The 71,853-nt window shown below is 41.2% G+C and overlaps 3 protein-coding genes across 8 annotated transcripts; 2 read left to right on the plus strand and 1 right to left on the minus strand.

The window, feature by feature from the left end:
* Positions 1-2,983: 2,983 nt before the first annotated feature.
* LOC125009952 (lisH domain-containing protein ARMC9) lies at positions 2,984-26,192 on the minus strand. 6 transcript variants are annotated; one of them, XM_047588216.1, is made up of 26 exons: positions 26,010-26,192; positions 25,621-25,684; positions 25,292-25,417; positions 24,737-24,907; positions 24,238-24,393; positions 24,036-24,128; positions 23,251-23,275; positions 22,494-22,651; positions 22,271-22,372; positions 21,804-21,839; positions 19,757-19,791; positions 19,561-19,672; positions 18,933-19,025; positions 17,784-17,874; positions 17,135-17,258; positions 16,542-16,681; positions 15,874-15,950; positions 15,372-15,446; positions 14,394-14,484; positions 14,164-14,216; positions 13,267-13,365; positions 12,351-12,466; positions 11,562-11,731; positions 10,837-10,942; positions 7,615-7,799; positions 2,984-3,985 (listed from the first exon to the last, which is right to left on the minus strand). In XM_047588216.1, exons 1-26 carry the CDS (start codon positions 26,012-26,014, stop codon positions 3,963-3,965), a joined length of 2,526 nt encoding a protein of 841 aa, XP_047444172.1. In that variant the 5' UTR covers positions 26,015-26,192; the 3' UTR covers positions 2,984-3,962. The 6 variants fall into 6 exon arrangements, with proteins under 6 accessions (XP_047444172.1, XP_047444171.1, XP_047444170.1 ...); XM_047588215.1 differs by having other exon boundaries at positions 23,251-23,272; positions 25,621-25,780; XM_047588214.1 differs by having other exon boundaries at positions 25,621-25,780.
* A 516-nt stretch (positions 26,193-26,708) lies between these two features.
* Positions 26,709-28,970, plus strand: polr2h (RNA polymerase II, I and III subunit H). The gene is made up of 6 exons (XM_047587311.1): positions 26,709-26,913; positions 27,134-27,225; positions 27,828-27,911; positions 28,173-28,266; positions 28,352-28,435; positions 28,592-28,970. Exons 2-6 carry the CDS (start codon positions 27,153-27,155, stop codon positions 28,707-28,709), a joined length of 453 nt encoding a protein of 150 aa, XP_047443267.1. The 5' UTR covers positions 26,709-26,913; positions 27,134-27,152; the 3' UTR covers positions 28,710-28,970.
* A 2,590-nt stretch (positions 28,971-31,560) lies between these two features.
* On the plus strand, positions 31,561-40,777 carry mfsd8l1 (major facilitator superfamily domain containing 8-like 1). The gene is made up of 13 exons (XM_047586187.1): positions 31,561-31,629; positions 31,780-31,943; positions 33,608-33,793; positions 34,001-34,063; positions 35,433-35,552; positions 35,691-35,770; positions 35,863-36,211; positions 36,345-36,418; positions 36,502-36,715; positions 37,039-37,161; positions 37,373-37,503; positions 39,261-39,367; positions 39,588-40,777. The coding sequence occupies exons 2-12, from the start codon at positions 31,868-31,870 to the stop codon at positions 39,339-39,341; spliced, it is 1,497 nt and encodes a 498-aa protein (XP_047442143.1). The 5' UTR covers positions 31,561-31,629; positions 31,780-31,867; the 3' UTR covers positions 39,342-39,367; positions 39,588-40,777.
* Positions 40,778-71,853: the final 31,076 nt, after the last annotated feature.

Genomic DNA, 71,853 nt, shown 5'->3' on the forward strand with positions numbered 1-71,853 from the left:
AAGTGTGAAACTTAACAACCGAGAAAACCGACAATGAATCCCAACACGTTCTTTAGTAAAGCAGTTCCCAATCAAAGTCCATCAAGCAAATCATCTGCTCAGCCACCCCCAGCATCTAGACTCTTATCTCCACGTGGAACCTTAATGACACTTGTCACTGTAGTCTTTTATCCAAACTATGTCCCTTACAAGCTCTTGCTGCTTTAATAATTTTGCTTTTTTACTTTCAAGCAATTGCCAAAAGTGCTTGCAATGATTGGAAGTGACATGGCCACTGAGCAAGCTCCATATGACGTGGTCAAAAGCTCCAGATCAAGCAAACAACAAACCCTGTGATTAATGGACTGTCAGAAATACAGGTGTCACCCACAGATAAGTCTCCGTGTCTGCAGAAAAACCTCCAGAGGAAGGTGGTTAGTGTGACTAGCTGATACAGCTGCCATCTGTGACAGTGATTAATCTTTTATCCGCTTGCTGTTCAAAAATCAGTGTCCACCGAAACATAGCAGCCCACAGCTGGGATTTGTTCCAGTGCACACACTGAGCTTTCATGCTAAAGGTTAATGGACAGTTTGTGAGGACATTCCTGAGAAGGTCAAAAATGTAAAAGTGGAATTCCAAATAAGCTTTAGTCTTTACTGTGTTTGATGAGCGGCCTCGTTGACCTTTATCATTACGGTGTTTTTGAAAATATACAAAGCTTTAACAAGAATGCCTCAGTCGATATGTATTGAGCTGTGGTTTTGCCTTAGCGCGACGTTCGGGGGCAAAGCTACCAAACGCGGCCTGAGTGGAAAGACGCAGCCTCGAGTGTTTACAACAAAAGTGCAGCTGTGGGGGTCGACTTCGATCTAGCCGTTCAAAGCGACTGGACAAGAGGAAACAGGAGGTTTGGGAGACACAGACACTCAAACGATGTCTCTTCTTGGTTGGCGTCACCTTTTATCAGTAGTGCACATGGCTCCCTGCTGATAAACACGTCTCAAAGGGGTGCCAGTGATCCCGATGACACATCCTTGCTTGTCCCCGCTTTACAAAATAGTATTGTTTTTGTAGTCCAATGAGAACAAAGCTGAATTTATTGCAGTCTCAAAATACACAGAACCACAGCGCGATCTCGTACGTAATATACGTACGCGTTAACGTTAAATTAGAGCTTTCTGGCTCTCCTTAAAAGTTGCCAAATTGTATTTTTTTTTTCTTCCCATATATGCGAGCTCCACTCTCTTATGCACACTTTTTGTTTTGATAGAAAGCAGCAGCTTCCTCTCTGCTGCCGTTACAGCTGGACGGTTCCAGCGTTGCTCAGGCTCAGGGTTACATAGCCACCTGGCTGCAAGTGCGTCAGCCGTCATGTGTGGCCTGTTTCCTCACATTGTGCTGCTCCTCACTGGCAGCGTCCACAGTGTCAATTGCTTAATATCTCATCTCTCAGGGTGCAGCATACAACACCTAATAAGACCTTTAGCCTTAAATCTGTGAATCAGAGGCCAGTGGACCGTTGTGTCTTATTATGCCCTACTTAGTAATGTGGGGTGTTCATTTCTAGTTATTAGTGATACAGCCAGTTTAGGAAGATAGAAGTTATTTTTCATAACATACTTAATATACACCAATCAGGCATAACATTATGACCATCTTCCCAATATTGTGTGGGTCTCCCTTGTGTCTCAAAGACCGTTGTGACTCAACAGAGTGGACATGGGCCTTCTGAGGGTGTCCTGTGGTATCTGTCAAAATGATGTTGTTAGTGGGGGGCCTTTGGGTGCTAAGTGTTGAGGGGAGGGGGGCCTCTTTGGATCAGACCTATTCCAGTGGATCCCACAGATAATTCATGAGTTTCCAGTGAATTTTCGTGTTTTTGCCTGTGGCAACGACTGCTGCCATCAAGGAGTGACATTGCCATAGGGTGGGGGTGCCTGGTCTGGTCTAAGTAGCATCCACACGAACACACTTACTTCTCCTGTCGGTGGTCATAATGTTACGCCTGATCGGTGTATGTGTACACCTTCATATTAGGTTGTGTCTACAAGCCCTTCAAGTGGCATTTACAAAGTCTGATAAGATGCAGGTTCATGAGTCACACACACTTAAAATGTTGCAAGCACACAAATTTCCTTTGAAGGCGGCACGCGCAGGTGTAATTGTGATGCAGGCGTTATCTGAAACATTAGTGATAGCTGTGTTCGGTTCAATAAGCCAGACCGCACAACCCCATGGACGCTGAAACCGGCTAAAATTGAAGGGAGCAACCCTTTATTTTAAGTTACACCTTTGCTCTTCCTACTTTCTGTCTTCGGTGACAACGGCTTGTTGGAGGGTCAGCGTGTCACATAGTTGAGGATTTGTAATTAGCCACTGATGGGGCACACCTGAGGGAACACCAGGAGCTCAACAGCCCAGAATCAACCACATGTGTCAGACCTGTCCAACCCAGGTTATGGAAACACCATACAGCCCTCATGTGGGAAACCAGAAATGCTGACATGAACCAAAAACAGATGGAGATCAGGTACTTAGTATTATGAACCTGTCAGTTTGAAGGGTTGACCTTAGCCACTGAGCCAGAAACACCAGAGGGAGGACCAGATGACGACGATCCTGCCGCAGATAGGAGAGTTAATAATAAAGGAGAGCTTGGAGAGAAGGTATTTGAATAATCTTGGCTGTTAATTTATTTATGGGTTGCCTCGAGTGTGAAGGGTGACGTAGCGTTCATGTGATGCGGCCAGGGAGACGTATGTTTTTGGTGTACAAAAAATATTAGAGCATATATATATATACATCCTAATAAGTCCAACACAAAGAGCTTTAGCCTGGGAGGTACAAAGGTGAGCACAGTACTGTGACGTCACAATATGTCAGCAATGACTGGTAGTTTTTGATTTATCATTCGAGACTTACCAGTCGCCTACTGGGATACAACATGAAGCTAAAATAAAAATTCTGCCAACAAGTAGCGGTCAAGTACAAGGACGACATATTAAAAACACGAGACACGTTTATTTTTGAATCACATAAAAACTATTATCTATCAAAAAGGGTCACAACAAAAATGCAGCACTTAACATAAATACGCATCACGACTCTGGAAACAGTGCAAATGTACAAACCTGAATTTAAGACATTTAAGATTCAAGATTTTGTTCCGTCAGGTGTTGTATGCATGGACAGTACATTAAAAGTAACGATATAATTTAAAAACATTCAATAGCCTCAAAAGTCGTACCAGGACCTGTGTATTTATTACCTGGAGTCAGAGTTAAGTAGGAGCAGCTACTCTGAAATGATATGTGCTGATAGTAGCAGGACGTATTAAATTTGAAGTGAAGCCGGTGCAATCATTTATTCATGTGGACAGATATCTAGCACCACGGAAAAAAAAAAATCTATATATACATAGGACACTATGAAATTCAGAAGATTATTGATTTTCTGAGTCAAGATGAGAACTTTGAAAAGGTTTTACTGGAATTTTACTATCTGTTGTTAGTTCAAAGATTATCAATAAAAGGTTTGTGTGGGAATCTACTTATGATTACTGGCAAGAAACCAATAAGCCACGAGGAAAATGGAAGGTGCCAGCTCAGAGCTTGACTAGTTCTACATTTTGTCGTGGCTAGAAGACGTTAGCTGTGTCAAGTATCACCTTGAAGAGGGAGACGGCAGAAATTCGGGGCCAGATGAGGCTACTAGGTGCCCGGGGCTGCATGGCTGGGGGTTGCTGGTAATCGTTAGACTCCGTATTACGTTACAGAAGTAGTCTGTGCCGAACTCGAAGTAGGACAAAAAAATGCAGAACCACAATCCTACACATTGTTCCACGCATTCCCGCTCCTCCCCGCGACAATCTCTGTTGCCCTGACCCCGATCGCAACCTGGGGGGTGGGGGAGTGGATGATGTTACAGGAAGCCTGTTGTTTCTGGGGAGATAGTGCTACTCCATGGTGACAGCTCCCTCCTCACCTCCTCTTTGACTGCCTGCCTGAAGATGGGGAGAGAAGAGGTGGGGCAAGAAAGGGAGGATGGGGGGGGGGGCAGAAGGAAGAGGGCACTCAGATTTCAGCTTATCAATAAAATGAAAAAAAGTTTGCCCATCATACGTGTGTCCTCCTTCAGACATTTGCTTAAAAAAACAAAAAAAAAAACAAATATTAAGCAAAACAGTTGGGTCACCTAAAATCCTAAATCTGTGAAAACAAAATTCTATGTCTCAAACGTTTCACGGACACAATACTTCCTGTTGAACTAAAAGCCCATTATTTGTGTTATTGAGGGTTCAAGTTTCCACCACGCGGGAAAAAGAAAAGGAAAGAGACCCATCCTAAGAGGGGAAAAAAAAAATCATATTTCCTCATCAGATTTATCACTGAGGACCGGAGCGAGAGTCCTCAGAGATACTGCTGCACTTCCTCCGCCTTCTCCGGTTGCATGGCAACATAACGGGGGATCTGTCATCACCTGAAACCAGCGTGCCCGATCTGACTTTGGTAGGATAATGCAGCATTTTCCACCCTCTCAACGTGACGGGGCGGCAGCGGCTCCAGTCCTCGTTTGCCCCGGATGAGTGGCTCTCAGTGAGTGACACAAACGCTTCCTCTATCTCTCCCTAGCCAAGGGTGAGTCTTTTTCAGCCAAAGCGATAACCAAAAGTTATCGGGCCTGAGGGGGACTCTTGCGGCAGCATGAGATTGGTGTTCCCTCGCTGTGGCTGGACTCCACCAAGGAGCAGAAGCTACATTTAAATGAGTTTAAGAACAAGCATGTGTCAGCTTTGATAAATACAAAAGAGCTACACTATGATTTCATTTGTTTTCCAAGCCATGTGGGCCTGCTTAATGGTCTTTAGGCTAAGCAATGATTGACTTCCTTATGGGGCAATAGATGGTCGGACACTTGCCAGACCTTAAGAGTACAACACACTCACGAGAGGATGCGGTAGCTTTGAGTGACCATTAGGTGCTATTATAAGCTTTACGGTAAGGGCAGTCGGGATAACAGCCGGAGGTAATCGCTCATGAAATGCAATTAAGATGGATGAGAGCATGGAGAGATGTTATCATCCAACTAAGAGCACCAGATCTCCTCTGCAGTGGCTCAAGTTGTGTGTGGAAGATGTGAAACTGACAGTAAACGAATGCGGCCTGGCATTCGTTCGGTGAAAATGAGCACAGAATGCAATTTGCTTTTACCATTTTTTTTTTTAAACAACTCCTTGTGTCTGGTAAGTGCCTGCTGTCTTACGCCGTTTATATAAATTACCACGTGTCTCGAGTCAATTTAGCAGCTGTCTATTAAAATCTTTATCTTTGGGAGTTTTGTGAGCAAACCAGATTAACTGACATCTAACATAGCCCACTGGTTAAAACAATCAGTCCACATGGAACTGTCCTCTCCTCAACCCGAGCGGCCGTCCGAACCAGCATTGTACTTAGACCTTTTCCAAAACTTGTGACTTAGGTCAGTGTTTGCACAGTATTTTCTCTACAACCGTGAAGAAAGCAAACAAGGGATAGAGGTGTACTGTCCACTGTGTCCGTTGAGCTCCACTGGTGTACTGGCGCGTTCCATTTAGCTCGGAGGGGGGGAATTCGGCAATCATCTTAGTAACCCACCTCGGCGGTAGTGAGTATTCTACGACTTTCTGAGTAGAAAATTTGACCCCGGGGGACGTTCCGGTTGAAAAGACGCTCTGATTTTTGTCAGAGTAAGGCTATGGCTCAGTAGGTAGAGTGGGTTGTCCATGGACCAAAGGGTTAGCGGTTCGATCCCCCGAGTGTGCCGTATGCCAAAGTGTCCTTGAGCTAAGACACTGAACCCCAGCGCAACTGGCACTGGTGTGTGAATGTGTGTGTGCTTGTGTGAGCGAATGGGTGGATGTGTCTCTGACTGTAAAAACGCTTTAAGTACCTTTTGAGTAGGTAGAAAAGAGCTATATAAGAGCAAGACCATTTACCATTCACTTAACTTGTCCAGTTAAAGTCAGATTAAGGCAATAATTCATTTTTTTTTCACATGCATGTAAACATACTTTGACTACTGAGGTAGTGTACTACCTCAGGGTGTGACTGTGCGAGCAAATGAATAATGTATTCAACTGTAAGTGCTTTGAGTATCTAATGGAAAAGTGTTATATAAAAGCAATGCATTATTATTATTATTATTATTATTACATGGATTGGAAATGTATAGGAACATAGCATGCCTGAATTAAGATAATTCATCTTTGGCTCAGTCAGATGTAAGTGAATGCATGAAAAGGAGAGCCTGAAGTGCTGCTTTGTGTGGCCTAACAACAGAGTTTCATCACTGGGAACACTCCATAAACAGAGTTATGTAAAAGCTCAGAAAACAAGTAATGGAAGATTCTGTTACAGCCTTCCACTGTTGAAATTCTTCTTTGTAACCGAAGACGCAAGCTCGCAGGAACCTGAGCATGAATTGTCAACTTAAAGTAAAGTTCATGTTTGTTGTTGTGCTAGTCTGCTTTTCCTTCTTTGTGTTTGTGTTTTATACTGGACACAACAGTTATGGTAAAATGTTGGCAAAGGACGGGAAATGTGAAAATGAAATGCGTGTGAGGCGGGAAAAGAAGACGGTCAAGATGAGATGTCATTCAAGCAAACAAAAAACCTTCCACACATTGTTTCGTTCTACAGACAGCTTCATAAAGGTTATTGTGTTCAGCATCCGTTTAAAAAAAAAGCTGAGAGGGCTGTTGATTCAACTTTCATCTTCATGGGTATGGTACAAAACATCTCCCATTTGGAATAACAATCTTATAATAGGAGGGAAATCATTCACTAATAATTGGAAGATGAACAGCATCGGTGCCCTCTAGGACACTAGAATTCTATCCTTGGTTTTCAAGATCTGTTTTTTTTGATACAACATCGATAAAAAAATCGTTTTTTTTGTTGTTTTTTTTTTTACTTGAGATGAAGGTCAGCTTGTAAAACTTATAGGGTTTTATGGGGGTCAGATTTGAATGACGATCCCATTTTTGACTGGATACGGAGTTCGCCTAAATAAATGGTGTCATACATCTACGACAAACTGAACTCACAGAAATATGTACCCACAAACGTAATGAAGGCCCGGGACAGAGATATGGCTTAACTGAGCGGGATTTGGGCTGGAAAACAATTTGGCAAACCATCACTACATGCATTTAAAATTAGACACCTAATGGGACTGGGACCCATCATTTAAAAAATGTAATTGGCTAAAATATCAGGTGTGAAGAAAATATGTTCATCTAGTTACTTGTGATCGGATTTATGAATTGTATTTATTTGTCAGTTATTAAATCTTGTTTCCTTACTGTGATCAATTTGCCAATTCAATTGCCAGAGTATGATATCACAGCATTTCCTCTGTGAGATCTGCAAATTTGTTTTCTTAATAAATTCATAATGTACGCTGGAAAATGGTCAACGCAGGGACCAAAAAGTCTTCTACTCAGACTGATTTTTGGCAGTGGACATTCCAAATCATAGCTGGCAATCTCACATCATAGCTGGCAGAGTCGCCAAAGTCACCAACTGGAGCCAAAATCTGCCAGCACTGCTCTGGTGGCTGGTGGCGATTCTCCACCCTTTAACATATGCTTACTTCCGCTTCCCCCTCCTCCCGTGGACCCGGCAGAGCCAGGCCGGCTGCTCTGCTGCGGCTCCGACTGCGAGAACTGGGGCGCCAGGGGCGGGCCTCGGCCGCGGTGAGCGCTGTTCTGGGCGACCGCTGGGTCGGGCGTGCGGGGAATCTCGGAGCGGCTTACAAATGCCGGGATGTAATCTCCACTGACGGGGGGGGAGACACAAAAGGAGAGGTTACGGTTAGACGGATCACTCAGATAGAGGTCATCTTTTTTATCTGATGTGCTATTCAGTCGTCAGGAGAAACTACAGAAATGGAGAGATTTGATTTCACAAGAGTTTCGTAAACAAAGGCATGGTGGCTGTCATGTGCAGGATCAAGCTGGTAGAAGTCTCTTGACCTTGACATCTAATGGTCTCTATTTCAGTCAATATCATCCATTTCTGGCTATAGTGTGCTTGAATGCTGTATTGATATTTTTAAGATTGGCAACTTTCTAGAGCTGTCAACACTTTATTTTTTTTTTTTAAGATATTGTGTATTTTATTTTCAGTTGCCACAGAATATAACAATTTCCTTTACTAATAAAACACAATCGAAACAGGGAAAGAAAGAGAGAAAATACATTTATTAATTAATTTTTATTTTTTTTTTTAACTATAATGTGACAGACTTAATAATAATCGTACGAAGAACATCAATTCATTTGGCCTCTGGTGATGAGGTCAGAACACAAAAAATGCTTTTTTTCCTCTTCCCAAAAAGAAGAAGTTGATAAATAAATAAATAAAGCCAGCAAGCCCTGGCTGCACAATTTATACTCAGTTTACAATTGATGCATTCAACACATCCAATCAGTTCATAGCATTTCTCTTCTCCCCCTAGATAAATAAATATATGAGTAAGAAAATAAGTAAACAAATAAAATAAAAAGAGGTCGACCTTCACATCGTTAGCCTCAATAAACAAAAGTCCAGTTGTAATTCAAAGCCTAAAAAAAAAGGTCAAGTTGACAGTTCAAAATTATTTATTACAGGGCTCGATCTTCTCAAGAAACCTTTCATGCCATTGTTGTATTGTGGGCGGGTGAGGGTTCCACAAAGATAAGGTGATCATCTTCCTTGCAATCAATAAGGACAACTAAATAGAGATGGGTGTGTGTGTCTGCGAGTTTAAAAGGCCAGTATCACCGTTAATAAATGGCTCCCCTGCCTCAAATCACACAAACTCTGCTAATATCCTTATCAGACACGAACTGAATGGCCTACATCTCGGGAGGCAATCCTAAACCTTATCAAATGGATAGGTTTCGTTGGACGTTGGCCCCAACATCTCTGATATCGTCTGGTCTAGCCGCTACTGGGTACGTTTCTGTGAGCTTGGGTGGAGCCGGTAATTATGTTGCACGCAAAGGCCTTGTGGGGCATCGAAGCGAACTTGGCACATAAACTGTCTGCGGTCAAAGTGCAACCAACGAATACAACTCAAGAAAGAACAACGAGACGGGACTTTAGCGCCGATGTCTGGATATAATCCGAAAGAGAGAAACAGCCAGACCGTGTCCCAGTGAACGATGAAGAGAATGTGTTCATTAGCCTTAAAACAATTGCAGTGATATATACATGTGCTCATTCGGCATTTGCCAAGTTGCTATGTTGCTAAGATGCGATTCACCTCAATACAAATACGTGTTCACCTCATTATAAAAGTCTTGTCTTCCAAACTGGGGTGAAATGAGGCTACTGCGGTCAGCCTCAGCCAGGTCGTATTGTGGAGGTGTTTTACGTTCTTGGTGGACGGGGGGTGCAGGGTGAAGCAGTTTCCTGGGACTTATTACTGTTCAGGAGTCAAGTTCCTCTGGGGTTTAAAGGAGAGGAGAAGCAGGGGAGTTTTGATTGAATGGGCCTCTTTGTGGGAGCTGCTCGTTTAAACGCATGTCACAGTCTCACAGACCAGCTTGGCAGTGCTGAGTCACCCATCGGTGTCCAACAACGGCGCTGCCAGCTCTCTCCACGGACTAACACATGCACCGACACACACCTCTGGGTTTTAAAGGAACCTCTGCAGAAGCATGCGGTTCATCAGTGCCATTCCTTTACTCCGGTCCCTTTTGTGAGATGCAGTCTCTGCCAAATAAATGGTCAATCAAACCACTTCAAACCCGTTGCCGAAGTGGACGTTCTTTTATGCAATACCATTCACGGCGGTTAGATGTTAGCGCTAGAATATTCCTGGCTCCAATTAACTCCCGTGTAAAAAGGTTGGCTCTTTCTCAACAGAAAAACTGTCAAAACTTTAATAATACTTTAATACACCTTTAATAACCATAACTGAAGTATGATTTCATTTTTTTCTGCTGATCAGACCAATATAGCAGCTTTCTTTGTGCAAACAAATAGACTTATCACAATTTTGTGGTTTATTTTAACTGATTTTATTTCTTTATTTTAACCTTTTCGCACGACAGTGAGTTTAGTTAAAGTTTATCCATTTTTTTAATGTCTTTCAGATCGTCATGTTAAACTATCTATTTGTTTTTTTATGCATATTTTTAGTAAATATATTTGAATAATAAGTTGTGCTGTCTTATGTTGATCAAATCCCACTTTATTTATCAATTTAAGAGCATTTTAAGAAAGCCTCGTTAAACTTTTGAGACTTTCGCTGTTTGTTTTCCCGTCCAGATGCTTTCTGAAGCCACTGTATCTCATGTTATCTTCTTCTTTTACTGTTGTGATGAAACGATGATGGGCGCTCGTATTGATTTCACATTGGCCTCAATCTCCATCCATCTACAGCTTTCTCCACTCACAATTTGCTTTTGGCATCTTTCAGAGTGGCTGTATATATTACCACTGTTCAGTTATTTATCAACCACATTCTTTCAGTCTGTGGCCTAACTCTTAACAAAATTGCAGACATCCTTGTACTTTCTTTTTTTCCCCACATACATAACATTGATAAAAACTTCATTGTTAAATAGTTTTTGTTGCTTTGCCTCTTGGACTTGGTCTTAATTTTTTCATTATCCCTGCCTCCACACCCGTTTTATTTGTCTGACTGATTTACGCAATCCCCCCGTGATTGTGATTCTGTGTGATCCCAAACGATTACCAATGGTATTACACCTGCAACCTGATATACTCTTTAGAAACTCTTGATATTTAACTACCGAATTACCGTAGGACAAATAAATAATCATCTTATCTTATCGTAAAACACATTTGTGTGCCGGTTTACCTGGCAGAGTGTCCATTGCGTTCCTCCTGGGAGCGTCCCTTCCTGGCTCTTCCTTCATACGGCCCGTCCAACTCTGACTCCTGGGACAACCGCCCGCACTCTGAGTCTGAGTGTACGCGACAGAAGGTGAATTGAGAGCTTCACAACACTAAATTTGGAATTCGACCAAAACGTCTGGCTTTCCAAGCAGTCAAAACTTGAATGCAACAAAAACAAAACGGCAAACAGAACTGTCAAACATTTACAAAGACACGACATGCGCTGATGCCGTGCTGGCGTCATTTTTGTGGAAAGCTAAAGTTGCTCATTAGATGTTTGGTGCTCCTTGATTTTTGAGGAAGTTCATGGGGCTGCCTTGCCTGGAAGCGCCTTATGTCCTGTGTGGACGCCGGGCATCAGTTCAGATAAATCATAAGGAAACCAAATAAAGAGCAGCAGGTGGAAGGGAAATGAAATGGTTCCACAAAAATGCAGCTGACTTTCGATATGAGATGTGAGTGTGTGTTAAACAATCTGACCCCAGACATCCGACGAACAGCCACACAATTTAGGTCAAAGGTACATTACACTGATGTTATCAAATGCATGTTAAATCAGGAGTCATGTGCGAGAGTGTGTGTGTATGAAAAACATTTGGAGTGCTTTGTACTGCTAGCGTTAAAATGAGTGTAATTTCTTATTCATAATTACTAGTGATAAATACATTTAAAAGATAGACCACCCACCGATGCTGTGGCGCAGGGAATCGGCAGTGCTGGGGCGGCTGCCAGAGCGCGTGGGAGGTCGGGAGTTGTATCGGGAGGGAGGCAGGCTTCCTTCCTCACTCTTCTGTCTGCTCAGAGGGTATTCCCTGTCGCCGCGATTCTCACCACCCTGACTGTTCGCTCGATAATCACTGCACAGGACACAAATAATTCATCTCGTTTTCTTGAATCTTGAAACTTTTACCTTGACCTTTCTTTGGTTGCACAATACACTTCTTTTATAAATTGTGTTGTATAAATAAAAGTTAGCGACACCACTGTTTGTGGTTACTTAATAATAAGACTACGGTGTCAATAACTTGCTGTGAGAAGAAACTATTATTTCCAGGGCTGGGTCATGAGTAAGAGACCTTGTATTTGTCATATTCATTACTATAAAACATTTCTCCCTTTATCCCTGTGCTCTAGCCTACAGTTCGCATTGACAATAGTCTACTTTCAGTTCTAAGCGTTTCCATTTCCAGGCTGCTTCTGCTGACTCATTCTTTTACAATGCGTGACACTTTGCTTTGCCTTGCCACGACTACTGGGACAATATTATCTGTGTGGTTAAAGAAAGGGTGCAGCACCGTGAAAAATAATCTATATTTCAAACAGTGAGTTATTTGTGATGTTGTAAACTGATAAGCACTGAGAGAAAAAGGGAGAGAGGTAAGGAGTTCTTATGAAAATATATACTTCCAAATGACTGACTACTGTAGAGTGTATATCACAGGAGCTCCAATTTGGACTAAATAATATTTAACTTACCCTGCACTGACGTTACGATGTGAACTGGGTGTGACTGGACGTTGAAGGGGCTCATCGACACTTGGCTGTGGAAGTGGGGTTGATTTCCTTTTCACTTTTGCCATGTTGGTCATGATCTATGTAACCCCGAACACACACAAGATTAGTAGTATGCTGACAGTAAAAATGAGAATGCAATATTACAATATTTTACAAATTTCTATTTGGTGAAGCTGTCCAACACTACTTGTATTGTCTCACGTCCTGCAGCTGGACCCTCGAATATGACCAGTTTTCCGATCACAGTAACAGAAAAAAATACAAAGGAATTTCCTTCCATGAACCCATTTTTTTCCACTTATTCAAAGTCAGTTTGTTGTGAAATAAGATAAGCAGGATATTAGAGTGTTTCCTGGTTACTGGTTACTCAGATATCTAATCGTTCCAGCAAATCTTAGCTTTACACTAGGCTTCTAGGAACCTTTTTATTATTTGCCTTGCATTCAGTTCGAACTCACTAAAGTACTCACTGGGCCATGTGTCCAGATAACTTGCCACTCAGTGATATCACTCTTAATATTTTGGTTTGAAATTTAGGAAAACAGTAATTTACTAGATGTTCTTGGACATTACTGGTACACCAGCAGATACCTTGGAAGATATTCCTATTAATAGCATTCACGTTTTCATTTCTGTTGCTGTGTGTTGAATAGTGCAGCAGGAATCGGACACACTGAACAGCAATAGGTACTGAACATCAACCTTGTCTAGTGTTGGACAGACCTGAGTAAAAAATAAATAAATAAATAGCAACCTTACTGTGAGTGTAATATATTATTCTTTGCATGGTGCAGAGAACTGAGCTTGGCGCCTGCTCAGCTACCGCCAAGATGTTTATCTAAGCTGGGTATTGTCAAAATGTGTATTTTGGGCTTACTCCTAGATACTCGGTGGTGAGAAGGCTCTCTCCAGACAGCTCCCTGTGCTGCGGCTGGAGAACTTCCTCTTTATCAAGGTCCGTCTCCATCAAATCTTCCTGTCGTGAGATCATGACAATGACATATCAGTGAAAACCGTAAACTTGAGCTGGACTTAGGACAAATGTGAACCATGATGCAAAATCAACATAGCTGGCACAACCTCTGCCTTGTTTCTGCATCTTACCATTTAAACCCTTCCTGCATTAAACACCGACACATAAAAGAATATTTTGATCAGGTGAAAATTGCTCACATATAATTAATATCAGTTTGTACCCATTAAACATCGACGCGAGTCTGGAAATTGGGTTAAACGTTAAAAAGGCGTCTGGCACCAATCCACAAGTTTCAAACAAGAGCCTAGTGTAGTCTGCACTATTTGGAACTTTTTGGCAATATATATCAGTTTACCGTTATGGGCATGGTAAATGGATAGCAGCCGAGAAAAATAACACTAAACCTGAGGCAATGGAACGAGGGGACGAGCACTCAAGGATTTCTTATGTGGCCATGTGGGGAATAGTGTACACACATACTGTACACACAGCTAGGAGACCCCACTCATGGACACGTTAACTTATTACTATATATATATCTTATCTTGATAGCCCACTTTCCCATAGTATACAATCTTTCAAGCTGATCTATCGCCTATACACACACACACAAATGAGAGACACCCAATATCTGTGTCATGTAGAGATTGCTATCTACAGGTTTTTAGAAAGGTGTCAGATACGAGGTCTGGTCATACTTCTTTTCACCCTTGTTTTTTCCATCTGCCTCTTTTGATTTGTTAATATATTTTGCGGCTGTGCTGAATTAACGTGTAGCTGGGCAGTTCAGCGCCTTACGTCATTGTCATCGTCCTCCTCTTCATCATCTGACTCAGGCCCCTCCTCCTCGGCTGGATGAGATGCAGGGGGATTAAAAGTAAAGTAACTTCATAAGAAAAATGGTCAGATTTGATTTGAGCAAACACAAAACAGCTAATTGACATGTGGGGAAACCGCATCAAGGCATTTTGTTTTGTACCACCAGTGGATTATCTTTCTATTGTGGCAGTAAATTTGACTTCACTAACCTGAGTTTAGCTGTTTAATGATGAACTCAATCTGCCTGTTGAGGTCTGGGTTTTCCTCTTTGCTGTAGCAGCGGAGAATCTCCTCTACGCTCTGCACACAGGACGACAGCACATTCACACCCGGGCACAGACTGACTGGCAAACACGCAGCCGAAATCAAAAACCAAATGTGAAATATAAGAGTGTTTGTCCAAGGTCAGCGGTTATATAGTGCAGCTGAGTTATCTAGTGAAAGGTATAATACATTCAGCTCCGACCAAACTCTGACTTTAATGATCCATGAGGGAAATTACTTGGTCACAGTAGCTTAGCTGCACATAAAAGAAACACTCTTAAAACTGCATGTAAAAAGAAAGATACATAAAACAAGTTTAAACAGTGTCCGAGATGATCCAGTTGTTTGGATAGTGGCATAGCAACAGTGGGATGGATCGTGTCGCATGCTGCTTCCTTCTCTGCTGAGGGAGGGATAATTATTGTATTATAATTATTGTAGGAGCCGCTCATGTAAGTGTGAATATTCATGTACCTGGCGTGTGTGCACATCATATTTGCACGTGGGTGGAGGGGTGTCACTATGGGTGTAGATTCAGAAGGTAACAAGTAATTGGATCCACCGGCTCACCTGGGCTGGTTTTTAATCATGGGGTAGGGTCGGCATGGGAGCGAAATTGGACTTTGTAGTGTGCACATGATCAGTTAGTTTTAGCCTACCACATCTTATTGTTTTTGTGGTCACCAGTTAGCTGCATCAATTCTATTTCCTTTTCCATTTCCAGCATGTGTGACACTCTGAAAGAAACACACCTCACTACCTCCCTGTTTCAGTGAGCAGAGGTACTGTGTCTTATAACTGGACACCTGTTGTTTCCTGTCCAAACGCCGGCTGCGTGCTGACATAAAGGAAGACAAATGCAGCGCAAAACACAAACAGCGTCTGTTTCCTCCTAGTAGGTGAAGACATCTCTGCTATCTCACCATCTCTTTGGCTTCCTGTCGCACAGAGGGAATACACAGGATACTGTACAGGGCTCCATTCACGTACGGTCGAATCTGTGGAAAGCAAATCGACACAGACACACACAAAGAGTCTATCTTTATGATCTCAGTGCAAATGGAAACCGCTTGTGTGAACGTGCAGCAATTACGAAATATGGATGCAAAGAGGAACGAATGCTCATTACACACGAAAGTCAATATGTTTTTATGACTTGGCAGCTCATAAAAGAGAAGCGACAGCTTCATCTTGAATTAATTAAGTCAGTGTTTCTTATTCTTTATAGACATTCCTCTATTCATAGCTCAAGGCTGATGAACATTCAGGAAGGTTTAACTTAACTTTGCTTTATGACAAGTCTGGATGTGTCTGCTTTGTCATTTTCCAAATCTTTACATGCGTATGTGAAGCACACGGGTTGTCTCTATGAATGTGTTGAACATGCAACACCAGCACCCGTGTGTTGACAGGTGTGCGTATCACCTCGTGGTTCTCATGTCCGAGGAGGTCAGTCAGAACCTTTAACACGTGTTTGCCGTTCTCTGCACACTTCCTTTTCCCTGTGTTAAGTCAGACATACGAGACACAAACAATCTTAGAAAACATGTTCTTACTTTGTCTTGAGACTTTATTTTATTGCACCTCTTATAGGTCAATAACTCTTATCACAAAAACGATCAAATGGTGGCGAAAAGCAGACCTTTGACTAAAAGAGAGTGTATTTACGCTCATTGCATAAGCATGTGCGGTAAAGGGAGGTGACAAATGCATAGTCTAGATATGTTATAGGGTATGGGGAAAGAAAACTGATAAGCAAACCTCAACAGTAAATTCCTTCATCTACCCATAAAAAAACATAAACCAGGATCTAATTCAGACAGAGCATCTATGTGGCTACATTTTACTTGTGTGAAGTAAGTTCTGATTTTCTTACACAAGTGACCTTTCGGCCACCATCGAGGTTGAAAAACACTGTGGTGTAGAGCGCCTCGTAAGACGATTATGAGAAGATTTATTACTACGCGTGACACCAAAAAACAAAACGTTAAATGTATTCTCATTCAACGTTGTAACACATTAACTCGTCTTAGAGGGTGGGAAGGATTATTCAGTTGTATCCGAGTCCTGTGTCGACGCGTGCCCCCCCTTACCTTTCGTGCGCAGACACAGATTCATAAGCAGAGCTGCGGAGTACTCCAGGGTGTAGTCACTGAGGCAGTCCGAGTCCTGCAGCTCATCCACCAGCCAGCCGATCAGATCGTCTGCTATCATGGCCGTCTGCTGGCTCCTCCTGACAAGACATGAGCATAAACGATCGCTTAAAAGCATAAGTATTTACGCTTCTCAGCAGGATAAGAATCCATACTGAAAAAAAGAAAATGGAGAAAATTCTCCATTATGCAGTTTCAATAATCTGTTAGCTACGTAAGAGAACACTATTAGGTTCTTTATCCATGTTACTGTAGGTCTGACATCCACCACACGCTCCTGTTTTTTTTTTCCTCCTTCCGGTCTTTGTTTGCTTTCTAACTGAGTCTTCTGGTCATTGCCTTCCAGCCATTCTTATTGCCTAATTATTCCAAGTGTGGGACTATTTTCTTCCTGGTTATAATTTTGATTATCCAGCATTAAGTTTCTTTTTTTGGATTTCTAACTAGTTCTTTTAGACTTTGCCTTTTTTGCCCTCTCCTTGCTTGTAATCACGCTGACCATGCTGTTCACCTGCGTATGTCATAACGTTTACCTGAGGCTGAGTTTCTGCAGGGCCACTAGCACGTTTTCTCTAGTCAGGGAGTCCTTTTCCTCCTTCCTGAGCGCCTCTGTGAGAAGTTTCAGAAGAATGGGAATCTGGGAGAGGTAAATCCGACCTGTAAGAATTAACAGGACATCGCATTTTAAAGTGTTAGTTGATCGAACATCTCACACGTACAACATTAATATATGCCTGTTTTACCAGATATGAAGTAGCAGTTCCTACAATGAAAACTCATAATTTGTCAATTAATTTTAGGCACTAGTGAGAATGGCACAATACTCCTTAAATCAAAAGCTGACTGGACACACAACTATCATTAATCTTGACAAATACCGACCTACATGAGTTTTTCATGTTGTGGAGAATAAACTAATGCGAGTCTTACCACTTAATACACAAAGATTTGTGTCAGTACAAATGATATCTGTCTTTACAATATTGCCTTTATACAAACTGACCTCCATCGTTACTGGCATGCTGCTGCAGAGCATCATTAGCGGTTTTCATCCGGAATGAAAAGCCACTGAGTTTGTGCTCGCAATCCATGTCTCAAAGTGCATCCAGTCAGACATCCAGTGACTCATCTCACAAAGTGATACAAATGCTTGACCAAATCTAATGGGAGCTGAGAGCTTACCCTCTGCCAGAGAAGCAAATGCATTGACGAGCCGAGCTGTGTACTGGCGGACGACCTCGTTCGCCGACCTCAATAAGTGAAGCACGGTTTTCTGTGGAGAAAAACGTAGTTTAAAATGATAAAAAAAAAAAAAAATTCAGATTACTTAGCAACATGGTATTTGGGAAAGGAATCAAATGTATAAGAACTGATGATGAGATATACATAAAGTTCCTTTATGTTAAGAAAAGAAGAACTTTCAGTAGCCCCCTAGCTGACCAGCACCCCGGGTAAAGCTCACTTCTCATCCTTTACCCTTTTTTTTGCCATTGTCATACACAGAACATTCACATTTCTGATTTTATTACGAGAAATCAACACCAAACCACTATTATTGTGGCTCTTTACAGTAAATTACTTTTGAGGTGTCTTGTAGCGCTTTGGCGAGTACGGACAAAAGAGATCAGCAGCGGTGAGGACAGGATCGTTTACTTCCTTCTTAAGAGATTGTCCTTTATTTAGCGCCTACAGCTAAACGCAAGGTAAGGGGAATGTAAGAACAAAAGAAAAAAAGTGTGGAACATACCCCCTTACAAAAAGCTTGGAATACAATCTGAATTTCCTGCTCTAGTCTTTTTTGTTAAGTGAAGAGGGGAAATTACTCAAAAGAATGAAGCTTAATCTGAGGCTGGGAATATTTACAAAGTGCATACGGTCAGATTAAAATAAAGAAAATACATTTGTAAATTATAAAAACAAATATGCCCTGTGGTAGGGAAGCATCTAGCTGAAATGCTTACTCACGTCTGCACTAATAAATACAAATGATAAATGAATCAAATCCCAGAAAAAAAAATCTCCTCTACTTCTTTAAGCAAAATTATCTGGCAAACATCTGTGATGAAAGGTCCACTCTCCTCGCAGTCTATGCTCTTCACCCACTTCTTGAGCATTAAGTCATTGGTGTGTGCACCTTACATATCTACCAGTTCATCAGCTCAGCCCTGCCTGGAATTAGAGCCTTGGGATTAACTACGCATTGGCAAAAGGACTTGCTTCACCTTGGTTCCAAAAGTCGAATGAGATTTTGGAAAACGCTGCCTTAACGGTTCACATTGGGATAAATTACTTTGTAGTGTCTTGAGAGCATCATATAATACAATCACCCACCTTTTTGGAGCTGTAGCGCTCCAGAAGGTCGTTGCTGATGTAGGCCTGAAGCACAGTGTCTCTCTGTTCACCAGGAAGTGAGCGAGTGAGCCTCTAAAAGCATTGGAAACAAACATAACATTCACACTGAGCTCTTACTGTATTTACTGAATGCCCCAACATAAAATCACTTTGCTATTCTTCTAACCATCAGACAGTCGGTCAAATTATACTGCATGATATGAAACTAGCCCGAAGCTTCGCAGGTCAAACAGATGTTAAACTGCAGAAATCTGAATAGAAGTAGTCCTTCACAAAGGCTTATCTAAGGATTAATAATTGCCTGGATCTCAGTATCTGTGATACAGTTATTGTATAATAGCTATTAAGGGAGTCTGATACTCTGACAGCATTTAGCAAGAAATGTAAGGTTATACTTTAATCAACCCTCGAGGGAAGCTGGGCGACATTAAAAAAAAAAAAAAAAAAAAGCAAAAGAAATGGTTTGTAGCATTCTCAGTGGACAAAGACAGCGACTGTACAAGTTAGAGACAACTAAATATGCAATAAAGCAAACAAGCAAATTATGACGTATGTCATCAATAAGGGGAAACAGGAATATTAGAAATGATGAATATAGTATTCGTACCCAGCGCAGTGCCTGGAGCAGCAGAGACCTGAGTCTATCCGAACCTTCAACCAGGTCTTTCTTCAGCTTCTCATAGTCTAACGACGGCAGCATTGGCACCTCCTTAGGCCTCCTGGAGACAAATAACAATGAAATGTCATCCATGTTTTATTGTGTAACAAACCAGATTAGCAGAACTTTTTTTTTCTCCACTTACTGTGGTGCAATGGATGCCCGTAGCATGGAAGAGGCCTGCAACAGAAAAAAGGGAATATATTTCACAACTTCTTTCAGCCTACATTTATCACAGTATACTACATTGAAGTAAAGTAGTATAATAATCCGTGCGACTGTTAAAACTGAATCCTGTTCATCCTTCTTGCTGTCCGGTTCCCCTAGGAAGCGGTAGCGTCCTCCATCTAAAGCAACCATGTTAGAAACCGCCTTAAATAGGTCAGTAATCAAGTGAATACGTTACAGACATGCAAATGTCATGCTTGTACATGCTGTGCACCGGGACACACAGTGTACCGTTTGGTATAATCACCATGCAGTAAAGTACCAGGAAAGGTGGGTTAGTATCCCTGCATTTGTTACAACCTGTACAAAGGTGTTTGAGACAAAGGGAAATGGAGTCTTTGGAAAAGAGAAATAATCCATTCAGGGGCAGTTATTGTGTTTTTGTAGAGGAAGAATGAAACTAATTATTAGTCCTTTTTTTTTTACTGAAAGGGGATTTTTAGCCCTGTAATCCAATCTAAAGCCTGGGAGGTTGAACCTATAGTGGCAGCAGGTTAAGACCAGAGGGGAGTGATCCGTGTCATCTGTGGTATCGGTTGGTACTGCCAAATATTTGCTTTGGTGCGTAGTAGGAAATGTGTTCCTTGTGACATTTGACACTTGCGGGTCTTGACCTGGAAGGCCCGATTTTAGAATGACATCCAACCAGGGATTTACGCATGCACTGCGTTACAGGCAGAAAACAATTATTTACCATTGCTTTCTATTATCGGGCATAATGCCGAGCCTAGTGTGCAAACAGGGCGGTTAAACTAAAACTAAAATGGTCTGTAGAAATGGCAGAAGGAATAGAAATCTCTCATTCATGCTCTAATGGTTCAGCTGGACACCTACACAAGGTAAGGGCAAGACCCGGATGCTCTGACAATACAGTGTTTGCATAACAGGTACTCATTTCACCTCGTTAGCTTGGATTCTCACCCTTTACACTTGACCACAGGGACAACTACAGAAGAACATCTATTGTCTAACTGGGAGGCTCTACTCCGTGTTCTCATCTAGGGTTTTCCCTTGGAGGTAAAGAAACCATAAAAAAAAAAAAAACACAGACTGTCAATAATAGCCATTTTATTATTATGTGGACACAAAGAGTCTGACAATTATTGTCAATTATGGCATTAGACTGTGAGAAGTGAAAAGTTGCTTGCTTGTATGAGGGCAAATACGATCCTGATAAAAGTTTTATCCAAGCTTCTGAGATTGTTAACCACTGTCTACCAGCTCTTTGCAATCAGAGTGGCAGAGTTATTACTAATAACCATCATTATTAAAGCGCTTTGATTTCTTATCATTTGCTGCTTTTCCACATTCAGAAGTCAAAGGCCTGACCTAAAATTGATCAGAATTATTATTTTAACCTGAGAGCCCGCTAAATAATGCAATAGCGTATTATAAATAATAGTGCTATAAGAATCACGACAATCACATGAAGTGTTCTGGTTGCGTCTTTTCAAATGATTGTAACTTAATCCAACCCGTTTGACAACCCGAGCGTGAGAGAAATGCTTCTCCATCAAAGCGCCTTGTGTTGACTATTCTTGTCCCGTCGTGCTCTTGTCTGTCAAGCTATACCGTTAAACATAAAGGGAGAAAACTGAAACGGACAGATAACTGTGAAGAAGACAGGTAGCCAAAATGGAGAGTTTAGGGGAAGAACAATGACTGCGGTCTTTGGGAACAAGTGAATTTAATGTTGAGGTATGCCCTGAAAGGCGCTCTTGTTTGGCTTAATAAGTGGCCTGACAAAAGGGGTCACTCTCACTACAAATGAGGCCAAGCATCTCGTTAAACTAGGAGAATCTAGAAGGAATAAAAAAAAAAAGAGGAAAGAGGGGGGGGAGCTATATATATAGTACATGTAAGGGCGGGCATACATTATGACAAGACAAGATGACAGAATGAGGCACAAGCAAGACGAGCGGTGGGGACCTGAGCGATGAAAAGAAGTAAAGATGAAAACTTACATAGCCATCATCATAGGGACTCATAGAATAATAACCCTTTGTGGACAAAAGCATCACACACACAAAAACACACAGAAAAAAAAGGTTGTTCAGTTCAAAACAGAAAGAAGAGAGAGTTCAACATCACAATGAAGGCCACTGACAGTGAGCGTGATAGCGAAGCTGTGAACATTTTACATCTTTTATGTAGTGTTTTTTAAAACGGGATGATTTTAACTAGTTAGAGTTACATTTCAAAGGTGATTGAATGTGTGTGGCCGCTGACTCAGAAATCTCTTGGTGTATTTAACTTTCCACTTGCGTGTACTGTTAACTTAATGTTAATGGAACACCAGGATCTGCTTAGCTATTTCCAGGATAAAGATTATTACAAAGCTTAAAGCTGAACAATGAACAGTTGACAAAGGGACACCTGCATCATGGAAGGAAAGAAAGAAGAGAGATGGGTGGTGTATGCTCTAACTCACAGTGCCTGGCCTGGTGAAATCAGTGCTGTGCACCACCACGCTCTGCCTCATCTGGCTGCTGAACAGGCGAACACACACACTCTGCAGGTACTCAGGGGAGATCTGCGAGAGAAAAAAAACAAAACAACACATCATACCCTTTGGGATTTAATATTCTGTGTGGGGGAAGAGCAGGACAGTTTGCACCCGTGATGTTTGTCTTGCAGTCTGCTGCCTGACCTACCATTTTTCCGCTGACGGTGGCCTCCAAAGAGTCGACCAGCTCAGCCGTGATCCCAATCAGGTTGTGGTAGTCGGCCTGCATCTTGCTGAACTTCCGCACGTAGCTGGTGATGCGGCGTTCCGACTCAGCCAGCTGGAGCTGGAGCTGCTGCATGGCCTCTGCACGGCAACAGAAGCACACACAAGGGCCAAGGTTGCATAAACACACACTCACACAAAGCGAGATAAAATGTTTGAAATGCTTTGTTTGATTATTAAAAGAGTTTAATTCCGTCACTGGATGATAATTAACCCACACTACCTTATGTTTGCAGCATTTTGAAACAGTGACAAACCTTATTTCCAATGCTAATCTTTGCCAAAACTTCCCCCTTTGCCAAAACTTCTCTCCACTATTCTTCCATCATTACATAAGAAACTGACAGTTTGGTTTACTCATTATTCATACATTATTAGACATTTGATCATAACAGCGTATATAAACATTACAACTTTGTCAATTGTGTTTTGGCAACAGACAGAGATATTTCTTTATCTCGAATATCTGTCCACCACTACCACAGCAACAATTAATGAATAATAATCCAATGTGTTAGACGCTCTTGAGCCTTTCAAGAGGCAGTGTGAAGGGTAAAATGAAAACAAATATTTACAATAATTTAGGAAGGCACCAAGTACCTGACTCACTTGAATATTAACATGCAATGGAGTTACAGATGTAACTACAGTACAATGAAATAGGATATATAGTTATTTACCTTTAGTACTCCGACCGCCTTCCTTCTGCATGATGCATGTTAAAGAATGTATACTTGAACTGAAATTACACATTTCTACTGTATTTGTTCACTTATCTAATGAGTTACATACATACAATGAAGCCTTGTGTATGAACGATACATCTTACGTTAGAGAGGACGTAAGACCAACATCCTGTTTAAATTGGGATCATCTGTCACAGCTGTGTGTAGAGCTTAAAGCTAATATCTTTCAATAAGGGTATAGACTCAATATATGTTTGTTTTGTTGGAATGATAGTCACCCAGTGATCACGCACGCACTAGCAGCGATCACTCACAACATTCAAACCACTGACAGGGAGGTGAATAACATCGAACACGGGGGCACGGGAGACCTACAGTATATTAGGCAGGTGGCTTAATGTCGTGGTTGATCGGTGTAAGTATTTAGACTTAGTGACTTAATAATCTAGATAGAGAGACAGACAATCATCGGCCTGTTTATCAGTATGCTTTGATCGTTTGCCAGTAAGGGCGGTTTAGTTTCATGTATGTGCAAGAATGGAAGCCAAACCACAGGGTTTGGAAACTATTTGGCTTATTTTGATTTGAAGTATTTTGTGGTTAAAATGATATTTCAATAATAAATTAACTCTAGTCAGTGTTAAGAGATAAATGCCCACCTGTCAGAATTGCTACTTGTGCAAGAGCAAAATAATAAGGAAAGAAAATACTATTTTTGTAATTGCACGCTGATGGTTTTCCCAGCACTGAATTGTGAGCGAGTCATGATAAAAGGATACATATAAAGTCATCAGTCTTGGGCTGTTGGACGGCTTTAGTGTTACTGACAGGAACTGCTCCAGCTTCCCTTTCAGCTGAGGCATCCAGGAATCCTAAATACCCATCATTGGGTACATTGAGGGGGGGGAAACAACATTTAAATTTAGAATGGTATTCAGTGATATTTTTGCTTGATGTAACTAATACATGACATCTGCGCACCTGGAAAAGATCTTTAAACGAGGGGTGGACAGTGGGGTTGGGAACGAACGGCAGAGCATAGTAAGGCAAAAACTCTGTGGTCTGGCACAGTGCAGCTCCCCGAGTTTCCAGGTACTGCTTGAAGTAGGAAATCCTCTCCTCAAACTCAGCTCGGTCCTGGAGGTAGAGTTGGGATATGATTTTATGTCAAATGAATAGAAAAACCTTATCAAGTAAATTTAAAATGATTAAATAATGTATGAACAGCAGAAGACTAAAAACTAAAGAAGTGGTCCTTTCTTACCTTTAGATCCATATTAATATATCCTCAATTCGCAACGGCCTACGCAGTAATCGATACAGCGCTGAGGTTAGAAATCATTACTTCAGCAGGGCAAAGACAAGATCTGATAGTGAATAAAACTCTGTGGCGCAGCTTAGTGGACATTTTGAAAAACTGCAGGGAATGATCTCATTGTTTATTTATCTTTTTCAAGAAAGAAGCCTGAGATCTACTTACGTGTCTTCCTGGGTGCCTCCTTAGCGGGTAGATGGTAAAGTGAATGTGAAGGTAGAACTCCAGGCTCTGGGCCTCAGTCTCTTCATCTTTGACTTCGGTGGGAATATTCTCTTCCCACAGTTCAAAGAACACCTTGTGGTCCCCGTCATCAAACGAGCTAAGGAGGTCTTTCTAGAAAAGTCACATTTACAGAGGACAGAGGAGTGTGTATGGTAAAAAAAAAACACACTCTGGAGATTATGTCATCCACCACCAATGATAATTTACTGCAAACTTGCCTTACAATTATTATATTATAAAAAATGAAAAATATAAACTGAAAAAAAAATCCTGTTTTCATAGATAAATGATTTGTTTTTGTTTTTTGTGCGCTGAAGAGTTTCACACTACTAAAACCGTTTGTACCCATAAACGGGATGACTGCGAACATCCACATCAACTGCAGACTAACTAGTGAAACTGTTTCCACTTTTCACTACTTTTCATGCCCATCACCACTTGCTACTTCCACAAATAATCAAAGGAACAACAGGTTGTAGAAATTGTATTATTTACCTCTATGACACGAGTCTTTGAGTCTCTGAGAGTGCTTCCTCTGGGTTTTGAGACGAGCTTGCCTTTGTTTTTGCACTCTTTGTCAAAACTGTGAACGGTCTCCTCAAATTCCTCAAATTTAAGATACTACAAAAAAGACAGAAGTACAAGTGAACTTCACCTTAACCGAAAGAGAGTGGACATTTTCAGCACATATTGTGTTGACAAATCTGTCCATAACATGCTATACCACAGACAGACAGTTGATAGCAACATTTTAAAAACACAATATTTAATGAACTTTTTATTATTATTATTATTATTCGTTCAACAAAATTTGAATCTGTTACCTCCTTGATCATCCCAAGAAGATCGGCCTCAGTTGCCAAGATGTCTCCCATCTTGGCTGCCTCCCTGGAATTCATGTGAGAGCCCAAAACCTTTAAAACACCTACTTATGCAAAAACTTCTTCTCTCATACATACAAGTCCAGTGAGCATATTCTGTGGTCTGCAAAAATAAGATTGACACATGGGGCAATAAATTGTCATATGCAATTATTGCACTCGCGATGTTTTTGCTACGATGCAGTTGATTTTACAAGTTTTTTATTTGCCTAAAATTCAGGTAAAGTAGCAAGAAAGGTCAACCGTTAACATTAATATCAGCGAAGACAAGTCAAGCTAGCTCGACGGCTAACGTTTGTGACAACATGAGAGGCGATCAACAACATTCTTACCCCATTCGTGCATCATTTACTTGGTAGAAATACCTCTATAAGCCTTCCCATATATTTATCCAAAGCTGAAACTTATAAAGTCCATTTTTCGCAATGATTTGTGGTGTTAATTAGCACTTTAAGTCTGGTAGCTAGCCATTAGCTTAGCAACCGTACACAGAGAGGACGCTAAAAAAAACACCTAGCAACCGAATCGATGGGGCTGGAAAGTAGATGCAAATGTCGTAAATAACGACAACCACGTTCTTTAAACTGTATACGCCAAGTGACAATTTCTTCTTTATTTAGTCTTATTTCTTAGAGACTAGAAAGAGACATTTGTGATATTTGTATATATATTTTTTGTTAAATGTTTGTTGCCATGCAACGAGCCAAAGAAATCGTATCGCCTTGTTTGTGATTGATAATTCTGTACATTTTTTGCTTACACAATTTTCTATTTTATTTAAGCAGTTGATACTTACTATACTATTTTATTTTATTTTAATCTTATTTTATTTTATCTTTCTTTTGACTTTTGTTTTTTAAGAGCGTTTCCTTTCTAAGTCTAATTCTAATGATGTTTTAACGTAAAATACACCGCTATATCTGTTTTATTTTTTATAATACAGTTTACTTTTTACATAGTCAGAAATTAATTTTTTTATCCGTCTAGTTTTTCCATATGTAACTTTTACTTTAATATCTACGGCTTTCGCATTTTCAACCGGAAGTACTTCTCGTGTCGGAGGTTGAGCACATTGTTCCTGCGCGGTACAGTTGGTTTCAAATAATAATGAATGAACTTTTAGGCTAATAAGATACCTATCCTCTACACGAAGCTTTCGTTTACCCGGAGCGAAATTGAGTTACCGCGGCGCCATTGTGTTCACAGTATAATATAAAGATCTTCATCTTATTTGAGGTAAGCTGGACGATTTGTCGTGCTAAAGCTAACGGCTAGCCCAAATAGGCTGCATAGGTTGTAGACCTTATAACTTAAGTTAACAAGAGTTCAGGAGTAGCTTTGTGAGATACATTGTCAAGAGTTACACACAACGCTTAGTCATGATGTTTACTGCAGGTGACTTATTTCAACACCACCTAATTTTATTTGTTAACTCGTATGTTTTCCCTTTTTTAAGTTCTTAGACTGGCGCAGAGATGGCTGGCATCCTGTTTGAGGATATCTTTGATGTGAAGGACATCGATCCAGATGGCAAGAAGTTTGACAGAGGTGTGTGAAATGTAGTGATTGATGATGGACTGGAGCAGCCAGTCCTTGTATATTGTAATTATGCAGTCTACGATTGTAACGGTGTCTGATTTCTTCTACTGTAGTGGTCAAGTACAGTTCAGCATTTATCAGTCTTAACGTTGCTTTTCTTGTTGGAAATCCAAGCAGCCAACAAAACGGAGTGAAAACGACTCCAAATGAATGCTTATTGTTTCTTGGAAGCAATCATTTATCAGTGTAGCTACAATTATCTATATTTTTGTCGTTCTACATTCTGTCTTTTGAGCAATGTGTTTGTATTCACGATTCAAGATCACTTTATTGATTTCCACAGGGAAATAGTTTTGTCCAAGAAGTCATGAGATAAGGAAAAAAGACATATATGAACAAGACGTAAGAATAAAATAAAATAAGTATGAGGTAGATGTAAAATTTATATATAAAATATACAGTAAATAAAACATTTAGCTAAAGTGTCTTGTCAGTGCAGTCATCTAGACCATATACATTTGTTTATGTATCCAGCATGGTTTTTACTTACTGTCTTTCAATTTAAAATTGTAATTTAACAACTGGGCAACACCCCATTTTTTTTTCTGCAGTCTCTCGTCTACATTGTGAAAGTGAGTCTTTCAAGATGGACCTCATCTTGGATGTGAACATTCAGATCTATCCTGTTGATCTTGGTAAGAATGTTACCTTTTTGCTCTTGTTTATCTTTGTGTAGTTTATCTAAAATATTGGCTGTGGCGTACAGGTCGGTTTTGTCCATAATCAGTTATTTTTAATACTTTGTTATAATAAAAAGTGAACTTTGCAAAAGTGAGGTTAATGTTCCAGACGTTTGTGAAAGGTTGCATAGTGGTTGTCAATGTTTCAGTGACTTTTGTTTTCTAATGCCGGTGCACAATGATAATCTTATTTTTGTTTGTTTTTTTGATATTAAGGTGACAAATTCAGACTGGTTATAGCCAGTACGTTATATGAAGATGGAACACCAGATGATGGAGAGTACAATCCTCAGGATGATCGGCCATCAAGGTGATTCACTTTATATTTTTATGCAAATATATATTTTTTGATGATTCAATTTTGCTTTATCATTTCACTTTGTTTACATTTCCAGAGCAGACCAGTTTGATTATGTAATGTATGGGAAGGTTTACAAGATTGAGGGAGATGAGACGTCAACTGAAGCTGCCACACGTCTGTAAGTGAATTCTCATTACTGCACAGTTCTCTGCAAATACTCATGTGACCTGTGTAATATATTTAAATGTAAATCACAAACTGCTGGAGTAGATCTGCGGGTTGGTGATTATTTCAGACTTTTAAAACTATTCCATCAACGTCCTCTTCCTTTCAGCTCAGCCTATGTGTCTTATGGAGGCCTCCTCATGAGGCTGCAGGGAGACGCCAACAACCTTCACGGCTTTGAGGTGGACTCGAGGGTCTACCTCCTCATGAAGAAGCTGGCTTTCTAAAACCGAGCTGTGCTCACCCGCCCACCTGGTTTCTACCACTGCTGCAGTCAACCTTGAAAGTCACACTGAACTGGGTGCCGAAAATAGTCCAATTCCCAAATCTGGAGCACAAACAGACACAGAGTACATGGGGACGGTAGAAAACATATTTAGTTTTTTTATTCCATTTGACTCAAAAGAGATGGACTAAAGACTGTAACACGCAAGAACTGCTGCAACTGCTGGCAAACTGTAAATAAAGATTTCTTTTATACAACATGATTTATAAATGGTCAGTCATGTTGAATCATACTTTGTTTTGGCATGTGTATCTCTATTTCCCTCTATTATCAGCTGCTTATGTTTAATGGTTTAATGAGACTGTAACAAAATTAGCAAGCTCTTTGCTAGAGTAAAGAGGTTCGGAGAAGTTTTTTTAAAAAAGCTGCTGCAGTTTACTAGTCAGTGGTTTGGGGGTTTTAATTACATTTACAATGAAAACCTTACGCTGATGATGATTTATAATGGGAACGCTACCTTTTTTTGCAGATTGTAGCCATACTTTTACAGTTTCGCTTGTATGAGCGAACTGTAACAAAACATGTTCGTTTTGTGGTGTTGACTGGACAGACTGCTAAGTTGCTAAGTAACTTTGTTGCCATGGACAACTGTTCGACATGTCTGCAAACTAAAATGTGAACACTCAGTAGACGGCAAATAGAATTAAAGGGCAAAAAGACAGTTTTTGTACGCAAAACAGGCCTCTCAGTGTCATTGTAATTCATGTCACAGGATGAGCACGGGCAGTGCCAGAGACTCTCAGACTGCTGACACATGAACAGAAAGCCTTAAATACATTAGAATGTGGTGACGAATGTACCAGCTGTGTGCTGGAAATCCCAGAAGGACCAGCATGACATGCTGTGTGTTTTTAATAAGCCAGTAGCACTGATTTGGTATTGCAGCCGCTGCTTCTGTAGGTTTTGTTTGATTTGTTGACATATCGCAAAGCAATATTGGAGTGTTTTAGGTTGCACTTGAGTGTAAGAGCCTTTCACCATGATTAGATCTGGAGTGGTTAGGGACTCTGACATACTCCTACTGTGGACCTTTTGTCCACATTTCCCCCAGGTAATGGTCAGGGTAAGTCTTTCAGTGCAATTCTATTCTAAATTTCAGATAACCATGGCTTCTTATTTGGTATAACAACTTGTGAAGTCTATTTACACTAATCAGGAAAAATATTTAAACCACTGATGGTTGACGTCGATCATCTTGTCATAATGCAATGTTCTGCTTGGAAACCTTTGGTCCTGGTATTCATGTCTCATGTGTGCCCCAGTTGAAAGTTGTGTTTGGGTCAGTGGCCAGACCGTATTGAGCAACCATGTCCGCCCCATACCAGTCCTGTCACACCCCTAAAGCCTGGGAAATAGGCCTACAAACTTCCTAGATAACCCGGAGTGATTGAGCATCTGTGGGATGTACTGAAACACACCTGGTCCACAGAGGCCCCTCCCATTAAAGTCAGACGGATGGAAGATGGTTATCGCTTTAATATTATTATTGTGTTATTATCATTATTATTATAGAATGTCAAGTTCAAACTCCAGTGGCTTTTTTTAAAAAATGGCATAATTATTACATGGTTGTGCACCAGAATACACAGTCTGACAAGTCAAAGTGTGAAACCCTATTTTCTCAGGATTAGTTTTACCCGGGGGATGTCCTGTGATTCATTCAAATTACCTCCCTCCGTCTGTGCATCATGTGGCGCATTAACCTGTTTTACTGTCCATAATTATGTCTCTGCTACTTTCCGCCTCACCCCACTGCATGTCAGAGGACAGCTTACACTTTTTGGCAGCCTTAGTTACTTTGCAAACTATAACGGATAATAAAATCTATATTTTTGCTACTATTTACCCCGGGAAGAAGTTACAAACTACCTGGCTGTATTTAAGTCAGCCCACCTTTGCGGATGATTACATTCATGCTTGATTAAATGATTTCATCCTTATCAATGGGTGAATGTGTCGGCAACATCTCGACTTTACATGCAGACTTTGAATAATAGCACACCCTTCATAATTCTTAAGTGACAAGACTCAGAAAAAAGCTGCGAATCAAACAAAAGTCTTGAAAAAGTAAAAATGCACCCCCAAATCACAGAGATTTGCACTGGATAAAACTGTTTCTTCTCCCAGCCTTTTTGAATTCTGTTGTATGATGGTGGTCTATAGTCTTTATCGTAAACTGGTGTCAGTGGTTACAATTCAAAGTGGCAGTGAGATATCAAAAAATATCTTGGGAAAAAGTCTTAAAAAGGTACTGCATTCCTGTATACACCTTGATAATTTGCAATGTAATTTTTACTTTACAAAATATGGACGATTTGGACGGTTTCAGTTCGCAGACGACCTCCACTATTATTAAAAAATGGCCGTCCTATAGTTTTAACATCACATAAGCCAACAAAACGCCATAAGCACATCTGTTATGGGAAAGATGTTATAGTTTACCACACGTGTCTGGTCATCAAGGTAAATGTTTGACTGAAACATTATTTCCATTAGTGATGTTTCACCATCTTTAAAAAGCAGTGATAAATGTCACCTCCCGGGAGTCACAGGGTTGCAATAAACATCGGTGATGCCAGATGCCAAAGTAACGCAGTGCAATGCCACAGTAAAAAAAAAAAAAAAAAAAAAAACACCCAAAAGTCTTGGAAAAAGTAAAAAACGCACAAAACCAGTCACGTGCGAACAGGCCTTTACATCCATCCATTTTTAAATGTGTTACCGAGTGGGGAGCTGAGACTGGCAAGGTGTTAGTGTGGACCACCGGAAGTGATGTAGGTCGGGCTGAACTGCGCAGGTGCAGCCCCGGTGCGACGATTTGAGCTGGAGCGAATCTGGCTGCAAGCGTTTTTACCTTCCTTGTGAGTAAACAACTTTACGAAATCCAAACTGGCGCCGTGCACACACCCTGTTTGGTTCGTTGCAAGAATGTGCGCTTCTTCTTCGAAACATTTCCCTGCCGCTCGCTGACATTCTCGTTGTGTGGCTGCACGGTCGGCTCTAATTGGAAGCACCGCACTCGGGATTACTTCGAGCTAGAAGACCAGTGGGATGGGAACGAGCAGCGAGAAGTCATAAAGGTCACAGCAGGCGAACATTATGGATTATCGGCGAAAAAAGAAGCTGACGTTCTTCACAATAGGACTCATATTTCTTCTCAGCGGTGTGGAATACGGTGAGTTTTTTTCTGATTTATTTATTTTTGACAGCCACTGCTGTAGCGCACATTCCATTGCATGTTGTTGGGAGATAAACAAATCATTCCCCAAGTGCGCTTTTGTCCCTAACAGTTCTTAGTGTCACACAGGCTCCTTGTCTTGACTTTAGAGTGTGCTATATGTTTTATTTTCTGTTTCTTTGTAAAAGAATGTAGGAAATAATATCTGACCAAACCTTTAAGTCAAACCTCCCATATTGAGGTAAAAACCACTTAACTTCTCCATTGCATGTTCACTTAACTGAATCTGCACAAATCATTGCCGCTGAGCTGTTCTTTAAAAATGTTGAATAAATACTTTATGGCCCAAAAATGCATTACTGAAAGAAGGGTGGAAATTATTCAGAATTATTTATAAAGCATAAAGCATCAATAACTGCAAATTATCTCAAGATCCATCGCAGAAATCAGAGCCTAAAAACTTGTGAAAGAGGTGCCGTAAGATGATATGCAGTTGGGCTTAAAGGTTGGTTACCTAGGTGTAGCCAGTAACCAAACAGACTAATCTATCAGGTGTGGTTACTATTTAATTTGGGAACGTGGTTAACTCTTTTTTTTTTTTGCGAATACCACTAACTAGTAAGCCACTATTCGAAGCACTTTCCCAGTGGTCACTATGTACACTATCCAGCTTTATCTTTTGCATGTTTGACACAGTTCTGTGGAACTGAGTTTGAGGCCTAGGACGCAGTCATTCTTTGGCAATGTGATTCAGGATTCAGATTCAGTATGGTTTTTGTTACAGGATTCGGTGTAATTTCTCAGACACCCTGACAAAAAAGCATCCACACAACTATCAGGGTGATTAAACTACTCCCCCCAGATGACAAGATAATCTGAGCAGTCATTTTTTTTCTGGAATTCTGTGAGACTCTGCTGTCATGTGTGTCAGCTGACCCAATTATTGAATTTAGATTGTATTTGCTCAGTGCTGTCCTTTGTCTATTTGAGAATGAGGCTCAAGAGCAAGGACGGGGAAATGGAGCCAAATCTGTAGGCGGCCAAAAACAAAAGTCAGTGTTTTTAAACGGCTGCATCCCACAGCATAATTTGACCAACCTGATAAGTTGCACAAGTAAATCACAGCACGTCCTGTTTCCTCTTCATCTCGCTGTGTCTCAGGATCCTCGTTTGGATCGGGATGAAGCGCGACCACTTCCAGTTTTAAATCGTGCGTCCGCAAAACTATACAGACACGTGTTATCTGTCACTGGGTGCCTGTTATACATTGTCTGTGCAGTTTAGTTTACCATAAATGTCTGGTCATCAAGATAAATATTAACAGTTTGAGTCAAAACTTTCCACCAGAGATGCTGCACCATTTTCAGTGAGCATGTGATGAATGTCGCCTCCCGGGAGTCACAGGGCTGCAATAAACATCGGCGAGATGCCATAGTAACGCAGTCTAAGTGATTATGCTGACGTACAGGCAGTTCAGCGGAGGTGAAGTATGTTTAGCTCTCTATATAACAGCCGTCACAGGGTTCACTGTAACATCGTGCGTTCAAGTTGGATGTTTTCAAGTCTATTATATGATGGCAGACAAAAGTAGACCCAGATAAAACTTGAAAAGAATTTCCTTCACTGTTTTTTTTTTTTTTTTTTTTTTTCTCTCTACTCAGCTGTGATATTACCCACAATATGGAGGTACCTGCAGACCTTAGATGCAGCACCATACTTCCTGGGTTTGACCCTGTCAGCGTTCAGCCTGAGTGGCCTCCTGTCCGGGCCGCTCTTTGGCCACTGGTCCGACAGAACGAGGACCACAAAGAAGATCATCTTGTTGTCCAACATTTTCGAGATAGTTGGTGAGCCTACCCTTCTCACATGTTAACGCTCATGCTCATTCTTGCCTACATACGAGAGACTTACAAGTTTAAGCTCACATCGAATACTCTCAAAGCCTCTCAAATGTTCCCCAGAACACTTTTAAATTTTGATGTGAATTTTGTGTATGTGGAGTCTATGATTGTCATCACTGCTTTATTTGTCTACTTATTCTTTTTGCTGTCCAGGTAATTTAATGTACTTCATGGGCTACTCCAAATGGCTCCTACTGTCCAGCAGATTGGTGGCAGGTGAGTAGCGCTGTTACTGTCAGTACTTTCTGGGGGTGGTCACAAAATGTCTTGGTTGATTTGACATTTTTTTAAATCTTTTTTAATTTCTCCCCACAAATTGAAATTTCTTTAAATACACATTACCGTGGATCTAACATATTTTGGTAAAGGGATAAGGGATAGGTTAATATTCTATTTCCTTTTGAAGACCCCTGGCTAAACCAGATTAAATACTCAAAATAAATGAATTGGAACTCTGGAACTGCTCCTTGGTATTTAATGGTTTTAAAGGTTTTAAACCAAAAAATATATATAAATGTTGATATTTGGTTGGTACATGGTTAAAATTAAACTCTTTCATATGTTTTCCAGCTTTAAGAGTTGGAAAACATAAGTTTAGGGGTTTAGGTGGGTGGAACATGTGTAAGTAACATCCACACCAAAGCCAGGTCCAAAAACGTCATTGTTGTCAATGTTACTTGGTTTTAATGTTTTGGCTGATCGGTGTATGTGTGATATGTGTGAACACAGAGGTGCTGATGCATGCTTTTATCTGTTGTCATTTGGGCTATTGTAATGCCCTGCTCTCTGGTCTTCCCAACAAGACCATCTCTGGTCTGCAGCTACTACAGAACTCAGCTGCACGTGTGCTGATGAGGACCAGAGAGCGGGCGCACGTTGTATCGGTTTAAAAATCACTGCATTGGCTCCCCGTGCATTTCGGGATTAAATTTAAAGTTCTTTTATTAGTTTTGAAATGTCTCAATCTGACCCGCTTTTATCACATCAACCCTCGTGGACCCTGATGTCCTCTGGCACCGGCCTTTTAATCATCCCCGAAGTTGGATCTGAAACCCACGGGGAGGCTGCGTTCAGGCCTTCATTAAGGCCTTTAAATTATGGAATAGTCTGCCAGAGAACATCAGGGCTGCAGAGACTTGTTGATATTGATATTTTTAAAAGGAGGCTCAAGACTCATCTTTTTAATCTGACTTTTTAACTTTTTTCATTTAGTTAAAGTCATTAAGTCTTTAAATTTTTGCCTTTAAATCCTAAACTTTTAATTTTCTAATTCTTTACATATTTGTATATATTTAATCATTATTGTATCCATGGCCTGTTTTTGTCCTTTTCTTACTGTGGGTCTATATGTTGGCGTGGGAGGGACGGGTTTTTCATTGATTGCTGTAATACCGCTGTATGTTTTTTATTTTGTGACGCACTTTGTGTTGCATTTTTATTGTATGAAAGGGTTTGGTTTGATTTGATTGAATTTATATGAATTTACATCCTCTCTAACTTAACTCAGAGCTCTGGGTTATAGCTTAATTTAATCTCCTGATGTGAGGTGTTTTTTTTTTTTTTGTTGTTGTTGTTTTTTTTTTAGGCATTGGTGCAGGCGCCAGCTCCTCCATATTTGGCTTCCTGACCAGAATCACTGCCCCAGACGACCGTGCCACTGTATTTGCTGCTGTCATGGCATGCAGACAAGCAGGCCTTCTGATTGGTGTGTGCTCTGATCATGATTATTCGTTTTTAATTCAGTGACTCATAATGATTTGTTTTATTTTCCCCTTAGCTAAATTATGTAGAAAGACTGGTCAGAATGATTGATATAAAATACATGTTATAACTCTGTGTTTAGGTCCAGCATTTAACATCTTTCTGAGGTTATGTGATTTCCACGTGGGTCCTTTTGTAGTCAACAAATATACTGCGCCAGGGGTAAGGATCCAAATATGTTGTTGTGCACGGTAAGAAGGCAACTTCTTCCCCACCAGACTGAAGCCGTAACTTACGTCTTCCACTCTTTGCAGCTGTTCATGTGTCTTCTGTGGCTTCTCCTTCAACTGGCGGTGGTCTTCATGTACTGGGACCTCGCGCCCCTGGAGAAGGGGAAAGCCAAGAATAGTTTAGACAGCAAGAGCAGGGAGGAGGAGAATGCGCAAGGGCTCACGGAAGGTGAGGAAGACAGCGACGAAGAAGAAAAGCCGCTAATAGTGTCCCAGGAGCTGGTGGGGTCCTATGGCTCAGTGGTGGTTTCCAAGAACCACTCGTCCGCTGCCTTTAACAACATCTCGAATCACGTTTCTCCACTGTCGTCTCCCGCGACGCCGGAAACCCATGAGGCTTCCAGTCCCTTAAAGAAGTCCAGCTTATGCCGAGGTAGGTGCAATGCACAGACTCTCACAGGCTTTTTAATTTATCCTGAACTTGATATTTTATCTTGCGCTGAGAAGAACGTATCTGTGCAGTATTAATTTGTATTTTTTTTTGTCTCCTTCACTCACTCCATCAGAGTTCCTGAGAGAGGAGGTGGTCGTGTTGCTGGCTGCTCAGTTCATCACCCTCTTCAATCAGACAGCGCTGGAGGTGCACTAAAGGCACACTGACGCAAACATAAAACTGGGGTGGAGATCGCGGCACTTAATGGCACTCAACTGTTTCCTCCTCAGACCATGGTGACCCCGCTGACTCAGAAATATTTCAACTTTGGCGAACTGGAGAACAGCGTGATGTACTGTCTGGGCGGCGTGGTGGTGATCGCCGGCTTCCTGTTCGTGCGCTGGCTGAGCAGCCACGTGGCGGAACGGGTCGTCCTGGCCATTGGTCTGAGCATCTGCAACGTCTCCTGCGTCTGGTGCCTAGTCTTCCTGGCTAACCCGCTAGGTCAGAGCCCTTTCACGACCAGCTCTTTGTAAAGTTAACAGTAACGCTAGTAACTGTCACATAAAACACTCCGTTAGACACAGCCTAACTCCCGTGAGTGCGTTTTTCATAAGTGAGGTAATGCAGAATCTATTCTATTGAGCAGGTAAACAGTTACCATTATTTTTTGTATATAATATACAGAAGTCTACATAAAAATGTATGCGGCATATTACAAGCAAACTAATGGATATACCAGTAGGCATCCTCAGAAATTTTGTCTTGCTTACCAATACAATATTTTTCATTTGCTCTTATTTTTTTAAACTTTGTGTTTTCTGTAGGTGGTTATGCATGGGAGCTAACGGAGTTCATCATTGGAGTATTTTTACAGGTTTTGGGTTTACCGTTTGTAGCCGTTGCTCAGGTTTCCCTTTTCTCTAAAGTCACGTCTGAGAAAACACAAGGTGAGTAATGGCACCATCTAGTGGAAAAGCAAAGGCTCTAAATTGGATTTTTTTTTCTTGCAGCTTATTTGTATTGTTTCATAAGCAGTTGTGCTTGTCTAAATTTATTGTTGCTGATATGTAATGAACGTTTCAATCCCAGTACCTGGTATTTTTTATTTATTTTTTTGTGGGTCCACCTCTCACATCTGCCTCCTTATTGGTACCACAGGTTTCAGTCAGGGAGTACGACGCTCGGTCGGCGGACTAGCTACCATCCTGGGCCCTCTGTGGGCTGGTGGTCTTACCGAGAACATGTACATCATGATGGGGGTGATGATGGGACTGCTGGCACTGTTGACGGTAAGCAAAAGGAAATTAGACTAACAGAGAAAAGCCATGAAAAGGGAACCTTGTCTCCATGCCACATAGACTGTATTTTAATATGGAAAAAGTGCCACTTCTTTCTTGCATTGGTCAAGCTGAGGCTAGAATTCTAGGTAAATGTTGGGTTATACACTTTATTTATTTATTTGTTTATTCCAATTGATGCTCCTATGGGGCCACTTTACGGAGCAACTGTTACTCATAATGATTTCACATCCTGTTTTTATAGTGATACAACAAACTATTAAGTTAGAACTAAAACTAAACTAATCATAAAAATGGACACTTGAGCATGCACCAGCTTTATATTAACTACCTACATTTGTTTGATGTATACTTTAGTGTTTTAATTGAGGTGAGTTTATGACTGTGCTGCAGCAAGCCACCAGGGGGAGCTCCACGTCCATCTTTTTTTTTTTACAATTTATGCCAATCTTGGTCATGATCACCTATAGTATCAAAACAAATGTGTACTAATTTTATTTCTAGTTTGACATATTTTTCATACATGCGACACCCTCTTTCACCCAAAGCCTGTATGGATGAAAACAGCACATATGTTTTAACTTGCCCTCATTGCCCAAGACAGCGCACATCCTGTGGTTAAAACTGTGGCCCTACAATTTGTGTCATTTTGCATGTCCTTGTGCTTCCATTTTATTTGCAGTAATAATCTAATTGGAACAAATAAGAAACAAACAAACCACAAGAACGGCTTAAAATAAGGAAAAGGAGATTGAAGCAGACATCTATAGCCAGCAGCTCATTTTGGATTCGGGAACAAACAGGCATAACAAAAAGCTTGTAATGCCTGTAATGAAGCGTGGGCAAACCAGAGCACAGCAAACAAATGTTTCCACTATCCCGGAAAAAAGAGGAAAACAGAACCTGGGTACGTGTCTTTGGAGAGACTGACTCAGGGAGTGTACGTCCAAACAAGGGATGCAAAGTCCTTCGTGCACAGATAGGAACCTTAAAGCATTATTCTTGCTATGAAGATTGCTGTTTATTTCTGAAACCTATTATATAGGCGCTTCAGCGCTCACAGCATTAAACTATTTAAAAGTGTTGAAGCAATTACTACACTCCAAGTCAGTTTTCGGGATAGACAGTAAAGAACAGTGCTTCATCTACAAAGGTCCGACCGTTTTTTTTTTCCTTTTGAACAGCTGTGCCTGTTGAAAATGTGCTTGCCGCTTGCAGCTTTCTGGAAAAACCGTATTGAAACAACCTGCAAAAGATTTAATGAGCAGCATCCACCGAGCTGCATCCCGCTGACATTGCGCCGTACTTCAGTCAAATGCGACTGCATCCAACAACGTGTCACTTTGTGCCAGTTGCAGCTTTATTTAAGAAAATACTTTAAACTTAAACCAGATGCCTACTAATCCAAACGCGATGTTTAATTGTGTCCTTAGAAATTCCCCTGCCAAGAGTAAAGTAGATCAGATGTGCAGTTGTAAAGAAAAGCGCGCAGATTGTGGCCTTGTGCTAAAATATATTTTGTGGAACATTCTTTCACTGTAATCCTATTTTCACTTTTCAATAGTTTTTTTGTGGTGCTGTTTGCTCGGTCACATCCCTGAATGACAGCAGCCTTGCTGTACCAGAGGAAAACGAATCTTTGATATAAGTTGTTGAATTATGAAATACGAGATCGGAATCCATTATTTGCCTGCCCTGCCCTTCAGAGCATATTAACACAGATCAAACATTATCTGCGTCCGCTACAGATGATGCTGGCTTTCTCGTATAACCGGCTGGTGGAACCCGCTGCAGAGGAGCAGACGGACGAGTCGATACAGCGGGGTTAAATCTGCAGGTGGTTCACACGGGAAGAGTAAGTGTTGAATGTACAGCCGTGAACAAACCTGACGTGTGTAATACAGGCTGAGTTTTACCATATTCATACAACACTATTGTAGGCCCGGACTTTATTATTTATTCAAAGAAATTTGGTAACTTTAAATTTACCAGCCTTTAGCGAGTGTGACACAAAGTAAATATTGGTCTTACATGCAATTCCTTTTTTTTTTTTTTTTTTTTTAAATCTTTGTCAGAGCTCAATAGGAGTTCCCCGTCCTGCACCTTCAGTCCTTCAAAGGTCGGCTTCTCTGCATCCGGACCAGTGTCTGTGTCTCATTGTCAACACAGTTCCCAAAAGTTGGACTTTTTCCGGGCAGAGGCTGATCAAAGGACTGCTATGACGTGTTATATGTAAGGTATATTTCCCATGGAAATATAGAATCCGGCTGATAACGGATAAATAATAGTTGGAAGGAAGTTGTTTCCATCCTCTGAATCCACATGGTGTATTGTGCGTTCTATTTGCTCATGCAGTATAATTAAATGTCTGTCGATTAAGTTCGCTTCTGTTGTTTAGCTGTTGTGCCATCAGCCGACAATACTTTTTTTTTTTTTTTATGGCAAACCGTTCTAAACATGAGCTCTGCTGACCTCTTTGTTGGCAACCCTGCAGGGGGAATCTCAAACTATCAGATGGTCTCCGTGTTGGTCTAGAGGCAGAGTTGTCAAGGTAGCAGACCTTGAACGCATCTCACCAAATTGATGAAAGTGTTTTAACGTTGTATTCAACCTCAATGAAAATCTCTGGGAAACATGTATATGTGTTGTTTTTTTTAGGGTAAAATTGTCATAAATTTCATCACAGCATCGTGTCTCAGCTGATAAATTCTACACACACTTAGATTCAGTGGAATTCGCTAACTTAAGTTGGCTAATCGTCTTTACATTTAAGCAATAAGATGTTTCCTGCTTTTAAAGAAGCAGTGAAATACACACGTCTTTTCGATTGTAACGCAGTCTGTATTGTCACCACATGTGGGCGCCCTTGCTCTTTTTCCTGAAGCGATACGTCCTCATTACTTATGAGCAGCCCAGTGTTTGTGCACGTGACCTCAGTACGGAAACACATTGAGGGAAAATTGGGTTTATTAACGAGTTTGTCACACATTTTTTTTTAATGCTTTAAGTGGCAATATAGGAACTGTTTTGTTTTATTTTCATTTTAATTTCGTTTTTGACGATGTCAAATTATCCGTTTCTGTTGTATCTTTATTATTTGTTCTGGGTTTACACTCACAAGAACCAAAAATACACAAAACACTGAGACTTATTTATTCATTATTTATAATGCATGTATTTATTCGATTCTTGTCGTTTTCTAACATGTACATTATTACCTTTTGTATTTTTTGTCTCTAAACATAAAAGATAAACCTCTACTCTATTCATTGGCTTGTGTTTCATTTTATCCTCTCAAGAATCATTAAATGTGTGCACAGTAATTGTGAGAGTGGACCAAAAGGGCCCCTTCGCCCTGTGGAAATATACATTTTGTGCATTTAATTTAATTTAATGTGCACATGATGATCACATTAGAGGCCTACAAACAGAAACAAATGAATACATCTGACCTCAGATTGAAAATTAATCACAAATCTATTTAAACAAAACCAACAGCTCATATGAATGTTTACTGTGCTGCTGTCAGTGTTGTGGTGAAATTACTTAAAAGTAAGAAAAATAAATAATAATCCTTCTTTTCCTGACATTAAGTCGAATAAACATAAATTATTTCAGTCCATTTTTAAAAAAATATATATAATTAAATTAGATTAATTTAATAGTTTTACATTGATTTAATTGTTTAATAAGCAGGTTTTGTTTGTAAAAAAAAAAGTAATTTATAAAACACTACAATATTATGAATGCTTTTTGACACTGTGTTAGCTCATGTTCATAAAATAAATATCCAATTTTTCCACAACGAATGTGTAAAATGGTCTTGCTTTTAAATATAGTTGTGTTACTAAAATAAAATGTCAACATTTTTCTTTTTTTTATTGCTATTTTTCATTTTTTGGATCACGTATTACAAATTAAATAAAGCTCAAATTACTTCAAATGTACAAAATAAATTGGAAAAAAAATAAAATAAAAAGCAAAGGCCAAGCAAATCACACAGGACAAACACAAATGTAATAAGATCATTATTATTATTAAAACATTATTTTTCTTCGTGTCTTTTGATAATTTCACATTATTAGCAGCATTATAGGCAATGCAGAATGAATTCTATTGAACAAATAAAGAACTGATTATTAGTCAAGTCTGCATGTTCAGTTAAACACTTTTGCCCATATAGTTTTTCAGACAAATTCCCCTTTTTATTCTTTTTCGTGCACACGCATTATTATAATCATTACCGTCAATCAATTACAATCAATTCATTGGAATACGTAAAAAAATAAATAAATAAATCCAACTTCATGAGCAGCAGTATATTATTTTACATCTCTTAAAAACAAAAATTCCGCCAATTAAGGAATCCCACTAATAAAACTAACAAGATTGTTAACTGGTTATAGATTTCAGCCCAGTACCAACTTTAAAGCAGAGTATTTTTGAAGCTTACAACCAGTGGTCTTGGCCCCACTGGAGGTCGCTGTGAACCTCGCCAAGAAACGAGGCCGAGCTGACCAGCTCGGTGACGTGATGGCGAAGGGGCGTGGCTTCCGCTGTGAACTCTAGCTGAACCCGTTTCGGTGTTGGGCGGGGTCGACTCGGAAATGTTATGACACAGCGTCGGGAGATATTTTGAGTTTTTTTCCAACTTAACTGCACCCCCCACCTCCTCCCATCTATCACACCCTCCCACACGCGCACACACACACACAAATTCGCACACACAATCCTCAAACACAGTTGGCCTGCAGCGGCAGTCTGACCGAACAACGACCCCGCGTATCAAGGTCAGAAGTGCAAATCACGTTGTGTGCCGTATCAACGATTGTCGGGGTAGATTCGGCGAGATCGCTCCTCCTCTTTCCACACCAGTTGCGGGGGTTTGAGGCATATAAAGCCGAATTCGGGGATGATAATGGACGTGAACTTTTGGTGAACTGTGTTTCCCTCGACCTAAAATGACAACGGGGGCAATTGGAGTTTAGTAGAGCATTACTGTTTATTTTTTTCATTCCCAAGTCCTCCTGATCACAAACCGGGTTGGCACGGCGTTGAGACCGTGCACTGTGACTCAGGAGCCTTGGCGGGTCACTGCAGCTTAGCCCAACGTGAATATTTTACATGCGGTAGCATCGGCGCCCGCTTTTCCCGTACATCTCTTTCTTTTTTTTTTGTTGTTGTCCTTTCACGTGCACTTCACAAGACGCTTTCCCGCTCCGTGTGACAACTTCGTGTTTGAAGAGCAATACCCTCACAACGTGATGCTGAAACTTTCACGAGGCTAGTCGAGATGGGCAATAAATGGGATGGGAGTGCTCTCACGTTCCACGTTGGTAACTTCTGAGTTGCCAAACGCATGAAATATTCACTTTCTGAGCTGGTGTCACGGATTCCTAATGTTTGCGCAAAATAAAAGAAAAAGAAAAAACGTCCCCGCCGCGGCCAAATCAAAAGGGTGGCACCGACAGAAACCTGTGAAAGTCTCCTGAGTGTCCCTGCAGGGATAGCACTTGAATCCCGTGTTAATAATACATGTGTCACTCCGGAGAGGTGCGACACATTGCGAACGCGCGGCGGTTATAGAAAGAAGTGGGTGAAGCAAAGTGGTAGACGGAAGGTCTGCTTTAGCAAAGGGTAAAAATGCAAGACAAGCTCATGCAAGAGTTAAGACTCCAACCTAGTTTATTTAGTTTAAAAGGTCATGTGCAGACTTTTATTTTATTTGCTCGCTATAAGAAACTGCGCCGCCATTGAGCTCCACTTCTGTCACCTGGGGCCGTGTGAGTAGAAGAGAGTGTTTCTTCTTCTTCTTCTTCTTCATTGGCCCTATCGGACGAGCACGGTTGTGTAATGCTTCTTCTGACTGAATGAATAATTAAGTCTGCGTAGCCCGTAGCTGGGGCACCCTGGGCTGTGTTGTGCAAGCTACACAGCTGCTATCAAACAGACTTCTGTTTTTTTATTCCGAATGGGTCACGCTCCTCTCATCCTCGGTACTGGAGCCTTTATTCTAAGATCCTCTCTTTGATCCACAAACTTTGGATTTGCAATTCTGATGGACTTCTCAACCTTTGGCATTGTAACCACTTCTGTTTTGGGCACTGTACATGTGTACATTGGTCAGCCACATCATTAAAACCACCGACAGTAGGACATTGACCATCTTGTGATTGTGAACATTCTGCCGGGAAATGTTTGGACCTGCCATTCGTAGACATGTACCACCCACCTAGACCAGACCAGGCACCCCTACCCCATAGCAATGACACTCCTTGATGGTTTTGGAAAAACCTGAAGAACAGCACAAGAAGCTGACCTGGCCTCCAAATTCACTAGATCCCAAACTGATCAAGTATCTATGGGATAAACTGGAACAAGCCTGATCCACAGAGGCCCCTCCCCCCAACCCATAGGATCTAAAGGCCCCACTAACATAATGCCCTCAGAAGGCCCATGTCCATTCTCTGATGACTCACAACTGCTTTGAGTGCACAAGGGAGACCTACACAATATGAGGAACGTGATCATAATATTATGCCTGATCAGTGTATGTCATATATCATCACATTTCCATTTTGTCCATTTTGAAACCCTGTGAAAACAAGTTGTGCCTTTCATCACAGCACTGTTTTCCCCGTTTTTCGTTCCTCATATACTAATTATTTATTTATTTATTTATTCAGATTTAACATAAATGTTCTTATTTCGGGGTCAATGTGAGTTTATGCCACACTTGGTTGGACCGCAATTCCCGCACGCCCACACTTGTCCGACAGTCTACCTCTGCCCTGGCCCGTGTCCCCTCATGCTCTTAGAAGAAGAGATTACTAGCCCATCTGTATCACCAGAGCCCGGCCACGCTAAGCCGGTGGGAGCCCTGCTCAGCAAGGCACCGCCGCAATTGTTAACCCTGATTAACTTGATGTGGCGCTCAGTTGAGGGAACAGTGTGAAAATCAAGCCAGTGCCGTGACCCAGTGCCCTGCCGCTGAACCGAGGCGGAATCGGGCAAACTTGGGGAGGGTGGATGGAAACGGGAGCTAGGGGAAAAAAAAAACAAAAAAGAGAGATGAGTGAAAACAGAATAAAATGAGAGATACGGTGGATGGCGTAAGGATTAAAGCTTGTACCAGAGATCTTACAGGAACACATAATATATGTGCACGCAAATATCATTTTATTTATTAGTGCAGCTGGATGTCAGTTACAATGAAGGCTCCTGCGGTAAAGCATGCATTGGTATGACTTTCCAGGCCTGTGAGATTGACTTCTGTTGACGCGGTGGCTGCAAGAGAGGGCATTAAATATTCAGTCGTAACCACTACAGTGAGATAATAGCCGCACAGTGCAGATGTTTGCTTCATAGCATGAACTGGAGCATAGTTTAAAGATGGGAACATATGGAACTGCATACACATTCCTCCATAAGTTAAGAGTTCATTCATGTTTTACCCTCAGGGCGCAATAGATTCACTGTATACTTGTTCTGCTTCGACTTTTAGTCTGCCAAGAAAGTCTTTTCGCGTAGAAAAGGTGCATCCTCACTTATTCTGGCATATTTTTTTTTTTTTTTGTACGTAGAGGGTTTTGTAAACCCGTCAGCATGGATTATGTTCTGCTCTGTTTTGTTTTTCAGCTCAATAATCGTCAGGGGATTCCTCATGAACGAACTAGAAATTATTACTTGATTACACATCAAGATGCATTTGCAGGAAAAATAGTTTTCGTACGTCACGAACGAAAGGTCAAGCCATAGTGCTGTATATTTAAATCAGGGTAAGGTTATCGCTTGTATAAAACCTGTAATCAATTTACAAGCCAAAATATATTAAATAAAATAATAATAGTAATAATAATTATAGTAATTTACTTGTGTTGTATAAAATGAGGTGTAAAAAAAATGCTTCATGGTGCCGTCTGCGTGTTGTGGTGTTGTTGTTGTGGATTAGGACGCTTTATGAAAATAATACTGTGTGCATGTGCAATGACACCCCCAAACAAAGACTCTTTCACCCCCTAAGCTCCTAGGCCTTTCTTCTTTGACCTAATAATTAAGCTGCTTCTGGCATTGTAAGTTGAGAAGCAGCTTTGCCAATATGCACTGACAAATCTCTCTCAGCCGGACCTGTTCTTCATAGAGGCCACCACTTGCAGAATGCGGATGCGGTCTAGCTCCCCAGTTAAAGCAACAAGTATATAATTGAAAAAATTCTACGCGTGTTGCATGTGCCAGTCTTTTTGAATATGCGTCATAAATATTGCAGCATTGTGAGATGGTTGCATTGTACCTGAGTTTTGTACATAAAGAAAGGTCACCAAATATGGAGTAACTGCAGATGTAGAAGATGGCAACATGTACAGTAGACGGTAGCGTCTGACTAGCTTTTTTGTGCTTTACGGACAATACCTTAATTTTCACCCCGCCTACTTCAGCTCACATATTCTTTATATTACATCTAACCTCGGTGCAAATCATGTTGCAGTGTTTCCTATTTTCATTTCTATTTGTTCTGGCTTTAAATCCTCTCGCAGTCCACTGCAGACCACAGAAATATTAAATGTTTTTCTGGGAACACGCAATTTACAAGGAGAGTTTTGCGCATTTGTGTAAGCTGAAACAGATTTATTCGAAAGTGTCCAAAACTCTGAAGAGTTGAACGAACATGGTGGTTAATTAGGATTGAGAATGTAATCTAAACCCGCTTTATAAGAAACAGATTTATAAACGAGGGCAAGAGAAGAAGAAGTTAAGGTTCTCATAGGAACTCGTTTCCCACCCTCTTATTGCTCGGTATGGCACCGTGAACTGAGCAAACCAAAAAACCCTAAAAGCTAAAAGAAAGAAAAGATAACGGGAACCTCAACGTGCTGAGTTTAGTTGAGGGGCCAGAGATCAGAATTCTTTTTACCTGCAGGTGCATGACACTCTGATCTCAACAACAAATGCTCGAGGACATAATTTTTCGAATGCAACCAATCTTTTGGACAAGGCGTTTCTCAGCTTATTCTGTGTCAGACATGGTAGACGTTAAGAGAAAGGGACACGAGGGTGAGGGAGGCAGAATGTGCAGCAGGAGGAGGCTGAAACATGCTTGCCATGCAAAGGAGTGACCCGGGATTAACCGCGGTGGACAGTAGCAGTTTGATTTGATTGGGCAGAGCTGTGTTGTTAAATCACTCATTAAATCCAATTAGAGGGAGGTAGATGGAGACAGAATTGGGGTGTGTAGGAGGGGGGTGTGGGGGACTTTCGCCTTGCTTCTCCTCAGGAGGAAAGCTTGCCAAGCCGAGCAGGTGACAAACTCCAGCTCTGAACTCCTGACCCAGCCGTGGGACTCCCCACTTCTTCGCTTCTTTTCACCCCCACCACCCCCACCCCTCCCACCCTCCTCTCCCTTGTTCTTCCCTCGCCTGCCCGCTCACAGCTTTCACCTGCGACCTCTCTGCCTTTGTACGGCCACAGTGAGGTGTGAAGGGTGCTGGACGTTCAGCGACACAGCTGATGCAGCAAAGGGCAATTGGTCTGAATAGCCTTACACAGAGGACTCGCTGTCAAGCCAATTAATGTCGTGTCAAATTAAAAAACACTACAGTATGAGTGTTGCTCTCATGTGGTGCCAGGACACCGTAGTGACACCAGAGCAGTGCCAAGACAAATGCCACCCAATTAAAACAGCGTAGCACCCACCCTGCTGTGGCCTCCCGGTAACCCCTCTCCAAACTTTGACAGACAAATTTACCACGGACAAATGGTTTAATAACACAACAACAATTTCTCCCACTCTCCATTTTGGATTTCTTTCCAACTTAATATTGTTCTCCAGTATTCATGGTGTGTAAGGGTTTTGTGCAGTGGTTTTAGACACAATCAAACAAGGACGGATTATGAGAGACTGTGACGACTTCCTTCCCATGAAATCCCATTCAAATCTGTGAGTTCATCCTTGTTTACTTCTCAGACTGTCACAACAACTGCTGCTCCAGTGAACATTGTTGTTGTCCCAACTCTTCTTCCACTGTTTGTCCCTTATCTGTGACTCATGCCCCATGTCTCTGTGTGGCCTGTCCTTTCTAATCCCAATCTTCTGCCCCTTTGTTAAAGGTATTTTTCCGTGTTGGGAGGGTCTCAGTTTGAAAAAGAACTGCTTGTATAACACTGGTTAAATATATGAAAAAATAAATACTCTTTGTTTGTGAGTGTTATGGTGCTACGGTGGAACACTGTTAAGTACAAGGCTTATGACATCAGTACTAATTCCAAGAAATAGGAAAAGTTGATCCCTTGTAATCAAAAATTCTCTGGTAATCTGTTTATATGTAACTGGACTTTACTGTTAATTTGGACAGTTTAGTTTGTCTGGCAAAATCCTCTTCGAATTAGGGCTGTGGTCAAGATTTCAGAAATATTCAGTTTACCTAAGTTAAATTATTTATAATATAATATTTTTATTTTATTCAATCAAAAGCTGTTGCTTCTCCCATGTTTTATTTTAAGAATCTAATATGAATTTCACTATTCATCTTGGAGGGTGGCTGTATTTATACATTTATTCCTTGTCTTAAAAAAAAAAGAAAAAATAATAATTTAAAAAACAAATAGTGGTATCTTGAGGTAAACTGGTAAGGTACAGACTAGTAAATTGGCCTGATAAGTGAAGACTTTACCGTTGGCTAGGCCGTAGTATCCATCTTGTATTTGTTAGTGCTTAAGTAACTATTTATTAAATTAACTGCGTTAATATTGTGTTGTTGTACACATTATTGACACCCGAATAAATAGTGGATCACTAGTTTTAAGTATTAGTTTTAAGTAGAGAGAAAGAGAAAAAGCAGACATGTCTACTATGTCAGTGCCAAATTAATATTAGCTAACATTAGCCACCTATACAAGGCATCAACAACCTAGCTAGCTTGAGTCATTATCTTGGTGTTTGTAATCTTAAATGTTTAAATAACCAGTCAATGAATGGCACAAAATATTCTCTGAGTATTTATTTTTTAAGGACAAAAATCACACACGCTAATATTAATATCTGTAATATTTGTGCCAAATGAACATTAGGTAATTTGAGCTATTGCTAACAGCCTTGCGAGCTAACATTTGTAAGAGTAAACATCTGTATGTTTTCATTTCCAAATGTTTAAGATGAGGATGCATTGTGTGTAGTTATTGTACACATTAGTAACACACAATATCACTTACAGCCTAGCTAGCTATCAGCTGTGACAGTAAACGTTTTTAAATGTTTAAGTTGCTAATCGCTATTGAATGTAGTATTGTATGCACATAATACGAAGCCATAAAATATGATAGATACGCAGTTGCACAGTAATGCATAGGCACTGGACACCATATACAATATATAACAAAGAAAAGGAAAATAAACAATAACAAATAAAAATAGAAAAAAACACAATATGCTATATACAAAATATTCACAATATAAGTGAATACAAAAAAATTTAACTGTCATTAAATTAAATGAATTTACAAAAGAAATTATAACCAGTAACCAAACAACCATGTGCAAATGTGAAAAAAAGTTCCAGGGTGTCATAGCTAACTCATAGCTAGCTATGAGTTGCATGGCATTAAAGCTAACAGGCTTTCGTTAATAAAGTACTGCAGTTCAATTGAGTTATTAAAACAAAAATACCTATCGCTAACAGAGTATTTCATCACAAAAACATGGGGTAAAGTAGTGCCAAATAAATTTTAGCTAACTTTAGCTATAAGCTACAGTGCACTATAGCTAACAGAATAACTTGCTATCAAATAAAAGAGTACTCATGTTGGTGTTTTTAAATGTTTAAATAATTAATCAATCAGTAAACCGCATTGAAGGTTATTATTGTATACATTAGTAACACCACAACACATAATATTGGCTATATTGGTGTCACATACATTTTAGCTAGTCTGAGCTACAAAAAAACAACCAAAAACCACATGCATTAACACGCTAGGTGAATGTGAAGTTAATAATAATTGTAGCTACTTATCAGTCACAGAGCACCTCTAACAACCTAGATAACTCTGAGAGTAGACATCTTGACTTTCATATTTTTAAATGTTTAAATAGCTAGTAAATTAATAAACGGTTTTGAATGTAGTTATCCAGTAAGTAATTTATTAGGGGAAAAACACGCACTCTGAAATCAGATTAATTAATTAATTTACCAATATTGTAGCTACCAATAAGTTAGAGTACATAATTTCTAACAGCTTCGCTAGGTATCAACTATGAGAGTAATTATCTTGGTTTTGGTATTTTTAAAAGTTTAAATAACTAGTCAATCAGTAAATTACATTTGAATTGAAATATACGCATAATCAATGCATGCACACACTCAAAAAAAATCAAAGTCAAATGAATATTAGCTAAACTGAGCTATGAGTTATAGTGTGTCACGGCTTAGCATGACTGCCAGTAACCTAGCTAGCTATCAAGTGTAGGAGTTAGTAGTTCAGAAAGAAAAAGAGCAGATATTCTGAAATTAATGTCTGCGGTGGAGTACCAGATTAATATCTGTAACCTTAACTCCCTGTGTGTTAAGAGTGTATCATTGCTAACAAGCTAAGTGAATGTTCGAAATTGCACTTTGTACACATTCGTGTCCAATAAATTTACTACTTGCTGTGTGGCTGCTCTAAAAAAATAATAATAATCAAATGCAGAGTCCCTCCCCAGCTATTTATTTTTCTGTCAGTGCTTGGGCAGAAGGGAGATTGTCAGGCAGGTACAAATGGTTAAAAGTACATGTATGCCTGGAAGTTCCTGTATTGTTGTTGTTCTATAACGTGTAGGCCTTCTTTAGGGTTAATAGTGTCTTTTTAGAGTCTGAGGCCTGAAAGCCATATTTATGAACCTAGATTCACATTAAACAAACAGTTCCAGTGAAATATTTAGGAATCTCTTGAATTAAAAGTGCTTTCATAATATCCCTCGTTAACCCAAACTCCTGCAGAAAATACATTTTTGACTAACACTAGAAACATGTTCCTCTGAGCATCTTTGTAAATATTTAATAGGGAATCTGTCAGGTTGCAGATTTTATTTTTTGTGAGTTAAATGGTGTGGAACAAGTCTAAGACACAAACCGAAGTTGATACGAGGCAAGGAAACTATTTAACTGAGAATATGTTTAGAGGTTGAGCTTGCGAGAGAAACTGCTTCTCTGCAAAGCGAACACACAGTTGATTTCATAATTTAAAATCTTTACTTTATTTATGCATTTCTAGTTGCAGCTTTAATTTTAATATATCTTATAAAAGTGTTAACATGCAATAACAGTAGTATGTGTTATAATTTGACCGTGCTCATTTTTTTCCAATTATTAAACTTAGATATTATAAAATTATACAATAAACATATTTGACATGGTATCGGCTTCATTTAACTGATTTTATTAAAAAATCTTGAATGCACATGTAAACTTGGAACGCAGACCATGTTGAGTCTGGTTTTCATTTATCAAATGTGCCTTTAGTTGCTCTGCTATTTAACGTACAGAGGTAAATTTTATATTATCTGCATTCCAATCTTGGGGTTTCTGTTATGTTAATCACAGACTGTAAAACACGGACTCTTGGCTTTTACCTTTGGTTCTCCTGTATCTTCTTGTATTCACTTTGTATGTAGACATTTACTAGTTCCTTCTGTGCCTGTATGAGGCTTATAGGGGCCCATATATTGTTAAAATCCTTGGTTGAAATTACTTTTTATGGCCTCAGGAGCTGCTTTGGTTATCTGTCCCTGAGGTCAGACCGAATTACTGCTGGAAGAAATGCTTTTAGGTTTTTTCCAGACCTCTCTGGAAGCTGTAGTAAAGTGAATTGAAAAAGGTCTACATTTTGGTCTATCTAACTGATTTAAACCAACATTAAATCTAATGTATAATTACTGTAATATGCAAATTTTATGTGTAATAAATGTAAATAAATGATGCATAGTTGGGGAAACCGATCATTATGAGCTGTAAAATGTGATACATATCTATATTATACAATATACTGTTAGCGTTTACCTGAACAGTCAAATACATTTGACTTTATATTCTATAATGGATAGACATACAAGCTTTTAATATATTCATAACTATTAAATTGAACTATATTGCATATTATATTTTTTACTTCACAATTGCGGTTAGTTTTTCATTTACAACATTTTTTGTTATTTTAGCATGAGCAACTGCATAATTAATTAATACTAAGGTGTATGGTAAGGCAATCCGCTTCAAAAGGAAAATAATAACAGAAAAAAAAGAATATTATAAGATAAGATAAATGAAATGATTGAATATTTTAAATTCCAATGAAACGCAATTGTATATGTGACAAAATGCTAGTTTGTGCTGCTATAAATTACTTTGAATCTTTTTATTGTTTAATGTTTGTCACATCCATTTTTCTTTTTTAAGGTCTAACACATGCCACTGCTACTCATACCCGTACCCGTATCTTAACAACCCAACTTTTTATGCGCGTTATCCCCATTGTGTATTAAAATGTCAGGAATTCTCGCTACAGAATTATGTACCGAGCTTTAAATATAGAATTTCCATTTCATATTCTACCATTATTTTACTGCGCTCATAACTCAATCCACGGTTAACAGAGAGAAGTTCCCTCAGATTCAAACTTTTTAATGCGGGTAAACTTTACGTGCTACCTGATCATTTAGCCGTGACGTTTTGAAAACGAGGCTGTGCAGCTGGAAAGTCAAGTGCTGCTCCCACCCTCGGACATAACCGCCCCGAACAAAGACAGCGAGGCCCCTCACGCATGTCTGTGCGCTCTCCTTGCGCAAAGAGGTATTTATGTTTTCCCTTGCGACCAGATTAAAATCTGTGTTGCATTGCCTGAGAATAAACAGGAGGAGTTGTTTGCTCCAGCCTTCAGCCAGCATTTGCCGAGAAAGGTGCTCTGCAGAGGGCTGGGATGAGTGGGCGGTGGGGTCATAGTCTTAGTGTTGACTTTCAACACATGCGCAAGCAATGACATGGAGCTCCCCGCCTTTCTAATGCATGACTCTGTGACCTAGTTACATGGGTGATCTTTGCGCGGCCACTGAGGAACTCCTCCGGGCCTCCGGAGTCACAGCAAAAGTCAGAAGAGCCTCTGTAGCCTTTTCCTGACCTCTGCCATTCTGTACAGTGTTGACTGGTCTCTTGATCTTCATCCCCCGCAGTCTCTTTTTGTCAGCCCTGCAAACGCAGACAGACATAGCATTTGACAAACTCCTCTCCATGTGGAACATCATGAATGACTTAAAGAGTTGGCTTCATTGGTGTTTCACGGCGCTGCACTGTTTCGCCTGCCTTATTTTCCCTGAATATGTATTGGGATGGCCGAGGGGGACAGTTGTGCCAAATCTCTTTGTCAATCCGTCTAGAAAAGCAGAGAGATCTTCCCTAACAGCGTCTGAGTCCAAGAATAGATGACAACTTTGACACTGATGTATCCTGCCTTGCGAAGTTCAGACAGGGAAGGCAGCCTTGTCCGGGCTTGATGCAGTGTACTGTAGGCAGCAAGCCAACAAAGGTACAAGAGGAACGTGGGGAGCAGGGGGTGGGGGCTATTTAAATACAGTCCTATCTGTGGGTCCACTGTGGGCTAAACAAAGGATTGGGCCTCATTAAGATAAGAGCGTCCACTAAAAGAGACCAGTTGTGATGTGAACATGCTGTCAGGGAGGCCGCGGAGAGGCAGTGGCCCATTTTTTTTTTTTTTTTTTTTTCTGCCTTTGTCCGTAAATAGCCGTGTGCGTTTCCAGTGCATCATTTGTTTCTGCTACTACAGATCGCTGCCGGTCATGTGTGTGTATATGTCAGGAGTAACAAAACAATGATAAACACTGACACACAGGCCCGGCCTGTTGTGTTCTGATGTGCCACAGAGCATAAATAACACATGGGGTTGAAGAGCAAACTACTACCAACAAAACACCTGTTCCTGCAAATTCAAAGTGAAAAGTAGAGATTTTGTTTTCTAGGTCAGGTCACTCGTTAAAACTTGAAAAAGAAATAGAAATAAAAAAAAAAAAACCTGCACAGGGGCTAATTCGTAAATATTAACGTACTTTTATTTGCTCGTTATATTACTCATTTTCTTTGGACTTTCTTTTTCCGTTTTAGAATATTCTTATTTAATAATTATTTAATTGTTGCCCAACATACTGTGTTTCTGCTACATCAGAAATTAAAATCAGTTTTTGAATTGCTATTTTAATTAGCCCAGAATAGCTGTTGTTGTTTTTTTACTGATTTGCTAACTATTTACGTAGTTATAGTACTTACATTTATATGTGTGTGTATTTACATTTTTATACATTATTTTAAAGCAGTTAAAAAATAATGTATTTTAGATTTTTTTCACAAATGGATACACAGTCATGTCTATTCATACTGTGTATATATATATATATACCTGTATGTGTATGTTGCTTTATTTTTTAAATGTTTTTATGACATAAGAAATTAAATATTAATATCTACTGGAGAGCATTATAATTTTACCCCAAAATAAAGTTTCCTAGTCAGTGTTTAAAAATAGTAAGTAGTATTTAAAGTAAGTACAATACTTGTTAAGTAAAAAGTAAATGCAAAAACAAAACTTTTTGCATTTATCTTAATGGATTTTAAAAAACGATTTTAAGCCAAAACCAGCTCTGATGTGTTGTGCTGCAAATTAAAGTTGCCTACAGGGATGCAGAAACATGAATTTCTATATGAGAAATGACAAATTAATGCATGACTCGCGGTCAAAATCTGTGTCATGTAAAAATGCACGTCGAGTTGCACTTCCAAAGAGTGCACTCAGTAATTTTTCTGGTGTGATACACAACCTGACAGCTGCCCCGTTGGCACGGGGAGACTTCCAGGAATTTAAAAGCAGAGAGAACTCCTTTTGATTCTTAAACTGACTTAAAAACAGAGTAATTTTATTTTCCTGCGTTCTCAGAGGCCTGTACAGATTGTTTGTCAAGATAAACAGTAAGATTTGGTTTAGCTAAAATGAATATTGGCCATACGACTCTACATCCCTATGTCACAATGTAAAGTATGATAATAATGATAATAATAATAATAATAATAAAAAATAATAGTGATATAAAACAGTCACTTTGCAAAAGTTAAATACTGCACAAATCCATACAGAAACAAGACTTCAGCATGCACAGGCGATATTCATCCAGTCTAAGAATTACGCACATCTAACCAATACACTAATGCACGTACCCACACTTTTTAAAAACCATAGACAAAAAGTTAAACCCAAAAGTTAAGCTACAGTTGACGCACCCAAGGAATATCTTGCAGTAACATAAATTCACACATTTTAACCATATTTTGTAAAAGATTTTTTTTTAAAACAAAGCAAATTTTATAGATGCTCTCTGGAAATTCGGAAATAAATAAAAAGGAAATAAGATTGACATATTCCTTAAGGAAAATACAAATAGATACTAAATATATGGACCAGTGTCCTGTTTCTTCCACTGACGTCGTCACTAAAGGATGGGATGCTTTGAAACGAACAAACAAAAGCTTTCAAATCAATTAGAGTATCGGGCATCGTGTGCAGGCTGCATGATCAGAGAATGGAAAGAAGCTTAGCTGTTAACTCAGACACACTGAACTCTGAATGACACAGGGTTCACAGGGAGGTTATTGGTTCAAATTAGCTGAAAGATTTTCAGGGCCGACCGACGCTATTTGCTAAGTTGCGGACGAGCGCCACTAGGGGGCAGTGCACTACCTCGGTTAGGCAGAAGCTGCTGTTGGGAGCGGAGTAATGAATGGATAGAAGGAAGAGAGTGAGAGAGATATGACCCTCTGATGAACTGCAAATCTGCCGGGAGCTCAGCAGGGCAGCGCTCGCTGGTTAAATGCCAACGCTCCACCTGCGAGAGGAGAACAATGACAGAGATGCATCTGTATGCGTGTGAGTGACTGTGAGCCTCTGCGCCCATTTGTGTCCATTTGTGTGTATCTGCATCTGTCTGTTAGGAGATTGTGGTGAGTTTTTCGGGTGTGGTTAATCCACGCTAACATGTGGCCGGCAGAGGAGCAAATGCAAAGTCTTCCACGTCCAACATTTCAGATGTGTCCACCGTGTTATACCCGTACTCGTTCCTGCGGATGAAGGCCAGCGAGCATTTTCCTCACAGATTAAATTAAGACTATTTAAATCTCTTGCCGCCAGATCACTTCTCCAAACAATCTCTTGGCCCTGCTGTTCTCTCTGCACTTTCTGGCCATTTTTTTTTTTCTGTTTCAGCTCCCCTCCTTTTTGGCTCTCTCTTTTACATTTCTCCAACTCTTTATTTCGTTTCCTAACAAAAGCCAGGGCCGGCAGGCACATGATTAGGCCGCCGCTAATTGGTATCAGATTCACAGGTTTGGATCAGCGCGGCGCTGGCCGGAGCCAAGGCATTGCTCACATCTGCGCGCGGAGAGTGGGCCGCTGAGAACCTGAGTGCACCGAGCTGTTTGGCCCGCCGTCAGTTTTCCCCTCGCAGAGTCGCAGGCCGGCCGTCACGCACGGTGCTCCGGGGGCCGAGTGCGAGCTCCAAGCGCGCACACATGCACGAACTGGCTTTCATGTGCGAGCCAAACCCTGATCAGAGGAGCTCCGTATTGACACCTTTCATGGTTTGTTAGCACCTTGACAGTGAAGGAGCGGGACAGCTGAGATGTCTGCAGTGTGACGGAAAGAACCAACCAGTTCGGACAGAAAGCAGCGGTTAACGGGCGACGGGGGCGGACATGGGGATTATGGAGCCGAGCCTGCCCTATTTCCTGAAACAGGAACTGACACACACGAACTCATGCAAAGCAAAAAAAAAAAAAATCCAAACACACAGTTATACATGTCACTATTAATGTACGGTGTCACTGAGCAGGATTGTGTGTTTTCTGTGTGTTTTGCGAAAGCTGCAGTTTGTTTCGGCTTCATCAAAGTGGCGTGAGCTGGTAAACTTCGGAGGGCAGCGCAGTGCCTGGGTAGACAGATAATGGCGGCCAACAGGAAACCTGGAATGAGGGAAAAAAAAAAAAAAAAGGAGCAGCAGAAACAGAACAAGACAAATGTGAGGACACAACATGTGATCCTTCCCCAAGGGACGTCCCCGGACCGCGAAGCTGGTGTTTGTCAGTGGCTGAAGGATGGTTTGTGGGCATTGGGCTAGTGGAACGATAGCGTGCCCGCCACAGCACACAGACTTCATCGGCGGCAAACACTGGATGTGAGGCAGCCGTGTGGGGGTTTTCTGCCAACAGTCTGACAACGCCTCAACGTCAAACACTTGGCAGGTTCAGCCCACCTCTCTTTTGATTAACTTGACAAGTTCACTGCGAACGTGTTTGTTTAGGACAAGGGCCTCGGGTAGGAGACTGCAGGGGGATAACCGGACACACGGCTGCGCTGTTGACACTGCGAGGCTCATTTCACCGCTTTGTCTTCGTTGAGCGAGAAAAAAGCAGACGATCCCCCATCGCATATCCAAAAAGCGCACTCATGACAATTAGTCGGCCAACTGCTGAATACGTTATTGTGATTGGAAACGCGACTGCCACGAATGATAACGGAGGTGAAAAGAGAGGCTAAGTTGTGTCACAGACTTATACAGGTCACGAAAAAAAAAGTTCTACCGCGGTTGCAGTTCGTAGTGGTTGATAACCGTCATAAATAACTTAACGTTCACTCATGAGAGCAGGCTACATTACTTATTCATCGTGCAGATCTTTTGAGTTGGCTGGATGAGTAGACCTGACATCTTCCTTGTTAAATAGCTCATCTCAGACTTCTCTCATTACACCCCCCACCAGGGCTCTCCTGGCATCGTTCCATAAAATCTGGAGACCCCTGACTGCTTCCCCTGCATCCGCACGGCTTTCTCACGGGTACCGCCTGCGTGAGACTCCCGCTGCTTCCCTGCCGACCTCCTGGTGGAGTTTTCAGCCAACTTCTTGTTGCCCCACCTACTTAGCGTTGCCTCTGTCAGAAGGCGATGGCAGCAGCCACCCCGGGGAGCGGGAGCTGGAAACGGGAAGTTCCGTGTAATGGGAGAAGACTTGGAAGCAACTTCGAGGTGAGGAAGGTTTAGAGATTCTGAGATCGACTGGTGAGAGATTATGGTTGAACACGAAATCTAGTGGGAAGAAAACATTTACGGACAACAACAATGGAGAGTTCAGAAATATTTGGATCGAAACCTCAAGACGAGACACACAAAGATCTCTTGCACTGTTAAACGTTCTGGTGCAGCCAGTACGATATATCCGCGAATCTTTCGAAAGTACTTCGCCATTAGAAAGACAAAGTAAAAATACAGAATAAAATGTTGTTTTGTATGGCTTTCAGTCATGCATTATTAGTGTTATGTTTAATGTTCTCACATGTGGCTGCCCAAGAACGGAAAACCTAATTTGTTTTCATATTTCATCTCCATCCTCATATTTGGCAAGCAGGCCTTCTTAAATATCAGCAGCGAGCACAGATATGAGTCATATTGTTATTTCCAACAGAAACTCGCCGCAGACTGGTACTGGCCAGCCATTTGTCGGCAGAATTTCACTATCAGATAACAGAACAATACAAATCAGTGACTTTTATTGGAAGGGACGCTTCCCCCCGCTGCACTTTCGTGTGGCAGGCGAGCGGGTAAAGAAAAAAAAAAAACGTCTTTCAAAATGTATCGCTTTCATTTGTTTTGACTGATATTCATCTCGCCTGCTCTTTAATTAAACCGTAGTGAGGTCAGAAAGATTGCAGTGCCACTTTTTAAAAGCTTTCTGTGGAAATCCAATCCCGTGGCCGTTTTACTAAGCCAGAGTCACCTTATCCTCGTTGCAGTGCCCCATGGCAGGCCCTCTCGCACTCTGAACCGCGTCCAAGCACAACAACGGGGACCGTACACAGCATGAAGAAAATATGATACAACATGATATTTATTTCTCCTTTCCCTTGTCATTCCTCCTCCGCTCCCATGGTACGTCCCTCCCGCTTCCCTGCTAGCACATCCAATCAAATTAAAACTGGAGGGTGGAGAAGGGTAGCTGCTGTTCTGGGGCCCTGTGCTCCTAAAAATCATAGACGAGCGAGGGTGGTTTAAAGCCGTCCCTTCACCCCGATTACCTCTCGTAATCCCTGGTAGAAACCGAAGAGAGGAAGAAAGGGCGGCGTCTGACGCCGAAAGACGTTACAATAACAGGAGGAAAACCGAGCGACCCTTTCTAATCTGCAGAGGGAGGCCGTTGGATGTGACGGGAGCGGTGTGTGTATATGCATCTGTGTACGTGGACGGCCCACCAGTTTCACTCATGGGTAACAGATGGTGTCTTATCATTGGCCAGGATCGGCCGCGCAGCGCACATTCCTAGACATGCCGGTAATGCCTTTTGTGGTGTTCGCCTAATGCTAACTTCACGTAGAATTACACACCGGATCGCGGCTGGAGCGCGTTCGTATGCCGTCCGTTGCATTCATCAGCGGCGGACCTGTCTGTCAGAGAACGCTGGGGGGCCATTTGTTGAGATAATTGTTCTCTAATAATGCGGCAAGCTATTACACCTTCCCGGGCGTTCCGTTTTTTAATTATACGTCCGCACCCAGGCATGCTGTCGTACGCTACTGCCAGCGTGACCCATTTGCAACCCTCGAACGAGTGCCTATAATACAAACACGCTTCCTCACCTGGCCGCCCTAAAAGCTGGCCTTTTAGCAGCCCCCCCCCCCTTCACCCATTTAATAATGCCCTTTTATTCTTGAACACATTATTAAACACTGTCACTCAGGCTAAATACCAGGAATAGTTGGATAAGAGCCTAAACAAGGATGCAGGGAGGGTACAAAATGGGGGAGGGCAGAGGGTGCATAAAGTACCCTGAGTGATGGATCCGTGAGTCCGTAAATGCTGGTGTTGTGAATAGAGAGAGAAAGGTAAAAGCTGGGAGGCTGAAGGAAGGTTGGAGGGAGGCCAAATGCATTATGGTTGGGGTGAGGAGTTCAGGCTGGAGTGCAGCAGGGGGGCCAGTGTTCACTCTGGCTGCACACCGCGATGGCTGGTCAGCTAGCGCGATGATTGACAACCCGGCATAACCGACGGAATGATTGACAAATGCAGCGGGCATGTTACAGTCTGTGGGCGGAAAGATGGTGGTGGTGTCCTGGACGAGCGCGCGCAGCCGAACAGATGTCTACGTGAGGTTTCTGGAGTACGAACATATGTCTGAGCGCATGTATTTGCCTGGGCGCCTCGTTCACGAATGTGAATGTGCGTCTCCCTTACACATCTGGAATTGTTTTAGAGGGAAAGAAATCTCAGGTAATGTAACACATCCTCTGGCAGCCATGGTGCAGCTCTGCTGGACGGAGGACCGATATTGAATGATTCCTGAATCTGAACATGCTTTTCTGAGGGTTTAATAGAGGAATGGTGCAAAATATTTGGATATGGACGTATTCATGTTCTTGTTAAGTGTCTGAGGAGAAGACTTACACCACTTATGTCTATCCAGTAACATTCAACTGTTTACATGTGAGGTGATCTATTCCGATCCGATGTTTACATGTACTTTTGACAGGCGTGCGACATGCGCGGATTGATGAAAACATCATGTGACTGATCAAAGATGGAGATCTCTCGTCTATGGCTTGATTCAGGAAGTTTGTGGGGTCATATCCACTTTTGCTATTGTGTTAGTCGGTATAGTAGCCGGTCTTCAAGGTTTTCTGTTCCGAATTTGTTCCACACTTTGGTGCATCCCAGCTTCAATTCATTTTTGATGGACCTTTTAAACAGTTCAATATATCTATTTTGCCACGGCACCGTGGACCAGTTGAGGAAATGTCACTCGAACGTCACTGCGCATTTACGTCAGGACGGAGCACGTGAAGACAGAAGGGAGCATGACTTCATTCAGATTCAGCGTTTACATGACTTTCGGTGGGTTCGGAACATTCCGATGTTTCATTCCAATTGAGCCTTTTCAATTGGTTTGGGCTTCTAAACACATTGTAATCGGAATATTTGGCTCCACGTAAACCCAGGTACTGAAATGAATGAGAAAGGTGTCAGTGTTACAAAATGACCTTAGCCACTTCTGATGTTGTATGCGACATAGATCACTTTGTGAAATACATCAGCCTGTTCCTACTTGCTACACCTATAGGTGAATTATATAGCAGTGGTTCGCTTGTGATATAAAAATACCTGATAGGCTGACTGATGGCAGTACCACAGTGGCCTTGTTTTCATCTTCCCTTGTAACGTCCTGGCGGGAGACAAAGATGATACCGGCGGCTGCAACTGGATTAGCCTGCTAGTTACTGTCATAAGTGACAGGCTGATGGGAAAATGAGCACTGGGAGAGTTGCCACAATTTGCTGATGTCACCAGAATGGGACGGGGAACAGAGACATGCAGATGCACTCGCACTAAGAAGCACAAGGATCACCTGCTCAGAGACAGGGTGGATTATGGGGAATTAGGGGGCACTGTGTGACTTGGCACCAAACCCGGGGTCCTGTTGTTGTCGGCGCAGGATCTGATCTTCAGCCAAGACACATAGGCTGACACACTCTTACAAAGGACAGCAAAGAGAATACCGTGGACACACTGATACGGACACATGCACAAGGTATAGACATGTGCGTGCATGGTTTGCATTGCAGCGTCGTTCACACTGGGAACGCACACACACACAAGCACAAGCGCCCAGCAGCGCACTGTAAGTGTGTCCCGCGTCCAACGGTAGCAACTGTAACAATGACAAGGCTTAGCGGTGCAACAGTACTCCCCCTGTAGATTGACATACGAGACCGCTGTTCGTACAGTGCGACCATTCACAGCCTCAGAGCTTGATAACTCTCTTTTAGCCAACACTAGCCTGCAGCTGTACACCGTTATAATTACCAGTGAGGCCTTTACATGAAATGTCAATCTTTATACGGGGCTTCCAGTGACAAGTACATCTAGCAATAAACTGTGATGCAGCGCAAAGCAGGGGACTTGTGTTTTTAATAAAGAGCCTATTGATTATGCCAAGACCGAGACCTGACATTTTAACTTGCCATATATTTCTCTTCTCTTCGTATGCATTCTCATGTTTTTAATCTAAATCAGCAAAGCTATTTGGAAATTACTCTAAACTAACATCATAGCCAATTCAAATATCATATGCAGGGTTGAAAAAATTAACTCAAACATCACCTACTGGCTTTTTCCAGAGCTTTCAAATGCATTTCATGGTCTGTAGTTGGACTTTGTGTTGTTGCCATCTGGAGATGGCTCAGTTTTCATCGCATGTCCTAGGCCTGCCACCAAAATCCACACTAACAAGCTATATAAGACGGTAACGCAGTATGTGAAGTTCTCTGGAAGTCACGTGACAGCTCTGTGCTGAGCAATGCGTCCAACAAGATTCTCTACTTTTTTGACAGAGAAGTGCTTTGAAGAATAGTACATATATATAGTGCCTAGAGTGAGTATTTGTCGCTGACAGCTGAGTGGACGCTACACGTTCCAGTTGGGTAATCTTCTAAAACCCAAAAAGTTTCCAAGTTAAAGAAGGTGAACATACTGTATGTGTTTTAAAAGAAAATACCAGTAATGATGCTCACCTCACTGACAAAAATACAGTGCTCCATCTACTTTAAAAAAAAAAAAAAGTACGTCAACTTTTTGCATCATTTTAGCCATTAGATCATTAAAAAATAAATAAAAAATGTCTAAATAACCGAAGATTTTGCAACCATCCTTCAGTATCTGTGCGGAACCCCTGGGGGTCACAGACCCCTTGTTGAAGACCTATGATCTACAGGATAAAATGATGCAAAAACGTACTTTTTTTAAGTAGATAGAGCACTGTGTTTTTATCAACGCATTGGCTAACGGCTAACCGGTGCTAGCTCTGTAAGCTAATGTTACATAGAAGAAAAAAACACATCTCTGCTTACTTTAAATTACAGTCATTTGCAAACGTTAGCTTGAAATTGAACTTGAATTAAGTATTTTTAAACAACTTATTGACATTAGTTTCACATAAAAAGTCTTTTGAAGCCAAATTACATCAAGAGTCTCCAGTTATTTTACTTATTCATTTCTATAACAATATAAGTCACGAAAGCCTGCAGTAATTAACTGCAGGCTGCAGTAACTATATCACTAACATTTACTTAATTCTTACCTTAAAGTCCAGTCTCCCACTTTTTCCAATTTCTTCTTTTGCGGTGCGGATTGATTGGTGGGATTTACCCAGAACTGGAGCCACAGTTGGAGCAGAGTTAATACAACAAGCAAATTGTGTGTAGTGGGGGTCTTCATAAGAAGATTTATTGAGCCACTTACGTATAGCTTGTTAATGGAAAAAAAAAAATCAAAATGACTTGTGTTTTCAACAAATGTAGACAAATGCAAAACATACTGTATTCATGTCAAGAGACAAACTTTGTTTTATTGTTGTTATTATCACAGGTTTCATTATGTTAAAATTACATATTCTTAGATTCTTAGACTTTTTTCAGTGCTGGCGTTCGAAGTCGGCTATCACCATGATGAGTTTGGTGGGACAAACCAAACTTACTTAACTTTATTATTAGCTCCCTAGCTTTCTCCTCTAGGAGAACAGTCAATCTCTTGCACGTTTTAACATTCTAAAGTTAAAATTAACTCTTAGTTCAATGCAGGAAACCATACTTGCACACGAGCTGGATCGCCCGGAATCTCGAAGCTGTGAAACACACATGCCGTGCATAACTGGAGCGGAGGAGTATGCAGGTACGCTGCTGCTGGACGTTTAATACTCAGCATACATGTGCACGTGTAATCCACAGTCATGTACGGACTATAGATCATTCATAACAGACAGACGCGGTAAATCGGGTGGTATTCGGTACCATGCAGACCACCGGCACGTCCACACGTACACACACACTCACGCTCACAGTACACTGAGTCATGCATATCTCTCACACCCCTGCCAGTTGTCAGTCACTGCCTTTGAGCGCAAGGCCTGAGGGACTAGATTAAATCCTTCTGGAGACAGGATGACGGGTACAGAGGCCTCTGCCGAACATACGCACGCACGCACACGCACACACACGCACACACACCACACACGAACAGCACAGCACACAGACGTCCTACGCTAACTATATCTATATCACGATAACCCGTGTTCTTTGCTGAGGTCCTGAGATTTTCAACAAAAAATAACGCATTTCTTTCCTAATGCACTCAATTACCTGTCATTCTCAGCTCATAAAATTAAATTTGCGTCTCTGTGTGATCAGAAATATTTAACAGCTCCAAATCCTTGTTTAATTCTGAATCAAACAAAATCGGATGTTTAAACTTTTAGTAAGCTGTGACTGAAACCGAGGCAGGAAATTAAAAGCGCGCCAGTAAATATTTGGTTGCAATTGCCTGCAAATAATGAGAGGCAGAATCATGTGTGCTCGTTAACATTTCATTGCCTTGGCCTCAAGAGATAATAGAACCAAATGGCTGATTTAGTCATTATCTGTATAATGCAACAAATCACAGATTACAGCCTTGCCGCTGCCATGCCTGACAGACCTTCTTCCCACTTCCCACTTAATGGTGTACTGATAACGACTAAAGCAATTTCTGAATATGTTTGTTTTCAGACTTTTAAATTGCGTTGAATCTACATGTGGCGGAAACACTTCGAGAGCTGGAACGCCGTGAGCCGGTGTGGCAGCGGCATCGTCAGGTGACTCGAGTGGCTGAATGCTTGAAATCGCCCAGTTGCCGTGTTGTGATTTGTGCAGCGTCCCTCCGCTGGCTGGTGACAAAGTGTTGGCAGCTGCAGATGAGTTACGGGCATATTTTCGAGGATACTTTGTTTCTGCTTGTCGCATCACAAAAAGGCAGCAGCTAGGCAACCGCGAGTGAAAGCCGCCATCTCCGGCCTCGAGTATGAAAGCTATGCGGAGGCAAAACAGATGGCGGTGAGATGGCGGTGTTTTTTTGGCACGGCACTTGCGATTTTTTGATGCTCTCTTTTGTTGTTACTGCACGCCGACGTCAACTGCCTTTCTCCGCTCGGCCTGCGAGTGGACGTAGCAGCTGAAATAATACAGCGGCGATGGAATTATGGAGGGTTTATGACCTCGGCCGTGCAGCGAATTGGAGCGGGTCACCGTGGGCTACCCGGATCAGACCTGATGGTTACAGTGTGTGTCTGCAAATGAACCTGACGAAAATAGTTGCATGGGATGTTTGTTGTTGTCACCGGCCTCAAGTGAAAGAGCTTAAAAGTTGCAGTCAGCACCACATGCTATTTGCATTATGGATAAGATGCTGCTGAAAGCCGCATGGAGGGGAAAGCATTTTATTGACAGATGACATAACGTTATGACTGCCCCCCTCCCCCTCCGTCTCTTCCCTCACGCGAAAACTATGCCGTGAATTGATGGCAGCAACATCCGAAAAGTCCTCAATTTTCTATCCCAACAAGCTTTGACTGAACTGCTCCCAGAAGTGGGAAGTCGCTGTCAGAAATACGTATGCGGCAATATATTTATGGCACTTACGGCGGTATATCTCTCCTGCAGAGGGAAAATAGTGTGAACGCTCAAACTTGCATTTCTCTTCACTGCTGAATGCGTAATTGCCACCGAGTCACTAGAGAGATCTCCCGACACTACGCTGCGTCCTTGGGCTTGAAACTCGTACGTACGACTCTGCAACGTCCACCTACGGTGTTATTATGTTTTTGATGAACAGGCCGTGCGGGCACTGTCCGCACTCAAGGGCACAGCCCATCTATCTGCCATCTGTCAGCGACTTGTCATCTGGCTTTAGTAATTACACGAGCGTAAATACGGTCAGGAGACAGCGGTTTGACAGCTGCGTGAGATCTATGAGATCCATGTGTGAGTGTGTTCCTCTTCGTTCCTAAGTTACAGTAAAAACAAAACAACAGCACCAAAACCATCAGGTCGTAAAGCTCTCCTCTAAGGATGTGGCCGCGGCTTTTTTATTTTTTTTTAGGCTAATTTGGAAGTGTCTCAGAGCTCTCACCGTCCGCTCGGTATTAATTACGACTTGGTGATTAGGTTATGACCTCTGATGCAAGCAGGACATAGGACATAAGAATGAGGCTAAATGTATGCTTTGTAAGTAAATATACGTGTGTGTTTCTTTTCTTTTCTTACAATCTGCAGATGTCTTTCATTTTCTGTCTTTCGGTAGAATAGAATTGTTATAAATAGGTTTGTTTGCCTGGAAAGATTGACTTTACAGAGGCACATTCACAGATGTCTTATAACAACACAGAAGACAGAATCAAATAGGAGCGTTTTCTTTAACATTTTTCTAATATCAAATCTTGCTGACTTTTGTGCGTGTGAAAAAGCTATTCTTAGAACACCAAATTGTTGCCGTTATTTTCTTTTCTCCTTTCCGTTTTTTTTTTTTTTAAAGAGAGGCTTTCAAGAGGGATTTACTGCCTCCACAAGGAAACCAAACAGTGAAACAGCCGATGAATAAAGATGAAGAAAGGACAATTTTATGCATGAACATCTTTGACCGGATAACCTATGGGAAACAATTTGCGGAAGCAATAAAAGGCGGTCTGTAAAGCAGTTTGGGGAGATCAAGGAAACAGACGTTTGACTCCGAGCTCCAGCAGGGAGGGTAAAACACCTTAAATCTTCCTTCCTGGATAGTCCATTTTAGGCTCCAGATAGATCCCATCTTTATGTGTCTGAAGCAGTAAAAGATTAAAGAAGACTGCACGCAGTCTGCTCAGCCCTAGGTGGTCCGGCTTCACAGACTACACAGACACTGCAGGACACTGATTCTCCATCCTCGTACAAAAAAACCCCCACAGTGGGAGCTTTGTTCAAATTATTGATTATTCCACACCTGTATGGGTTTTGAGATGAACTGATGCACTCTGTGAAGGTTCATCTTTCAGGGAAGCTACAAAATGTCTAGGGTCAATTTTTTTTTCTCTCTTCCCGAATTAATGAAACCTTAACCTGAGGATGATGATTTTGTCTACAGTAATTTATCCAGCTAAGCGTATCATCTTGACACCTGTGTATCCATGAGTATCAGCTACATACCAGAGCTGTCAAACATACAGTCTACGGGCCAAAACTGTCCCGCCAGAGGGTCCAATCAGGCCCACAGGATGAATGTATATGATGCAAGTGCCAAGATTACATAGAAGACATTTACTGCAATTTTCTATTCCTTTGATGTTGACTGACAGGGGACCAGCGCTCCTAGCCGCGAGGCTCTTGTTATGTGTTGTTATGGCGCAGATAAAGAGGCCAACGCTGGGTTATAAATTGAATATGGGCTACAAATGTAATTTGTATTGCGAGAGCTGGTGGCATGCTGCTACATAATAGAGGCTAGAGGCTATTATACTGGTAACCTAACCTAAACTGGAGGAGCTGCTGTAATCTAACTAGCTAAGCTGGAGTGGACAAGCTTCATAATTCTGTGTGGTAGTAGTGTTATCATCTGCTTCTATGATTTTCACTGGATTTAATTAGCATAACCCTGTGGCTATACCTATTTTGGTTTAACTAAGGCGAGGACGTTTCTTTATGTGAGAAAATTGTATGTAACTGTAAATCAAATCATTGAGTGGAAGTGTCTTGTATTCAGAAGATGGGTGAGGCCATTGTGTCTTAAAAAGGGAAGCCGGTGTGGAGCTATTGCATAAAAATGACTTTTTTTTTTAGCCGTTAGCTAAATTCACATCTGATCTCATTAAGTAGATGTTAGATGTTGGGCCCAGTATTACCAGATGGGAAATGAAAAAAATATCGCGCTGTGCTATAAAATGATTGTATTTTGTAGGACAGTGCATTTAAAATCAAAGCTATTATTATATGTGCATAGAACTTCAGTAACCTAAGGAATAAACACAGAGGTTTGACTACTTCATACTGTTTTATTTACTGTCAGTCAAATGGCAAACTCATATATATACATATAAATACGATAATTATCATATATCTGTCAACACTGGTTAGTCCTGGGGTTGTTCTCGTGTCTTGATTGACATGCCTGGTCTGTTTCTCTGTCAGATCCACACCTCACTACTCTACAGCTCCATCCTCTCATCCAATTATTTTCATTTTTTGACTCCAAAATAACCAAGATGGTGACGGCCAAAATGCAAAAACCTTTAAGATCAGCAGTCCAAGAGCCAACGGGAGAAGTCTCTGAGGCTAAATCTGGTTTTTATGTACAATTTATTACAAACTACATATGCCATTTTGGACCTGACTGGACACTGGCTTAAGCTAACACACACCACGAACTGAAAATACAGCTTGACGAAAGTTTTTTTATTTATTTTTATTTTTTTGTTAATCTCTACAGCAACCAAACTTTAAGCCATTTCTGGAACGTCTAAAACCGGGTCTCGTCTGATAATATCTCCCAAGAGGTGAAGGATGCGGGATGCTTTCTCCATCACATGTTTGCTTTAACTTTTTCTGAGTGGGAACGATCTAATCTCAACTGAAGCTGTAGAACTAAAATCAGTACCACCCATAACATCTGCTGTGACAGATGGTGTTTTCGGACCTTTTTTTAAAATATGTGAACTAAATTGTTACATAACAAGAACAAAAAAAAAAAAAAAAACTCTTTCAGGATCAGGTGCGTTGAATCAGTTTCTAATTAGGAGTCAAGCCCATTTTCCCATATGTGACATCAGCTCTGATCTTCTAATCCCTTCAGGGACGAACCTTAATCCACTTTACTAAAACACTTAAGCATTAAACTCATTCTTTGGCTCATTTCTCTCCATCTTGTACTGACTTGCACGTACATGCATTTCTCCAAACTGCGTCCCACCTTCTCTAAACTTTGCCTCGTGCTCGGTCTCGTGAACAGTTACGCACGTCCTCTGTGTTTCACACACTGTCGTCTTTAAACCTCTGCAGCGGCAATAAGCAAATGACTGACTAAACACTAGTGGCTCAGCTCATTTCCGCTCCCACAGATATGCCCGTCCTCGCTCCGTCTCCTTGAATTCACCCGCTTTCTCTCCGTCCTTTTCCAGCTGTGTTTTCCACCTCTCTTGCCCTTCTGCTCCTGCGTACCAGTCACTCATGAATTCTCAGATTTTACCTCCCTCCTCACACGATTTTCTCCGTCAGCACCTTTTTCTTTTTTTTTCTATCCCCCGTCCTCGCCGTGGATTTGTTTACCAGTGAGCGTCGACTGCTGACCCAGCAGCCCTGCCGTCTCCCCACCACCTGCGTTTCGAGCTGTGTGAGAGGCTAAGGACAGCCTGCAGGGGAAACTCTTTAGTCTTCACCTTAATGTGATGGAGGTTATTCCTTGGACAGCTTTTCACCGCTATTGTTTATCTGTTGCATCATTTATCCTGCCCGATTGTGCCTGCGTGTGAGGGACAGCTGAGGGGCCGAACTCATAAGCCCTGCCTGAACGGCAAATTGAAACCGGTGATCGGCAGAGTGTAACGAATTTAAACTGGCTCATTTGGAAGATTTTTTTTTTCACCCCCTCTGTAATAAATAGACCTTTTATGACATTGCAGTGCAAGTATTTTTTATTTTTTTTTGCCTGTATTCATTTGAGTAATAATAACAACAACAATAAAAAAAAAAAAATAAAAAAAAATACACGGCGCATGGCAGTAAACCTTTAGCCTCGCTAGGTGCATAGATTGTTGAATGATGCTGCCAGTTAATTGGTTGGTTCGCTGCTTTTGTCCACAATGAAATACATCATTATTATCATGGCATTTTTGTAGATTTTTGACCCACCTATTTTTATTTTTACTTTTTTGTCTTGAGCCAACAGCAGGTCAAAACAATTCCTTTACCCAGTGTCTTTCCAACCACTGAGAAGACTGATCTGAGGCACAGATGCTGATGCGCTTGTCAGGATGTGCTCTCACATATCTTCTGCTAAACGATAGCTGTTTTCTGCTGGGCAAAAACAGCTAAGCGTGTCCGGCCAAATTGTTGTGTTGCTTGAGCATCCATTGACCAATACCGTTATCGATAAGTTGAATCGATAATGGTATTGGTATCAATAAAAACGAGAAAGAATCTCTGGTTCTTAGCAGCAGCTGTGTTGTTGAGTGGAGATTGACGAGAAGGGTGTCCTGGCACCCCTACCCCATTGACGCTCCTCGATGGCAGCAGCCATCCCCAGCAGGATGCAGCCCGACCTAAACAAAAACTCAAAACACATGAAGAACAGCGCAAGGTGTTGACCTGGCGTCCAAATTCAATAGATCTCAAATTAGTCAAGTATCTGTGGGATGCACTTGACTAAGTCTGATCCACAGAGTACCCAAAGACCCCCCACTAACAGCACACTGTTACCAGACACCACAGGACACCTTCAGGCCCATGTCCACTCTGTGATGAGTCACAACTGTTCTGAAGGCACGATGCAGACCCGCGGTTCAATATTACGCAGGAGGTCATAATGTTATGCCTGTGCACTGTTCGGTGACGCTGTCGTAAAAAGTCCAAGGACATCTATTTATACCGCATCATCAAGTGTGTCACACTGCAACAAAGGTCAGCCTTGAGTTTGTGGCGTCATATCCACCGGCTTCCACTAAAAAGTGTAAAATGTTACCTGCATAGTATATTGACATTGTAAGCACGCTGTCATTAACTAAAAGCAGAGTTTTCCCAAAAGCACAACCATACAAAGCTGTTGGTAGATGTGTTTATTTTTGTGTGGACTGAAGCGTGATCAAGTCCTAACTTTGGAACACATATCAGTCATAGGCTGTTTCCCCGCAGTCCCCATTGGCCTTTGACCACCCAAACAGAGACTCTTTTTCAACATGGACACAGACGCATCACAGGAAAGGGGTCTACAGTGATTTCCTCCGAACAAAAGAAGCCAGTCAAGGAGTGGACCGGTGTAAGGAGAGAGAGGATATAGCTGGGAGCCCAGAATAGTGCTGTAACAATGCAAGAAAGAGCAGCAACCTGAATTATTTATGAGTGAAGTATAATGAAAATAAATATGTACATAGGCATGGATTGAAATATTTAACAACTGAATTATGTGGTGGTGGTGAAAATAAATAAATAATGTGTGACAGAACCTTCAGCTCAGTGTTTTGGTGGACAGGGCCTTGATTAGAACCACAGCAAGCACACCATGTGTCTGTCCTGTATGTTGCAGTCTTGTGTTTGTTTGTGTAGTGTTAAATACTTCAGTATGTTTTGAGTTTGTTGTTAGGTGGCAAAGATCTATTGTGGGAGTTTATTTTTCCCCCCTCAGTTTCATCTTTGGGAAAAAAAAGAGAAAACCTGGAAAAATAAGCAGCAACCTTCACGGGTGAAAAATAAAGCATATGCCAAAGAGCCCAAAAAAAAAAACGCAGTTCCTCAAATGGCCACTTGAGGCCGGCTGCAATCCTTGTTGACCTCCATGTTAGCGCCTGTTCAGACCTAGGATCAAGACCTGTCCTGGGCTATCCGATCTCAAGTGACCAGCTTTCAGTGCATGCATTCAGACTTAACATGCATCTCCTGATCTAATCTCAGTTTCGTGCTCTGTATGCAAATAAACCCCGACATCATCTGAGGCGCAGTAGAATATTTTCACAGCTGGTGTCTCTTATGGTTCTCTACAACACAAGGTTGCTTTATGTGTGCGCCACGACTTTATCACACAAGCAGCAGGTTGGGTGTGGGGGGGTGGGGGTGAGATGTAAGGCCGGGGAGACCCAGGAAGAGAGAGTTTGTTGGTAAAAGCAACCGTTGAGACGTCATGAAGGTCTTTCAGGGAAAAGCACAACTTCCCAGGGTTCAGCCACACTTTGAATTTTGTCAGTGGTGCAAACCACTGTGAGTTACGATTAATTCAAAAACCACAGAGGCCGGATCTCTCAAATGCAATCTCAAAGTGTCCTCAGGGTGTTCACGCCTGTCTTTTACGACCTGGAATCGTTTTTGGTCCCTGTGGCAATTTCCCCCATTCATGATAGCTGTACAGGGGATGGATTTGTATACAGCAGTTTAAACTGTATCAAGCATTGAAGATGTTAGCGAGAGGCCATTGTGTACTGTTACATGTTGCTTGCTGTTTGCTTAGCCGTAATCACGCACTTATCTGTCTGAAGCCTTTTTTTTTTTGGATTACATGGGAGTCACGTGGAATCAGGCAACGAAGCCTGACCTTCAAACCCGCCATCTTTATATATGCTATCCATGACCAAACTTGTCATCTTTAAAGAGATTGTGTCCGCTGCCTGTAATTGTGGTGCATTACAGTTAAGTCTGAATATATTTTTTGGCCAGCATCTGTGTAGACTCTCAAATTAAAGA

This window comes from Mugil cephalus, chromosome 6, assembly GCF_022458985.1.
Source record: "Mugil cephalus isolate CIBA_MC_2020 chromosome 6, CIBA_Mcephalus_1.1, whole genome shotgun sequence".
Lineage (NCBI taxonomy): Eukaryota > Metazoa > Chordata > Actinopteri > Mugiliformes > Mugilidae > Mugil > Mugil cephalus.

Bases quoted from the DNA above. Each gene is read 5' to 3' on its own strand.
- LOC125009952 (XM_047588214.1), bottom strand. From the start codon at position 25,695: ATGAATTCCAGGGAGGCAGCCAAGATGGGAGACATCTTGGCAACTGAG. The intron at 24,129-24,237 runs GTGCGCAGATGT...ATGGGTATTTAG, and splicing joins CGTTTAAAGATCTTTTCCAG to GATTCCTGGATGCCTCAGCT. The intron at 19,026-19,560 runs GTACGAATACTA...CAATGCTTTTAG, and splicing joins TGCTCCAGGCACTGCGCTGG to AGGCTCACTCGCTCACTTCC.
- polr2h (XM_047587311.1), top strand. From the start codon at position 27,153: ATGGCTGGCATCCTGTTTGAGGATATCTTTGATGTGAAGGACATCGAT. The intron at 27,912-28,172 runs GTAAGAATGTTA...TTTGATATTAAG, and splicing joins GATCTATCCTGTTGATCTTG to GTGACAAATTCAGACTGGTT. The intron at 28,267-28,351 runs GTGATTCACTTT...TTACATTTCCAG, and splicing joins CAGGATGATCGGCCATCAAG to AGCAGACCAGTTTGATTATG.
- mfsd8l1 (XM_047586187.1), top strand. From the start codon at position 31,868: ATGGATTATCGGCGAAAAAAGAAGCTGACGTTCTTCACAATAGGACTC. The intron at 31,944-33,607 runs GTGAGTTTTTTT...CTCTCTACTCAG, and splicing joins TCTCAGCGGTGTGGAATACG to CTGTGATATTACCCACAATA. The intron at 36,212-36,344 runs GTAGGTGCAATG...TCACTCCATCAG, and splicing joins GAAGTCCAGCTTATGCCGAG to AGTTCCTGAGAGAGGAGGTG.